This window comes from Ostrea edulis, chromosome 7, assembly GCF_947568905.1.
Source record: "Ostrea edulis chromosome 7, xbOstEdul1.1, whole genome shotgun sequence".
In the NCBI taxonomy this organism is placed as follows: domain Eukaryota; kingdom Metazoa; phylum Mollusca; class Bivalvia; order Ostreida; family Ostreidae; genus Ostrea; species Ostrea edulis.
This window is the reverse complement of record NC_079170.1, coordinates 45,238,543-45,310,631: the sequence shown is the minus strand read 5'-3', so window position 1 is coordinate 45,310,631 and position 72,089 is coordinate 45,238,543. Positions and strand designations below refer to the sequence as shown.

Below are 72,089 nucleotides of genomic sequence, written 5' to 3'. Positions count from 1 at the left end.
CGAGGGATAAGCATTCGCTGTTGATCGGTCACACGCGTCATAACCTTGATCAGTTGAATAGCATAACTTGTACACAAAATCGGCGCAAAAACGACTGAACAAATGATATGAAACACACCAGACAACATTCGACATTAGACATGTCGTATTTCCAAATTTGATCATTATAACGACCAGAGGGTTTGCAAAATGCTGGCTTTAAACGAGACTGTAACAAGAACGTATTTATCAGTAGCCTATATCGGTTTCGGAATTGTTCATATGCAGATCATGTTCATTGTCGAATCTCTTGGGAGTCATGGACACCATATGTGCTATTGAAATATTGAAATTTGCTTATAGGAGTTAGGAGACTGATCACTGTTCGTTATCTTCACCTTTCATATGGAAAGGTATCGATGTATAAACTTGTTATAACATCGAGTTGTTAGTTTGCCATTAACGCCTATGGTTAGTGAAACATCCAAATATGAATTCACTTGGATATCAAAAGTATCAAATAGAAATGAATATTTAGGATAATGCTGCTTTGATGAAAATATATGATTCAGGCTGGAATACATATCTTTTCGGCGAGTATTGTATTGTTCAATCACCCTTTTCTCCAAGTTCCGCTTATTTTCCCTAATGCAAGGTGAAGATAACGAACAGTGATCAATCTCATAACTCCTACAAGCAATACAAAATAGATAGTTGGGCAAACACGGACCCCTGGACACACCAGAGGTGGGATCAGGTGCCTAGGAGGAGTAAGCATCCCCTGTTGACCGGTCACACCCGCCGTGAGCCCCATATCCTGATCAGATAAACGTTAAGAGTTATGCGTAATACGATTTCTCACTCAGTAAAGGGTCTGTCCCTGTGGTTATGATGTCGTTCTGTAGTTTTGTCCGTACAGTGATATACATATCATCATTTGCCAGTCCATGAGAAAAAAAAGAGGCCCACAGGTCTTATCGAGTAGTTAAAAGCATCTCTAATCCCAAAGGCTAAGAATCTAGAAAAAAACCATTCCTGAATATCTAAGCTAAATTCTAATATTCAGCGACAAGATAAAACACGATGTGTTCTTAAAATTTCAATGCCTTCAAATGTGCATATACTGATGAAAGGATTTACATAATATGTATTATCATTAAATGATATCACTCTTGGACCCATCGTAAAGTCAAAACCGCTGTATCAGTAAACTTAAAGAAGTCTTTCAAATGATAAAGACCATAATCATTATCATAATTTTGGTTCTAGCCTGAAACCATACCCTTACCTCCTAGGATAATGAAATTTACAATTTTGGTAAAGAATTGCCTACTCCATCGAAATATCCATTTAGTATCAATTCAGTATCAATAGCATTAAAGCAGATATAATTGACATGCTTTGCATATATACACTATACATACCAAGTTTAGCCCCACCCTGGAATCAAACCATCTACCCCGGGGATCATGAAATTTACAATTTTGGTAGAGGTAGAGAAGACTTTTGAAAATATACAATTTTGATTGAGGTCTTTTTGCTCTATGTCATCATGATTTTAGTTTTTCTTAGAGATATGCAGTTGTAAAGAAGACTTTTAAAAATTGGTCAATTTCTGCCCCGCCCCAAAGGCTGCAAGAGTCCTGAAATTTACAAATTATGTCCTTCTTGTCCCACAAATGCTTCATACCAACAAAAAAAAACAAGAGGCCCAAGGGCCTAGAATCGCTCTTCTGATAAATTGTACAACCCCACCATTTCTATTCTTAGCCTCTTAGTATTCTAAATCTTTAGTTAAATCCTAATAATTCAAAAAAAGTAGGTCAATGTGACCTACTTTTTGGTTTACACATTTTGAGAACCCAAGAAATATCAACTGACAAAGTTTGATGATTTTCAGCCAATCAGTATCTGAATATTGAAATATAGCTGTCAAATTCCAATCGTAGGTCATGGTGACCTACTTTTTGGTCAGCGAACTCTGAACATGCAAGACCCATCAACTGACAAAGTTTGATGACTGTAGGTCAAATAGTATCTGAAATATATAAATATAGCCGTCCAATTCCAAAAGTAGGTCAAGGTGACCTACTTTTTGGTCAACACCCTTCAAACATGCAAGACGCAACAACTGACAAAGTTTGATGACTGTAGGTCAAATAGTATCTGAATTATATAAATATAGCCGTCCAATTCCAAAAGTAGGTCAAGGTGACCTACTTTTTGGTCGACACCCTTTGAACATGCAAGACGCATCAACTGACAAAGTTTGATGACTGTAGGTCAAATAGTATTTGAAATATATAAATATAGCCGTCCAATTCCAAAAGTAGGTCAAGTTGACCTACTTTTTGGTCGAAACCCTTTGAAAATGCAAGACCCATCAACTGACAAAGTTTGATGACTGTAGGTCAAATAGTATCTGAAATATATAAATATAGCCGTCAAATTCCAAAAGTAGGCCAAAGTGACCTACTTTTTGGTCGACACACTCCGTAGACTCAAGATGCATCAACTGTCAAAGTTTGATGATTGTAGGTCAATTAGTGACTGAAATATATAAATATAACTGTCAAATGCCAAAAATAAGGTCACAGTGACTTACTTTTTGGTAGATACACTCCGATGACTCAAGATGCATCAACTGACAAAGTTTGATGATTGTAGGTCAAATAGTGTCTGAAATATAGTAATTTAGCTGTCAAATACCAAAAGTAGGTCACTGTGACCTACTTTTTGGTCGACACAAACCGAAGACTGAAGACGCATCAACTGACAAAGTTTAATGATCCTAGGTTTTACAGTGCCCAAAATATGCATCTAAAATTGAAAATGTGAAATTTGAATATCTGCAAAATTCAAAAAGTAGGTCACTGTGACCTACTTTTTATAAGTATGTTTCAAGGCCTCAAGATGCATCAACTTACAAGATTTGATGATTCTAAACCTCTCGGTATTTGAAATAACAACTTAAAATATATCTATAAATGATTAGCCATAAAATTCAGAAAGTAGGTCACGGTGACCTATTTTTCGTTGACGCATTTCAAGGTCCCATGATCCACCAACTGACAAGTTTTGATGATCATAGTCTTCAAAGTGTCCAAGATATGCATTAAAATTAATTTTAAAATAAATACCTGCAAAATTCAAAAAGTAAATCACCGTGACCTACTTTTGAGACAACTTGATACAAGGTCCTAAGATGCATCAACTGTCAAAATTTGATGATCCTAGTCATTATAATGACTAAAATATCAAAGATTTAAGGAAATATAAATTTAGGTCAACTTTGAAGTGACCTTGAGACCACGCCCTTTGCCGCAGGGTAATGCCTTGAACAATTTTTAATCTACAACATATCCTCATCTTTATGTGTAAGTTTGGTGATAATCTGCCCAGTGGTTCTTGAGAAGAAGATTTTTTAGCAACCACTACTTTTGTATGTATTTTCCTGATTATCTCCCCTTGTTAAAGGGTCACATCCCTCTATTTAGTATGTATGAAAGCCATTGGGCCAATGATACCCTGTAACAAATTTGAAAAAAATTGGCCAAGGGGTTCTTGAGTTATAGCCCTTTTTCTAAAAAGTTTACGCACACCGCACACCGCACAAATGGCCATAGCATTAGCTCTTTGAGCCTTCGGCTCAGAAGAGCTAAAAAAGGAATTCCAATAGTATTGATCAAGAAATTAAGAATGTTTTATTGTTCATTTTTTTTTAATTAACTGACTATTTGGTCCCACCCTGATACTAAAAACCGCTACCCTGGGATCATTAAATTTAGAATTTTCGCAAAGGGCTATCCATTCTCTCTAATTATCGATTTAGTTTAAACACTATATACATGTACCAAGCATGACCCTGCCCGGGGGTCAGAACCTCTACCCCGGTGTTCATGAAATTTACAATTTTGGTAAAGGCCTTCTTGTTCTACATTATGATGCATTTTGTTTTTCTTACACATGTGTGGTTCTAAAGAATATTGAAAATTGGTCAATTTTTGGCAGTTTTTCCCCACCACTAAGATCCCAGGGGTGCAGGAGGCTTAAAAATTACAATTATTGTCCTAAATATGCTTCATACCACATATGAAAATAATTAGAATGGTTATCAAGAAGTTAAAAATGTTCTATTGTTAAACATTTACATGTAACAACTGACCAATTTGGCCCCACCCTGATGCCAAAAAACCGCTACCCCTAGGATCATCAATTTACAATTTTGTTAAAGGACTACCTGGTTTTTATGAATATCCATTCGGATTCAATATTGTATCAATAGCACTAAGGAAGATGATATTTAAGTATTTTACACATAAAAACTATACCAAGATTGGCCCCGCCCTGGGGTCAGGGGTGCGTTTTACAAAAGAACTTACGAATTACGACAAACTTTACATACTGGAATCTTTAACTTCATTGTAAATCATTCCCTCCGAATGCAAAATATTTTTTAAAGAAAATATTGAACATTTAACCTCAGAAAAGTTTTAATTCATTCATTTAAAGTAATAACTGTATAATACAATTTAAGACTTGCGATTTTGTCGTAAGTTGTTTGTAAAACGGGCCCCAGAACCTCTACTCCAGGGATCATGAAGAGTAGAATTTTGGTAGAGGCCTTCCTGTTTTACATCATGATGCATTTAGTTTTTCTTACACATGTGCAATTCTAGAAAAAAAAGATTTTTGAAAAATTGGTCATTTGTTGGCAGTTTTTGTCCCGCGTCTTAGGACTCAGGGGTGCAGGAAACCTCAAATTTACAATTTATGTCAGCCTTTTCCCAAAGACGCTTCATACCAAATTTGAAAAGAACTGAAATGATAGAACTTATTATGAAGAAGTTAAAATTGTTAACGCACGATGGACGCAGACCAATTGCAAAAGGTCACCCGAGTGACTAAGGTGACCTAAAATGAAAAGCACCTGTCTCGCCGTTACCTGACTATGAGCAGGATAAATATGACCTACTTTGTGGTGCTCTTGTTTCAAAGATGAATAACATATAGTATTTTCGCGGAAGGTTATAATTGCATAAGTATCAGCAATACATGTGTGTACAGTACCTTGTTTCTTTAAAATCGTTACCTTCTCATGTCTGGTTATATTAGCTCAGCTGATTATACAAGATTGTACCATTAAATAGACCACGAGTTCAGGTTACAGAGGATTGTTTTATCTCGGTAGGGAACCACATAAAGAATAGTAAGACCAAACATTAATCATATCTCAGACATTTTACCAATTATAATGTTTTAAGGCTTAGTATTCATAACGTAATTATCTCTAAATCGAACGTGCCATGTATAAAAACATGGAAAACACCTTCAATTTTACTTTGAGGATACTATTATATTAATGCATCAACACCTTTCTACAGCGGTGTTCATGACAGAACAAACACATATACTCACAAGTAAACGATTCTATTACATGATTTAATGTAGGCATTACAGTTTTCTGTTAATTATGTATCCGAACACCTAACAGATCAATTCGCACTGAAACTTAATCAGCTTGTATAAGAAACCCTGAAATATGTGTATGAATCTCTCCTTCCCCAAGCCTGTGTCCTGCAAGAACGTGCGATCCTCCAGCAACGCCCACACTTAGCCAAACCCTGTCACCTTTAGTTCCTTGTACGACTGACGACGAGGACGTGTGGATCCAATAATCGGTATTGTGATCTAAAAACAGGTAAGCTATTTTCCTTCCATTTTGGAGAATAAAGAAATGCATGTAGTGGTTGGCGTCATTGTTATTCGGGGAGGAGAGGACTACGTTAAAGTTGTAAGTACCAGTGACTGGTATTGTAAAGATCCCCGTAGTAGGGCTATAGGCGTTACCAACATTAGTGAGCACCTGGTCAAACACCACAGTCTGCCCTGTGGAAGGGTTCGTCAAGTCCTGGGACATTTCGGCAAAGAAAGCAACAGGTTGTTGTTTAGCTGGAAAAAAGAACACACACTTTTTGATATTGAGGAATGAATAATTTAGTTTTGGGTCATATTATCCAGAATATCAGGTGACCTCATTGATAAACAGTGTCTATCTAAGAAAGCTGTACAGAATAAAAGTACTCGGGATGGGTGATCGTTTTCTAGATTTCAAATGAATTGTATATATAAAATGGCGGATGGAATATGAAAAATTGATTCTAAGACTATCATCTTTCAAACATAATGCATTTTGTTTAATAAGGCAACGTTATAGCCAAATATGCCTGAAACAAGAATAATGTCGTTATTTCAACATACTTTTCACAATCGATCAAGATGATTACCATATGATAATGTGAAGAGAACAAACAGTGATCAATCTCAACTTTTATTAGAAATACAAATTACTCCTAGGCACCTGATCCCACCTCCGGAAGAGCCAGGGATACGTGTTTGTCCAACTATCTATTTTGAATTGCTTATAGGAGTTATCATATTGATCACTGTTCATTATATTTACCTTTCACCTATACCCTTTTTTAGCTCACCTGAGCCGAAGGCTCAAGTGAGCTTTTCTGATCACATTTTGTCCGGCGTCCGTCTGTCTGTAAACTTTTCACATTTTCATCTTCTTCTCATGAACCACTGGGCCAATTTCAACCAAACATGGCCAAAAGCATCCTTGGGTGAAGGGCTTTCAAGTTTGTGCAAATGAAGGGCCATGTCCCTTTCAAAGGGGGAGATAATCACAAAAATGCAAAAATAGGGTGGGGTCATTTAAAAATCTTCTTCTCAAGAACCACTGGGTCAGAAGAGCTGAAATTTACCTGAAAGCTTCCTGACATATTGCAGATTCAAGTTTGTTCAAATCATGGCTCCCGGTGGTAGGATGGGGCCACAAGGGGGGATCAAAGTTTTACATACAAATATATAGGGAAAAACTTTAAAAATCTTCTTCTCAAGAACCACTAAGCCAGAAAAGCTGAGATTTACATGAAAGCTTCCTGACATAATGCAGATTCAAGTTTGTTCAAATCATGGGCCCGGGGGGTTGGATGGGGCCACAATAGGGGATCAAAGTTTTGCATACAAATATATAGGAAAAATCTTTAAAAATCTTCTTCTCAAGAACCACTGAGCCAGAAAAGCTGATTTTTACATGAAAACTTTCTGACATAGTGCAGATTCAAGTTTGTTGAAATCATGGCCCCCGGGGATAGGATGGGGCCCCAAGGGGGGGATCAAAGTTTTACACACAAATATATAGGAAAAATCTTTAAAAATCTTCTTCTCAAGAACCACTAAGCCAGAAAAGCTGAGATTTACATGAAAGCTTCCTGACATAATGCAGATTCAAGTTTGTTCAAATCATGGGCCCCAGGGGTTGGATGGGGCCACAATAGGGGATAAAAGTTTTATATACAAATATATAGAAAAAATCTTTAAAAATCTTCCTCTCAAGAACAACTGAGTCAGAAAAGCTGATTTTTACATGAAAACTTTCTGACATAGTACAGATTCAAGTTTGTTCAAATCATGGCCCCCGGGGGGTAGGATGGGGCCACAAGTGGGGGGGGGGGGGTCAAAGTTTTACATAAAAATATAGGAAAAAGCTTTAAAAATCTTCTTCTCAAGAGCCATTGAGCCAAAGAAGTTGACATTTACATGAAAGCTTCCTGACATAATGCAGATTCAAGTTTGTTCAAATCATGGGCCCCTGGGGTTGGATGGGGCCACAATAGGGGATCAAAGTTTTACATACAAATATATAGGAAAAATCTTTAAAAATCTTCTTCTCAAGAACCACTGAGCCAGAAAAGCTGATTTTTACATGAAACCTTTCTGACATAGTGCAGATTCAAGTTTGTTCAAATCATGGGCCCCGGGGATAGGATGGGGCCACAATAGGGGATCAAAGTTTTACATACAAATATATAGGAAAAATCTTTAAAAATTTTCTCAAGAACCACTGAGCCAGAAAAGCTGATTTTTACATGAAAACTTTCTGACATAGTGCAGATTCAAGTTTGTTCAAATCATGGCCCCCGGGGATAGGATGGGGCCCCAAGGGGGGGATCAAAGTTTTACACACAAATATATAGGAAAAAAATTTAAAAATCTTCTTCTCGAGAACCACTAAGCCAGAAAAGCTGAGATTTACATGAAAGCTTCCTGACATAATGCAGATTCAAGTTTGTTCAAATCATGGGCCCCGGGGGTTGGATGGGGCCACAAGTGGGGGGGGGGGGTCAAAGTTTTACATAAAAATATAGGAAAAAGCTTTAAAAATCTTCTTCTCAAGAACCATTGGGCCAAAGAAGTTGACATTTACATGAAAGCTTTCTGACATAGTGTAGATTCAAGTTTGCAATGGGTAGTTTGGGCCATAATAGGGACTATTAGGTTTTACATGCAAATATATATGGAAAGTCTTCAGATATGGGCCAAGGTGACTCAGGTGAGCGATGTGGCCCATGGGCCTCTTGTTATAAGTTGAGCGCTTAGCCAACGTCCAATCGTTACCTATATTTACGTCTTAGGTAGACGCAGTCATGGTACGATCTGAACTCGAACCAGAATAAATTCATACCGATGTTGTAGCATAGACTTTCTCCTCGCCGACTCCCCACCCCCACCCCCCGGAAAAACGGGCCCGGGATAGATCTTCCCCCATAGGGGGCAAAAGCGACCCAGCATATAATTTCCCCCTATGTACAAAGTCAGTATATAATTTTCCCCATGGCGGAAAAACCGCCCTGGTATAGAATTTCCATCTCCTGTTTCCGGATTTCATCGACCGGAGTCTTTTTCTTCTCATGTAGAAGCTTTTGAATAAATATAGAATGAAGCAAACCCATGCAATTGAAGATAATAATCAATGAAATTTGTTATAATTGCTATAAAGAGGTACATGTTACATTGTATAAAAAAAGTTACAAAAAGAAACAAATATGTGCTGTTAAATTGTTATAGTTTAATAAAATAGATATGCGCTAATTAATATTACGATATTCATAAAATAAAGGATCTTTTTAGATGTTGAAATTGGGTTTACACGCTGAAAACTTAGAATTGCATATAGTACAACTTGCTTCCCAAAAGACTTTAATTAACGATGGTCAATACCATTAGGGGTTTTGTAAAAGGTCGACTAAAAGATATACAATTGAAATATCTAAAAAGTAAATTAGATGCACTGTATGAATAAAAGTAATTTAATTTTCCCGCTAATTTATATTCGAAATTTTAAATTTAAGAAGACATTAACTTTTCCCCAACTTCACTATTTCAGATGTTAGATACTGGGAGATAACAACAAAGACTTGAGATGTATGAATGAATTTTGATATACCATTACACGACTTGAATAATTTCCTTTTAAAAAACAACAACATAAGATGATGACTGTGATACACAATGCATGCATAGCTCTTATCCTTGGACGAATTTGGCTCCACTTGTTTGGCACGCTGTTTTTGGCTATATTTAGATCTAAAACTTCATAGTTATTTCGGATTTCAAACATTTCGGTTGAGCATCACTGAAGTGACATTATTTGTCGAAATGCGCATCTGGTGCATCAAAATTGGTACCGTATAAGTTTTACATTATGACCCCTGGGTCGAGGCCTCTGCTGGTGGACTGTTAGTCCCCGAGGGTCTCTACAGCCCAGTAGCAAAGTACTTCGTCACTAGCTTGAAAATACGGATGTATATTTAATTGCTGTTATAAAATTTAGACATTCATTTCAAAATTAAGGATTATCTCCCCCATGCATGGCTCTTATCCTTGGACGAATTTGGCTCCACTTGTTTGGCACGCTGTTTTTGGCTATATTTAGATCTAAAACTTCATAGTTATTTCGGATTTCAAACATTTCGGTTGAGCATCACTGAAGAGACATTATTTGTCGAAATGCGCATCTGGTGCATCAAAATTGGTACCGTATAAGTTTTACAAGACCCTGCTCAAAAAAAAAAAAAAAAAAGAAAAAAAAAAAGAATTCCTGGGTCTAGAAAAGCAAGATAATTCTAGTAATATAATTGGAAACGGATATATAGCTAAAATGTAACATGGGGGAAAAGGCGTACTGTCATTTAGGAGGAAATTCTATACTGGGTCGGTTTTTCTTTGGGGGGGGGGGGGGGTATGCTCGGGTTGATTCTTCCTAGGGAGAAATTCTATGCCAGGTCTATCTTTCCGGGGGGATGTCTATCCCGGGCCCGTTTTTCGGGGGGGGGGGTCTATGCGGGGGGAAATTCTATGCTACAACACCATGACGGTCACGTCATATTGATATGAATTTATTGATATTTATTGATGATTAACATAAGAATTACTCAGGATGGTGATTGTTTATATATATTAATGTTACATGTGAAAAGATATTAATTCTATATACAAATTCTGCTTTTCAGTTTGAATTCTTATAAGCCCCCGAAAAGAAAAAGCGTCATAATTAAAATTGAAAATACATTTATACAATTAAACAATTGTTTGTTTACAGTGTCCATAGACTCCGAGGCAATTAAGTCGAACTGCAGAAAAATCAGAAATAAACACACTGATCATGTTTGGTTATATTTAAGCAATGGACCAAACAACAAATTTAATTGAATAGATAGAAATATCAATAACTTCTTTGAATTCAAACACCCACAGTAATCAATCACTGCAGTGATATTTTATTGCATTATAATTGAACGTGCACATTAATAATGTACAATGGAGGATAATTGCAGCAGATGCAGAGAGAGTGGGGATAACATCTTTTAGAAACTAAGCACCAGCGCATTGATTACGTGAACAAAAGTAACCTGTCTATGCTATGTATAAAGGAAAGTTAGAAATGTGTTAATAGGAGAAAGTTCTGACGTTAGAACATAAATTGTTAAAGAGGTTCGCACCTTGGTTTTGTAGGATTGTCAATTTTTTGGGAAGTGTATTTTTGATTTTTGCATTGAAAGAGAATTGGGGAATTAAAAAGAAAACCCGGGGTCATAGTGCTTGTTATTGAGCTACAGTGTTTTGAACTTGACATTTGTGCACTTGAAATGTATCCATGATTTATTTTATTTTGTTTAAACTTGATTTCTGTGTTAGTGTCAACATAACATAAGCAACACTAACACGACATATACCGAAATGTCAATTCTAGTAAATTGGAATTAGATAAGTACCTTTTTGCACGTGAAATACGGAAAATCATGATATAGATGTTGAGAATCTAAAACAACATATTGTAAGTAATGTGAAGTTCTAAAATTGCACATTAATTACAAAGTATTCTTTTAAAATCTAAAATGGAACTTTAAAAAGTGGGGGGTAGATCATGTTTTTTTAATTATTGACAACAATACTGAATTGTTATACAAAATGCCGGATAAATCAATTTAGACATTTTAAACAATCACTGTTCTGTTTGGAAAATATATCAACCAAATTGATGAGTTACAACATATGAACTACTTCCAAGTCTCAACTACTTGTATCATGAATTATGAAACTGATATTCGGGTATCGGGGTATACGAATTGAAAATATATTAGACAAAGCAGGAACTGTAAAATTGTGCAGATTTAGAACTTTTTGATTTCAATTGGCATAAAAAATTCAACTGAATGGGGTTAAGTAATAAATATATAATATGACTAGACCAATGGCATCAGTTTTGAACCTGCACATGCAAAGTAATACCATTCTGCGCAGTTTTTGGTCAAATGCTGAGGAGGTAACTCCCTTAATATAAGAAAGTTTTGCTTTTAGAACATATTACAGTTAGAAATTGGTTAATATAAGGACGTTCTGACTTTAGAACATATCAAAGTAAGAAAGCTTGTTGTTTTCAGCTTCTCTATCGTCAACTTCCCATATTTAAGTAGCAATACTCCATTATCACCTGCATGTGGTGTTTACATTCTGTATATCTTTCAAATGATTCGAAGCGTAAGAGCTTGTTCTTTGTATGATCTGATTTTAAAACGAGGCAGGCTACTGGCAAAGAAGTTGATGTTATAAAGGTTTACACAGTTTCATTTGACGTTAGCATTTCGCAAATTCTATGGTCGTTATAGTGACCTAGTTTGCCAATACGACTTGTCTTTGGGTCAAATGCTGTCTGATGTGTTTCATACCAATTGTTAGGCCGTTCTTGGCGCAATGATTATGATTACGATCTGATCAGGCTCATGGCGGGTGTGACCGGTCGACAGGGGATGCTTACTCCTCCTAGACACCTGGTCCCACCTCTTGTATATCTAGGGGTCCGTGTTTGCCCAACTTTCTATTTTGTATTGCTTATAGGAGTTACATTAGTATGAACTTGATTACTGTTTGTTATCTTTACCTTTTCATCGGGATTTTTTTTTTTTTTTACTTTAGAACATACATGTATCAAAATTAGAAATTTGTTGATATTGGGAAAGTTCTGACTTTAGAACATAATGAATTTAGAAACTTTGTTGATATCGGGAAAGTTCTGAATTTAGAACATATCAAAGTAAATGTCTGGGTTAATTTAGGGAAATTTCGACTTTAAAATTAAAATATGGGTTAATATTGGGAAGTTACAACTTCAGAACTTATCTTGGTTTGATTGATTGAATATTGTTTAACGTCCCTCTTGAGAATATTTCACTCATGGAGACGTCACCACTGCCGGTGAAGGGATGCAAAATGTATGCCTATGCTCTGCGCTTACAGCCTCTGAACAGGTAGGGATCTTTATCGTACCACACCTGCTGTGATCCCTCCCTGCTCAAAGGCCGTAAGTGCCGAACCTAAGCCCTTTACCGGCAATGGTGACGTCTCGATATTATATGAGTGAAACAATCTTTAGAGGGACGTTAAACAGTATATAAAATCGTTTCAATCAGTTTATGGAAATTTTCAGAGAGAAGCGCCCAGAACGAGACAACCTTATAGACGCTTAGGTCTATTTCTCGGGCCTTCCCGGCAAGCCGAAAGACAGCCCGAGAAGTTGCAATTGGTTTACAAGCTCAGCTTAAAAAAAGTGTGTAGGTGTTCACTGTTCAGTATTAAATGTACTTATAATAGTTTTGACTCGGTCCATATTTATAATTTTATGAAGATTTATAATTAATTTACTCATATACATCTCATTCAACGAAGGACCCCCCCCCCCTCCTGATAATTTTTGAATAGAATATTAGAAATAATGTTTTCTAATTCCCCCCCCCCCCCCCCGTGTTTATAGAAGTCATAGTTACGACTTTTAGTAATAATTCATGAACAGTTACTGATAAGTACAAACACATGAATAAACACACAAAAAAAGGTTTTCATTTTGTCGAATATGTTTTGTGATGATACAGATCTTGAAAGTGAGTAAAAAGTCGAAAACTGTCTAGTACATGTATGTCAGATATCGAATGATCTGGGGCTGGTTTTTTTATAATAAGTCTGCGCCTCGTAACCTTAAATTTAAATCATTTTACCGAAGTTAGGTTGTAATACCTGGCAATGTCCAAGAATACAATGTAGCTGGGTTTTTTGACGAGAAGAAACGACGTGTATTCATAATTTTGCCCTTACAATTTCGCACTGGACAAAATTACTATCATAAACACACTCGCAATTTTGAAATTATGAACGATAGTTCATTTTGTCTTTGATAAACTATTTGGCATGACAAATGACGATTGTATTCGTAAACTCATATCTAATTTCAATACGCAGAGAGATAATTTATATTGTATAAGGAACACTTAATTTGGAGCTCAAACTAACTTCCTAATAATCAAGTTTTATTTACTGTATGAAAGGTGAAGATAACAAACAGTAATCTATCTCATATGATATCAATAAATAAAACATAACTAATGCATTCAATTAGTAAAAAATTAATCGAAACATGCATTAAAAAGTCCTTCCTTTACATGGATGTAATACTATTTAATTGTGAAAAACAGGTTTTCATCTTGTTTGTTTGTTTGGTTTTTTTTTGTTTGTTTTTTTTTTTTTAAATTTGGGATCTCCTGGAAGGAGGTTCATGACCACTTCCTTCTGCAGCCTGAAACTACAATTTTGAAATGCAGCGTACTGGCATTTTTCAAAGCTATACAATAAATACTTATTTATTCAAAGTCTTATTTACATCACAGTGGGTCTTTCCGACGTCATCAACAAAGGAGGATGATAATTAATATACTTGCCACTTTGTAACTCATGGAGAATAACATTTATGAAATCAACGATGACATGCTCTAGTTGCGTGAACTCTGAGGTCCACGCAAAAAAAAAACCCATATAAGCTAGGATAAACCGGATGCTATGGGTAAAAATCTGCTTGCGCATCCACAAATGTACGTTTTCACCGGAACTTGATAAAGTGACCTTCATTTATAGACTAGAACCTAACAGGGTAGCACGTGACCGTACACATGGGAGTGCCAGCTTTAGTCTGGTCTCCACCCCTTCTTGATCACTCCAAATACGATATAATCAACAGGGACCATCAGACTGTGCCAACTTGCGCATGCACAAGCACATGTCTATCTGGTGCGACAATCTCATAATTTGTAAGCAACACAAAATTGAGAGTTCGGCAAACATGGAACCCTGGATATACCAGAGATGAAATCAGGTGGGTAGAAGGAGTGAGCATCCCCTGATAATCGATCGCATCCGCTCTGGGCCTGATAGGATAAGTCGTATGTATACCATTATTAAATTTACCACTAAATCAGAATTTAATAAATCTCTCTTTAGGAATGTGTTTAAAAAGTTTCATAAAAAATTAAGGTGATGCACTGACAGAAGCTCATTATAAAGAATTTAGTATTTGTTGTGTAAACGAAGATTGGGGAATGTTATTGTTTACAAAGTTATGAAAATGTATGTTATCGATATAAGCTTATGATTAATACATGTACATGTATCACTTTTCAAGTAGTCTTCAGTTAAAATGTGTCATTGTGGCTGTTAAATGAGTATTGTCTACCTAACATAGAGTTAAGGCTGAACTATTGCCTTTGTTCTTGCATTAATAAGGTCCAAATATTGGTTGTCAACTTTAAATGAGTTATATTTATAAAGTTTAAAATCAAAAAATGAAAGAAAGAAAAAACAAACAGAAAAACAAAACAAAACGTGAAGTAGTCCCTCTATGTCCCCTGTTACATTTGTACTTTATTAAGTCCAGGTCAATTACAAGGATATGACCCTTAATTCCGAGATTAAAGATAAAATCTGCCAATATTTTATATCCATTTCACATATAATCTTCACAGCTCAACCAAAATCGAAGTGTTCGCATGTTTTAAGATTTGCAAAAAAATCTGACAGTTTCATTTAAACCTAGACTATCGTATAAAGGGTATTTTTTGCAGTTGGAAATCTTAGGAACTTTGATCCTTAAATGGTAGGGAATTATATTCTTCATTTCCAATTTCTGCGGTTACATTCTACCTATATATACTTATATGCATGCATATATATTTTGCGACTGTAATTTTCGTCGATTTTCTTATACGCAAAAAATGGACAGCCAACCGCAGAAAATACCCGTGACACGGCATTAAGTTTCTGATAGAAACACATGCTTATGGAACACGTGTCGCAGTCCTATTTAAGGGACAATATGTTCGATAGACACTGTATAATCGTTAGTTCTCTTTCACCAAGTATTCGAAAAGTGGAACGTTAAAATTTGTAATAAATGAAAAAAATTAGGTCAGAACTCACATTTTATTTCCATAAGTTCCTGTTGCATTGCTGCAAGGCCTGATGAATTTTGTCTTAGATTGGAATTCTCCGTCTTCAACGTGGTCACCGCCTTTTCCAGTGACGTCAGTCGCTGAAGGACAGTTTGTAAGTTTTCTGCAGTTTCTTCACAGCAGTCTGACGCAACATTAAAGGGTGTCTGTGAGTTCACAAGACAAAAATATGAAACGAAGACAACACCGACCAAAGTCATCGTGTCTACAGGTAAAATGAAGGATAGGGGGCCAATCTCCTTATCTGTATAGCCATAGCACGAATATGATTATAGTTGTATTACACGTGCTATATACCGGTCTAACCTTCACTGCTTTTAGTATATGTATATGTATAACCTACATTTATAATATGCTATACCTTAAAGCTTGTCTTCACGAAGGGAAGTTAAGGCATCTACCATGGGATTTACTACTTAAAGGTATCCAAGTATTTTGATATTCTAACATTTTTAAGAGAATTGCAGAAATGGTACATAGGGAGAATATGGTTTGTCCTTCTACCTTATTTCACAGTTTTAAATTATTTTTCGTAGTTCACACAGTTTTTAAATGGTAATGAAGATATGCATGTGACAGGAAATCTAATCGTCTTTACTTAACTTTTTAAAAATATTTCCTGTCCCTGGATGCTTGTAGATTGTAGCGCATCACGTGACTTGCGGTAGCTCCATGGAAGGTGAAGATAACGAACAGTGATCAATCTCCTAACTCCTATAAGCAATACAAAATTGATAGTTGGGTAAAAACGGACCCCTGTACACACCAGGGGTGGGATCAGGTGCGTAGGAGGAGTAAGCATCCCCTGTCGACCTGTCACCTCCGCCGTAAAATCCATGTAAAAGTAATCATTATTACATGTTTATCAAATACTTTAGAATATTTGATAAAATTGCTACATGAGATGTAACATGCATCTCTCATGGTGATAATTATTTACACAACGCAATGTCATAGAGGAAAAAGAAGCAGAGGACCATGGAATCACAAGTATAGATCCCGCCTCAGGAAATTCTTCTCCTCGCTCCGCCGAAGACTATACTTCTTTAATAGCAGTCTCTTTTGCGTGTGGCACCTCTTCCGTATACCAACACCACCTCTGTGCCTTCAGTCTATATGATAGTTACATGCACATATACAGGCATAACTAATCAAGTTAAACAGAATTCATGGAAAATTTGTTTAGTTGTCAACCTTAGCCCCACCAAAAGTGGGACACGAGAAAAAAAATAATTAATTATTATTCATATGGGTGAAATTATAACTAAGACTCATATACCAAAAAATCGAAACAGCAGAGTTTGGCGAAGGAGCAATTACTACTTTTGCTTACGTCTTAGGTTTGATGCGGCCATGACACGAGTGGTGCTCGAACGTGCGACCTTCCAGTTACGATGCGAACGCTCTACCACTAAGCTTTAAAACTCAACAAAGATGCAATTCAAATGTTAAAATACCAACACACAAAAAGGTACAAAATTGATTTGGCGCATACGCATACATGTATCTACAAATACTAGCAGTGTACCCCATACGAGAATTTAGTTGAGTGATCTCTTTATAACACACCCAGCAAGACTGATTGGAAACCCTAAAGTATGAAGCCTATTTGTACTAGGATAAATTGCTGTTTACAAATACGTACGTTTCTATGATGCAGAATGCAAACTAAGCCATGACCAAATTTGTTTTAAGAACAGTGCTGCATAGTTTTATAATTATCGAACAATATTGGACAGGAACAGATGAACACCAAAACTGTAAACTAGTTTCAAATCCATACTTATGTAAATAGCGCGTCTAATGCATTTGAAAATTAATGTTGACTTAATCATAAAACCTTAATGCTAATTCATTCATCATTTATCCAATATTGCATGGAAAGATAAAATACAATGTTCGATGCAAGTGCCATTTATGAATGCGAGTCGGATTTTCCAAATAGATTTACATACCACCCGTATCAATAGGTTACCTTTTTAATGAAAAGCATCACGTTTGTCTTTTTAAAAGCGAGCATCAGTTTTTTGGACTCCTATCACGATAGAAAATCTAGTGGGTGCATTAAGAGAATATTGGATTAATAAACTAATCACACATTTTATTCAGATTGTTTAAACCAGTTCCTCTCCTATTAATGGAAAGAACTAAAACTAAAGTTGTTATTTTGCGTTGGATGTTAAAAGTGTATTTTTGTATGAGACACTAAAGTTGTTTTTTTTTTTTAAAAACACCAATTTGTAGTTTGATTTTTTTTTATACTTTGGCATTATCTGTAAGTAACTGCTTGCTGTTCAATAATGATAAATATTGTGTAGGAAACATTTTTGTGTTTCCTAACGAGATGTTTTTAAAATATTTCCTGCAAGTGACAGTAAATCTTACTGATCGAAGATGAAAAATCCCAAACCTGGAAAATCAATGGACTTCATTGCAAATAGTACCATTTTATTACCTAATTTTGGTGATATGGAACACTGTTGTTAACAACGAGAGAGCAATACATTATTTTGACGTAAAAACACAGGCGGGCATGATGATAAACAATGGGAACAGAGACTCGCCTTTTTGCTAGAGTATTCTATAAAATGCATAACAATAGATTGTTACTTTTAAAATCAATGCATGACATGAAGACCAATGGTGAGTTGAAATGACCGTCATGAAACTGCTAGAACCACAAAGGTGGTTCAATTTCGACTTAAGCAGCGCCACCCAACAGCAAGGAGAGTATGCACCCGAGCAGCTATGTAGTTAAAGGGTATAACCAAACGTCACTGGTACAGTTGACAAAAATACCAGATTATGAAAGTAAAAACTACAAAAGTGCACAGGTACAACAAACACACCATTCATTAATATGCGGAGGACATGCTAGACTAGGAAACAACAGATGAGCAAACAATACTGGCCGTCATTATAATGAATGGCTGTAAACCAAGACCCCATGGTTAGTCATAGGACAGCCTTGTTTGTCTTGCCAAACTCACGGGGGAACACTTGGGAATTGTTCTGCCATGAAAGACTGTAATGCCCAATTCAACCTACAACCAATTAATATCTCAAGTCAGTGAAATGGGTCTGGTCCTTTTAGAACAGATCTAGAATAATCATTAAAGCATTTCACAAATTCCATGGTCGTTCTAACGATTTACATGTAGTTTACCAATACAACCTAGCTTTGGATCAAATGATGTCGAACGTGTTTCATACAGATTGTTAAGCCGTTTTTGGCACACTGATTTTGACTACGGAATCTTCCGTTTACATGATCAATATATAGGGATAACGGTGGGTGTGGCCAGTCTACAGGAGATGTTTACTCCCCCTGAAAGAACAAAGTTGGTCTCTTGAATGTATGGTGAATGCTGAAGCGTACATGTAAATAAGGTGATTTGTCATCGACTACCAATATCTTAGTATCTTCCCACCCGTGTACGACTAGAATGTGATGTAGTTCCTCTCTATCTTAATTTTCGGTATGTAATATTGTTATGAAACATGTGTTGGGCTGTATCTTATATCAGAGGAAATTCAGATTAAACTTAACCTATTTCCATTCTACCATGTTACCATTGAATGATCGTCACGACACGTACAACTGTCATGATATTTAATCATTTGTTATTCCATTTAGCATATTATTTACAGAAAGTTGCAATATAAGCAACTTTACCACGTGTTAAAGATGCAAGCACTGGATGTAGTTTGTTTACATTCGATCTGGTAGTCAGCTCCACCGTCTGCAACCAGCCATGTTAATAAAAACACATCACAGCATATAGATATGCTTACTATGCCTCTAATATGGATTTGCAATGTTATCTTGCCTTTATTTTGTGTAAAGAACTCTGTGTGTTTCTTCTGCCCTCATACTTCGGGTTGGGTTTGTTCCAATGTTCCCACGTCATCACTCGTCCATATGTGGAAGTCGTTTACATTAAGCTTAATAACAACCAGTGAGTAGGTCACGTGGTAATGGACAGTCATACTACCCAGAACGTCTGCTTATACTACCCAGAACGTCTGCTTGAACGTCTGCTTACACTACCCAGAACATCTGCTTATACTACCCAGAACGACTGCTTATACTAACCCAGAACTTATGCCTGTACAACCGAGTAAACTAAGTAAAACATTATGTAAATGTACTAGGTAAACTAAATAGCTTAGACACCAGGAAGATGGTCATTTCCTTGTGTATTTATGTATCGAGCTTGATCTACAATGATCAGGATGGGCAATGGCAAACTCAATAGCATCAGGACTCTCTCAGTGGCAACAGCTCCAATATAATACTTGAATGGATGCTTCTCAATCCAGTTTCCGTAGACTTAAGCCTAAAAGCTTAGATAATCCGATACATCTGGTCAATGGCTATCAATCGAATGCAAGGATTGTTCTAGGTAGAACAAAATTGTTTGCGATTGAAGTTGTTCAGAGAGTAATGAATGAATAATTGAAGCTAAACATACAGTCATGTTTTTGACATACATTAAAAGGCTCTAACCTACGATTTTATACAGGTGAGTCACGGAAAGAAAGTGCAACTCGATTCAACCGCACTTCCCTGTGAAATGAGTTGATGGTTTGGTGATGTACAACAGTTCCCTGTTAAATGAGTTGATGGTTTGGTGATGTACAACAGTTCCCTGTTAAATGAGTTGATGGTTTGGTGATGTACAACAGTTCCCTGTTAAATGAGTTGATGGTTTGGTGATGTACAACAGTTCCCTGTTAAACGCGTTGATGGTTTGGCGATGTACAACAGTTCCCTGTTAAATGACTTGATTGTTTGGCGATGTACAACAGTACCCTGTTAAATGAGTCGATGGTTTGGCGATGTACATCAGTTCTCGTAGTCTCGTGCAACCAGACGCTCTGCTTTCTCCGTACATCTCCGATGAGCAGAACGTCTGGTAAAGACACATGCTAACGTTTGTAACGTCAGAACGAGGCTTACTAAAATATCGGTATTTAATTTGATTAGTTGATTCGACACATCTCCAAAATAACGACTAACGAAGAAATTTGTAGTAGATTGAATTTGCCGTTTAAGCCTAAGGATTTAAAACTAAAGTGTTTATAAAAAAAACTGTTGTAAAAGGAAATGATTCATTTGCTGTTCTACCCACGGGAAATGGTAAGACCGTAGATCAAAATTACTTTGGGGGCAAAAATAAAGTACAATTTCCAGCTGACAAAGACCGTGATTTTTTTTTCTTGTACATGTAGTAATGATTTTCCCATTAGCATCACTAATGAAGGATCAACTAATTAGCATCAAATCTCGGAATTGATTGTTTATGTCAGAGAGATTCAAACCGACACTATATTAGCGCTCCCTAGCGGTATCAGACTCTCTGCTTGTCGGAGATTTGCGGAGACAGCCGAGCGTCTGGTTGAATAAGACTACAGTTCTCGCAGTCTGGAGCGAATCTTTGTGTATCGTAACAAAGCTTAAAACTAAATGTGAAACCAGCAGCAATTAAATTTCAGATACCCGTCTGGGTAATTAAGCACATATTTAAAGCTATCTTCGTTATCTTCACAATATTGACACATGAATGGCTGAACGAACCATGCTGCTGATAACTAGTGCCTGGGACGAGACTGTACCAGGGTATCTGGAGACGTCATACAGGTTATGTACTACCTGGCAGACATAATATCCAAAGGAAAATACACATGATATATGGGTGACTGTTTGGTCATGCGATACATCCAAGTTTAAACTGACGCGATAGTTGTTGCTGCACCCATTATGAATAAATTCGGAACATTTCAAAGTCACATTGGTAACCGGCAGAATATTCATGAGCGTTATTGAGAAGGAGGTCTCAATCTATGTACTAATGGGAAAGTGAAGAAAACAAAGTCATCATTTTGAAGTTGAATATTTTATTTATTCTACGGTTTTTCAGTGGTAGAATGTTCGTTTCGTAACCCGGAGGTCGCGTGTTCGAGCCCCGATCGTACCATGGTCGCTTCAAACCTTAGTCGTTAAATAGGTAGTGATCGCTCCTCTGTCAAACGCCCGGCATTTACATGTGGGGATCCAATGGAATCACGGATCTTTCGGATATGTCCTTAAAACGGAGGTCCCGTGTCGCGGCAGGCGTTGGCATGATAAAGAACCCGCATTGCTATGGCCCTGAGTGCTAAGCATAGGTATAAATTTGTGGTACTTCACCAGCAGCTGGTGACGTCTTAATATGAATAAAAATTCTCGAAGGGGCGTAAAACAAACCATTATTCTAAATAAGCATCACGGTACCACTGAAGCTATTTGCGGCTGGTTGCTTCAGTATCCGGCACATCAGTAATGTCCCGGTACTAAACTGTAATTATATACAAATAGTTTCAATTATCTGTCCTCGGTCCTATAGGATTTTAGCCACAAACATTATGGTTTATGCTGGGGGAGGGGGTAGATAACTTTTGTCGGAGGTTGGTTATGTAGCCATCGGAACGTATCCGCCACCCACTGGACTTTGTAGGATGATTGTTTTCCTCAGGTGTATCTCCGCACAGTCAAATAAATGACAAGTGGGACTCACGATCTCTACATATAGCAGAATGTCCACATGAAGATGATGTCGACTTGAACAAAAAAAGAAAAAGAAAACAACAACAAAAATTATAATAATAAAAAAAAAAAAAGAAAGAAAAGACAACAACACAAAAACCATACCAAAAAAAAAAAAAGCAGTAATTTTGTAATCGAACGGCAAATTGCAAATTCAAACGTATTGATTTGTCTTGAACATTACAGGGACTGGTAAGGATATCTCGACTAATTTGTGTTTAACAACCGGCATATTTCTATGGATACGTTAAGGATAAATTCCAATTATTCGCGTATTAGCGAAGTTAATTCTTTACAGTAAAAGCAATCTGTTCGTTAGAGATGTACATCAGCTTTGGGTGAAGGGGCATAGATTAAGACCTAAGTAAAGCGTTCAGAGTCAGTTAGCAGTTCCTCGTCATGCCAAGCGTGCCACAAGACCAATGCATCCGAAAGAACTCCGACTTTCGGTTTTAAAACCGAACGCCTAACGATTGATCGTACATTGTTTAACGTACCTCTCGAGAATTTTTAACTCATTTGTAACCGTCACCATTGCCGATGAAGGGCTGCAAAATTTAGGCCTACGCTCGGCGCTTAAGGCCTTTGAGCAGGGAGGGATCTTTATCGAGCTATACCTGCTGTGGCAAGGGACCTAGGTATTTGCGGTCTCATCCGAAGGACCACCCCATTTCGTTGCCTCTCACGACAAGGAAGGGGTACTGAGGACCTGTTCTACTCCGGATCCCCGCGGGATCGAACGTTTGACGAAGAAACGAGCATTACCTACTACCACTACACGGGTTTCTTGCGGCCTGCGAATAAACCTGAACCTCCCACAACCTTCCGACTTATTTATCGGAACACCTCAGTGGTTTTCACTCTTAACATACTTTAAATATTGAGCGATGATCATGTCTAGGGTCTTTGGCGCTGACATTATAATCTTCTTAAATATAGTTGAAGGACTTACTCGCATGCAGTATTTCATCAAAAGTATTTTTTGTGTGAGTGAGTGGTTTTTATTTTATGAATACACTGTCTTGTCTTGATACTGGTATATCAGTAAGCTTCTTGACTTCATCGACATTTTGTCTTACCCGCATTTTTCAATATTGGATCACGTACATAGTACAGGCATTTACATCGCTTGGGATCGAATTCACTATTAAAGAGTTTACTCTTTAATAGTAAATTCGACCTCAGGCGATGCAATTAACTGTGGTACATAGATGTCCTGTAGGGATCCGCATTTTTTTGTGCGCCGTAAATCGAATGTTTTTATAAGGGGTGGATCTGTAGCTCTCTGATTTGTCCCAATATTTTCTCAGAGAGCTACCGTGCGTCAGTACAACAGACGGCATCCATGATGATACGGTTGCCAATTTTTAAAAGGTACCATACACATATATGAATATTTTAACGCACCTTCATTTGTGATTATTCGTATCCAAAGGGAAATGGGATTATCATTACAGTTTTTAGAGTATTTTATTACGATTAATCATTGATAAAGTGACATGTAGACTTCATACGGCTTTTGATATATATATAAAGTAATCGTTAAATTTCAGTATCTGATGGCACGGTGTCTTGGCCGTAAGGTCCTCTTGAAGATCATCCTCCGTTGAAGAATTGTTACTCGCTTGTCGTACATTCCTGACTGGTTCGATATGGCTGTACCACGAAATCAGGCATTTCGTCAGAAAGCAGAGATTCGTCCACATTAAATTAATAAGAGATTTTGTTAAACGGAAAGGTGTACAGTTGCACTATTTTCATTGCGTAATTTATATCGATGGGTCTTTTAGACGTCACCAACACACACACATACACTCAAGAACGTTAAGCGAGTAACAAATTCATTCCATATACAAGTTTACAGCTTTATTTCTTCCCAATGCAAAGGCCATATTTTTATCATATGTATTTTAACTGTCGCTCATACCAATCTTTAAGTTTAAAGAGTAAATTACCACTGTTCGAAATCGTTTCATATGACCTTTAATTCTGTAGCACAGATTACTTTATTTGTTTTTAAATCAAGGACAACGATTGAGTACTAGTGTTCTAGGCAAACATGTCTAGAGACCAGGGTAGATTTTAAAATTTCTAAAGTCAATATTTCGATAATGTACTATTCTGCTGTATTCTACCTCGCGTTGAGGTAATTGATGTGCCATTTATCGATTTCATTACATCTTTAAAGCCTGGTGTATTAGCAGGGGTTTTATCATATAATGTAGACAGGTTTAAAATGAATCGACGAAATGGATCCAGTAATTTTGTTTCGTGGATTAATTCTGCGTCCATTGTCTTTGGATAAGCTCTGAAATAGATGCATTGAGCTGTCCCAACAATCCTGCCGTTCAATTTTGAAAAAAAAGACAATGTATGCAAACGGAAATAGTTAATGGGGCAACTTAATCGTATTTAAAAGAATTTTATCCTTTTTTTACCACCGTTTTTACATGTACATAGAGAATAATGTAGACGATAATGAGAGAAAGCAGTATTACGAGAGAACTTTAGCGTTTACATAATGGGGAGTCGTTATAGGTTCTGGATTGTCTTCACGATTTCCATGGTTAGATCAGTTGTCGGCCTCGTGGAAATTTTTCAACTCGGTGAGTATATTAAGATTTTTTTTATATCCACAAATTTTCTGCAATAACAGGAAAATAATTTTGGCTATTAGCAGCTTTGTTTTTGCTCAAATTTTTATATACTGCATATTTCATATAAATGAAGAAAAGGACTCAAATCATGTGATAATTTCATTTATTAAATCTAACAAATGACAAAAAAGTAACTACAATTACATGACAATTAATTGGCTGGGCTTAAAAAACAAAATATAGCAATACTACAAATTGACTAGTTAAAGTGTAAAACATACAACCAAAAACATGCTGACTAGTCACATGACACAAATATGACTAATCACATGACATGATAAGATTTTTATTGTGTTATTTCCTTTGCAGATTTATGTAAAAGTTTATGGATATTGTTGATTCTAAATTTGCAATACAACTACCCATTGTTTTCCCATTATCTTAACTAAATCAAAATTTATATGATAAGGAAATACAGAAAAGGAAATATTGATTTGTTGATTGTAGTCAAGGAAATTATTCCGTGTTTTCTATTCCTGCCCGACTCGGTTTGGTGGAATAGTTTTGAGATAAGTCGCCACCAAACTTTCTACTGTATCGCTGTGATTACACCCATAACTATTCAATTAAGATGCACCTATTTCCCCTCACAAAATCCCTAATATGTTTACGGTACTACCGTTTCAGCGATCGCAGCTACATGTACATGTATGTACATATTTTGTAACGTTCATGTTTTGATCAGGTATAAACAATATCTATTTGCCAAATACTCAGTACATGAATGGAAATTAGGCAGCAGAAACAACCCATTTTAGTTTTCTCCCAGGCTTTTATATCAAATCATTAAGAAATAAAACATATTATACATGAATGTGATTGAAATATTTTTATACTATATATATTTCATTTCTGTTGCCTTCACTGTGACTTGCTTAATCTTTGACGCGCGAAATGTTCTCAACTGCCTCTACTATCCTTGCTTCTACTCTCAATCTTTCCAAGTCACTAATTGTGTGATAAAAATGCCTAAGTCTTGTTGTAAACCTTTTAAGTTTGTAAAAATGTGTGAACAGCACTGCCTTTGAAGATTTCAAATGCATTTCAATATACAGATGATTTTAAATAAATCGATAAATTCAAAACAGTACTCCTGCACATACAGGACCGGACCCCACCCCCCATGCGCACCTATCTAATTAATTCTTAAAGATGAAATTCATATAACAATTAACTTTTTTAGCAATGGCATGCTTCAGAGGAGAAAATTAGAACGATATTTATATTATTGTACATAATCCTAGTTGTACCACAATGATGAAATATTTCAGCATTCGCATATACATGTACAACATATTTGAGTCCCTCTCCACTGTTGTTGTACGGATAAATTAAGATTTATCAAGAAAAATAAAATTAGATAATGATTTTTCAGTCGTTAATAGCAAGTGGCATGGTTGGTTATCATGGGGTGGGGGTGTCATCGTGGTTTGCATTACCGGACGTGCCAAGGAAATAAGATTTAAGCAGTTTTTATTTTTAGACGAGGAAGAAACAAGGATTTAAAAAAAAGAATGTTTTCGATCCGGCCGAATTCCATCGATATTTTGAATTTCTTATTTGAATAACATAAGTTCAGTACCTGCGCTCCCTGACATAGTTTAAAGCCCCCCCCCCCCCCCCTCTCTCTCTCTCTCTCTTCTTGATATAATAACCAATGTCTTTTGAGAGTTCAGTATTTTAATCAGATTTATGGTTTGAAATCGATCAAACACAATTTGTATTCGATGCTATATTACGTAAGCCTAATTTTTACGTATATTATCCCGGTAGCATGACATGACTTTTACAAACAAATATAACAAGTATTTAGATCCGTCACTGCCAATCTTATTATGACTAACGCCTAAACGTAAACATGACGTTACAAATAATTTTGTCCTCTCTTAGGGGCGGGGCAAAAACTGTCCAAAATTGACCAATTTTCAAAAATCTTCTCTAGAACCGCAGATGTGTAAGAAGAACCAAATGTATCATGATATAGAGCATGAAGGCCTCTACGAAAATAGTAAATTTCATGATCCCCATGGTAGGGGGTTTTGACCCCAGGGCAGGGCCAAACCTGTTGTATAGTGTTTATGTGTAAAACACTTAATGAATAATATCTTCTTTAGTGCTATTGATACTAAATTGATATTTAGAAAGAGCGGGTAGTACTTTACCAAAATTGTAAATTTGATGATCCCATGGGTAGAGGTTTTGGTATAAGGGTGGGGCTAAAATGATCAGTTATTAAATGTGTGAACAATAGAAATTTTGAACTTCTCGATAACTACTATTCCAATTAATTTCAAATGGTATAAAGCATCTTTGGAACAAGGGGAACATAAACTGTCAATTTCTGGATTCCTACACCCCTGGGGCCTTAGGGGCGGGGCAAAACTGTCCAAAATAGAACAATTTAAAAAAATCTTCTACTCTACACCAACAGATGTGTAAAAAGAACTAAATGCATAGTGATGTAGAGTAGGAGGGCCTCTACCAAAATTGTAAATTTTATGATCCCCGGGGTAGGAGTTCTGACCCAAGGGTTAGGCTAAACTTATCAAATAGTGTTTATGTGTAAAACACTTAAATTACATCTTCTTTAGTGCTATTAATACTAAATTGTAACTAAATGGATATTTAGAAAGAGCAGGTAGTCTTTTACAAAATAATGTAAATTTAATGATCCCTGGAATAGGGGTTCTGACCCTAGATTGGGGCAAAACGTAGTACATAGTATTTATGTATAAGTTTGCTGATACTGTATAAACTCTAAATGCATACTTAGGAATAGCATAAACGGGCGTATAAAGATGGTGATTTTCACAACCCAGGGTTTCGACTCTAGGATGGGTCCAAATTAATCATATCTTTTAATGTTTTAACTTTAATACACCTATTATATTATGTAAAGCCTTTCATCAGTGTCTGGACGTTTGATTGATTGATTTGCTGTTTTCCGCCACACTCAACAATTTTTCAGTTATCTGGTGGCTCAGTGTTATCTGGTGGCGCCCAGTTTTTTTAATTGGTGGAAGAGAGAACCCAGATACAATGTACCTGGGAAGAGACCACCGACCTTCCGAAAGTAAACTGGAGAACTTTCTCACTTACCGGAGCGAGCGGGATTCGAACCCGCGCCGACCAGAGGTGAGAGGCTGTGTGATTTTGAGCGCAATGCTCTAACCACTCAGTCACGTTTGAGGACAGTGAAGTTTTAAGAACACATCTTGATTCACACTGTTGCTGAACATTATAATTTAGCTTAGATATTCAGGACAGGGAATTTTTTCCCTAGATTTCATAGCCCTTGGGAGTAGTGATATTTTTTTCACTAGTATTCAGGTGAACGATAAGGTCTGTGGGAGTAGTGATACTTTTTCACTAGAACTCAGGTAAACGATAAGGCCTGTGGCAGTACTTAGTGATATTTTTTCACTAGTACTCAGGTGAACGAAAAGGCCTGTGGGAGTAGTGCTATTTTTTCACTAGTACTCAGGTGAACGATAAGGCCTGTGGGAGTAGTGATATTTTTTCACTAGTACTCAGGTGAACGGTAAGGCCTGTGGGCATAATCATGTTATTTGATTCGCGGACTTTACGATAGCATTTATTCCGTAAATTATGTTACTTTAAAAAACGGAATAAATAACATGATTAGTTAACATATGTAAAAATATAAAAGTATTAGCAACTAGTTAGTCCGTGTGCCGACTATCTATAATTATATATCTTTATACATATAACCATGATAACGATATTGTTAAGTACGCGGATCGAATAACATGATTATGCCGGCCTGTGAGGCTCTTCTTTCTTTGTTGTGCGCTTTATTCATTTTTTTTCTATTTTCATTCGTTACCTTTTTATTAAAAAAATATTCATTAAAAAACTGAAATAATCTTCTTTTGAATTACTATTCCACATAATATTATGAGTATCTTTTTATCTAATGTAATTATCTAAATTCCGAACATTATCCTTGATTGATTGAATATTGTTTAACGACCCGCTCGAGAATATTTCACCCATCTGGAAACGTCACCGCTGCAAATTTAGGTCTATGTTCGGCGCTTATGGAGCAGGGATATATCTTTATCGTGCCACACGAAGCCTCGGGTTTTACTGTCTCTTCCGAAAGACTGCCCCATTTAGTCGCCTCTCATGACAAGCAAGGGGGTACTGATGACCTATGCTAACCCGGATCCCCGCGGTATAGAAACATAAAGGTTTGTTTTACATAGTTTTGATAGTTAACAAGGGATGCTTACTCCTCCTAGGCACCGAAATCCACATCTGATATTTCCAGGGGTCCATGTTTTTTCTACTTTTGATTTCATATTCTTTTTGATTACTATTCGTTATCTTCAATTTTTCACTTTACATAGTTTTGATCGTTACTATGTAGTTGCGGACGAAGTTTGCGCTAACCGCCGCGGTGGTCTGGAGGTAGAGCGTTTGCCCCGCAAACGGAATGTCGGGGTTCGAATTCCAACCGCTACTGACCTAAGTCGTTAAAACAGGTACTGGCAGTTTCATCGCCAAACACTAGGCATCAGGTGTGAATGTCACGGGTCACGGGTCCTCGGAGATGACCTTAAAAACATGTCCTGTGTCACAGCAGGTGTGACACGGTAAAGAACCCTCGTTGCTCAATGGCCGTAAGCGCCGAGCATAGATATGAATTTAAAACCCTTCACCGGTCTTGGTAATGTCTTCATATGAATGAAACATTCTCGAGAGGGACATTAAACAAGATACAATCATTCAATTTGTCGCTTGCGTCCCTCTGATTTCTTGGATGTGTTTGTGGTGCTGAGGTTTGGTTTCGCTGACGGTATTGGGGCTGTGAGCCGTGCATCCCCAGCCACATGTTACTAGAGTATTTGAGTCTGGTTACTAAATCATGTTGATAATTTGAATAAAACTTCTCGTCAGATTAAGTTTACATCCTTCAGGACACGTGATTGGTTGGTTGTCTATTGCTTAACGTCCCACTCGTGAAGTTTTCATTCATGTGCAGATGACACTATTGCAGGTGAAGGGCTGCAAAATTTAGGCCTATGCCTTGCGCTTATGGCCTTTGAGCAGGGAGGGATCTTTATCGTTCTACACTTGCTGTGACACGGGGCCTATGTTTTTGCGGTCTCATCCGAAGGACAGTCCCATTAAGTCGCCTCTTACGACAAGCAAGGGGTAGTGAGGACCTCTTTTATAACAGATCCCCAGGGAACGTGGTCTTGTAATTAAATTGAATAAAGATGTGGAAAACAATCTTCGTAAAATTTCTTACAAGGAGGTATCGTGTGATGATTTTATGACATTTCCTGATTTCACGCAGGTCGCTCATTTACACTATCTGCACTCTGTACACACTGACTGTAATTTTCAGCAATGAAACACGTGAGTGTGGAAAAGTTTCACTACAGAAGAATATTTCTAACAGTCAGGTACAGTGTGCACTGCAATGGAGTATTGCACAATAGGGAATTGATTTTCAACAAAAAGGTTTAAAACTAATGGCTGTTTTCGTGGCATTGTATAGTTTTGTTCTTGACATTTAATTGAAATCCACTCATTTTACATTCGATTTGTTTAAACTTGCACATATAATACCATACCCAGCCATTGAAAATAGTTGAAAAGATAACATTAAATTTTTATATTTGATTTTCAAAAGAAGAGGCACTTTCAATTGAAAAAGAAGGAAATGTTCCAGTCATTGCAAATAAATGTAGTTGAAAGGAAAACATTAAATTTTTATATTTGATTTTGCAAACGAAGAGACACATTATATTGAAATAAGGAGGAAGTGTTGCACGTGGAAGCATAACAGTGAAGAAGTATTCAAATATTGCGTACATGAATCTAGACAATGATGTACCTTTGTAGCAAAATTCGGCTGACAATTGGAAAGATATCAATAATTCAGTTTGAATTAAGCCATTCATTCATTGAATAGTGGTTGCCATTCGAAATACTTTCAGAACAATAAGTAAGACCATCTAATTAATAGAGTATTAATGAATCAGTGACCACTGTCTTTGTCTCTAGCACGTTTTCAGTCGGATATATATTACCATTAAAATAATTAATTGCCTTTGGGGTATAACGATCATTTGTTATTGGTGGCTTTTAGAACTGACATGATTTTTAAATACGCACACATTTCTCAGTTTTTCCACCATATTTCTATTTTAAATGGTATATACATGTACCCCAACTGTGATTGCTGTACGTGAACTATTTTCTAGCTAGACTCAACCGCTGCAAATTCTCGATAGTATTAACTATAGGGAAAGAAGATTAAATCACGTTTCAAAATATTGATAATAATTACACCACCCCCCAAAAAAAAACCGTTTCTGACACCACTACCGTTCTGAAAGTTTGAGATAATTTAGACGAAAATGCGGCGAAAAGCTTTCCTTGCATACTTGCATGTGCCTTTAAGTATTTGAAGTAATCATGTTAATAACATGCACTTAACACGGAGAAATCATTTATTATTTATCTAATGACGAACAAGTGTAGATAACAAACAGTGATCAATGTCATAAAGCCCCCTCCCCCCCTCCCAAAAAAAAAATTCAAATGAAGAGTTGGGCAAACACGTACCCCTGGGCACACCAGAGATGGGACCAGGTACTTAACGGGAATAACCATCCACACCCGCCGTGTGCCCTATATCTTGATCGGGTAAGCGGGGTAATTTGTAGTAAAAAAATAGAAAAAATAAAGAGCATACAATCTATATTATTGTCTTCTTTAAAAATATGTAGATGTATTCATGTAGGCATGCTCGCCAAGAAAAGATTGTAGTTATTTACCTGGGGTTTCTGTATTAGATCGAAAATGCGCTCTTACTAAATATCTTATTCTCTTATTTCCGATAAATCTACAAAGAAACTAAGAAACTTCATTTGCATTTCTACAATGAATATGTCGTAGTTCCATTATGCTCATATTTCCAATATTGTTTTTTTTTCCTTCTTTGATTTCGTACAAATTATAGTTATAGCCATATCATCATGAACGCGCGGTCTTTCTAAACAACGAACGTACGAATACAGAACTGCGGGATAAATGCATGTATACATGTAGTACGTCTACCGAACAAGCAGAATTCTTAGCGAGAAAGACGAGGTTGCATAAATTGAATATCGCCAACAATATATTCTATAGCGGAGGTAATTATCTAATAGTAATCTTTCTTGGAATTATCAAGTCGCTAAAATGAGCTCTCGCTAAATATATATACCGATTTTTATGGACAAAGAACAAAATTTGTGTCTCGCAAAAATACCGGGGTATATTTTACCAGTTATACCGTATTTTAACGACTGATAATTCAAACAATAACGAAAACATAGTGTAAATACTCGCTTTGTGAAGCGTGCAGGTGTGGAGCGTGCAGGTGTGGGACGTGCAGGTGTGGAGCGTACAGGTGTGGAGCGTGCAGGTGTGGAGCGTGCAGGTGTGGAGCGTACAGGTGTGAAGCGTGCAGGTGTGGAGCGTGTAGGTGTGGAGCGTGCAGGTGTGAAGTATCGCAGTTCATGCCCTCGTGTATTTTCAAAAAAATGAAATTTATTCCTTAGATATACAATGCGCTTTGCTCGTGCCAGTCAGACTGTCCTCAATCAAAGGAGATGTCCGATTAGAATGTTTTCACTATTGAATGCTGATGCTGCAAGATTTACTGGTCAGGATTCATGCAGTTTATATTCTAGACATAAATAAAGAAAAAAATACATAGAAATGAATTTGTCTGATCGAAACTAAAATTCATATTTTGTTCACTATAAAATTTCTAATGTAATACATATACCAAATTCTAATTGATGAAATGAACGCAAGCGTTAACATTCTTCACATGGGTCAAATTGACGTTTTCCCGAATTTGGGTTCAAAGCAAAATATTAGTGTTTTTAATTCAACTTTGGACTTTGCCCTGTTTACATGTAAGGCAAAGATAAAGAACAGTGATCAATCTCATAACTCCTATAATCAATACAAAATAGAGTGTTGGGAAACATGGACCCCTGCACATACTAGGAGTGGGATTACGTGACTGTCGACCGGTCACACGCCTCGTGAACATTATATCCTAACCAGGTAAACGGAGTTACCCGTAGTCAAAGCCACTGTGCCAGGAACGGCCTAACAATCGGTTTGAATTTGCATTATGCATTTAAATTTCAGCTTTTCTGGCCCAGTGATTCTTGAACAGATTTTTGAATGACCCCACTCTATTGTTGCATTTTTGTAATCATGTCCCCTTTGAAGGGGGCGTGACCCTTGATTTGAACAAACTTCAATCCCTTTCATCAAAGGATGCTTTGTGCCAAGTTTGGTTAAAGTTGGCCCAGTGGTTCTGGCGAAGAGTTTTAAAAGTTGATAATGTATTTTTATTATTTGGCAATTATCTCCCCTTGGAAAAGGACGCGGTCCTTAATTTGAACAAATTTGAATTTTCCTCACTGAAGGATGCTTTGTACCAAGTTTGGTTGAAATTGGTCCTGTGGGTCTGGAGAAGATTTTAAAAATTTGCCAATGTATTTTCACAATTTCTCTATTATCTCCCCCTGGAAAGGAGCGTGACCCTGCATTTGAAACAAAAATTTAAACCCCTTGCACCAAGGATGCTTTGTTGCATGTTTGGTTGAAATTGTCCCAGTGGTTCTGGAGAAGTCGAAAATGTGAACGTTTACAGACAGACGGACAACGGGTGATCAGAAAAGCTCACTTGAGCTTTCAGCTCAGGTTAGCTAAAAACCAAAGAAAAGAAATGACTTCAAAATTTTGCCTCTAGGCTCTAATTATACTACTACGAATCTCTCTAAGTTTGTATTGAAATCTTCTGATGGGGATAATCCCTCAGTTGTAGAACAAGGAGCTTTTTCTAGGGCTTTTGTATTATCGTGTTTACATTGATAAAGAATGTATTCTATAATCTATATGTATGTACTTTATTTGTAAATGTCAAAAACAAGATCAAAGATCTGTGTTTCTTTTATGCTTTCTTTTTTTTCCTCTCCTTCGAATATGAAAAATTATATTACTCTCTATACAAACAGAATATTCTTCCAGTTGGATACACATGTGTGTTCGACTGTTTTGTATGCCTAATGTTCTTTAATAATTTATGTAGCATTACATACACTATAAAATGTTTTACATATTTGTTGAATAATACATACCGGGTATGCCCCTGGTACCCGTGGAAAGGACTATGAAAGGGGGTCTCTGAGGAGACTTTACTCCTGATTATTGTTTGGTACATGCAATTTGAAAAAAAGAAAACTTCAAATGTACTCTTATTCGCAAATTATATATACATGTACCTAATGTTTTTTTCTTCAAAACCATCAAAACCTCAGACCGATAAATTTTACAGTGTTCACACACGGTGAAAGGTAAATATTCTACTAGTTAACTCCTCCTGATCACCAAGGGTTAAGTGTGTCGTAGTTTGTATAATGAAGTGTAAAATTATTTACTTTAGGAACACAATTGCAGTTTATTTCATGGATTATAGTAATATAAATTCCATACCCTACCGGGTATTCTTATTCCATTCTATAAATAACTGGTAAACGATTTTTCTGCGTTGTTTAAATAATTCTGACAAGTGTACTGTAATTTCTTGCATAACTTTTCTTCTAAATTACCCCCAAAAATTTAAATGATTTATTAATTTACAATGTTATCATTGAAATTGTTAGCACTGCATGGTGATCTAAAACGTGATTTCATTAAATTCGTTTATCCTATAACTTACTATAAAAGGTCTACAAGTACCTGTTGAGTCTGTCTCTACAGGTAAATCGGGAACACTAAATTAAGTGAAGCAAACCGCCCTCACCACTCTATATACATATACCAAGCAAACTCCGATCCACATAACAATGGAATATTTTATTTATTTATATAAGATGTGACAGAAAAAAAAATGAATATAGCGAACATGAAGAATTCTAGTATACTTATGTATTCATGTCAGCTTTAATGTTGATTTAACTCACAATTACCAAGGCACTATCGAAGCCAGGAAAACGAATGCTTGAAACTGTTCAATGATTATTGACCGCAAATAACAAATTCCCATTCTCGTCTTGTTTCGCATGTTGCTTGGTTTTTTCTTAAATGATTACATTTGACGTTGATGTTCTAGTATGACGTCTCGTTAATTGCATGAAGTATATTAGCCAATCAGATCACAATACAGCTGTATTGGAACTGTGTAGTTGATCTTTTCATGTGCATTATACTGAACATGGGAAATAAAATTTCAATGTCACACGTCTTGATATCTATCACACTGACATCATCGGATTGAAAATCGTAGCCAAAGTGTCATCTAAAAAACACTCGGTCTTTGTGTGCAGTGGAAGCAGTGGTGCACCAAGGCTTGCTGCAAGAAGCACAGCACAAGTGGATTAAAACATGCATTACGTTATTCCACATTCCATTATGTGCCGTGTTCGTTTTCTAGTACTTCCATAACCAGTCATTATTTCTCCAAATTTACATCAACATCAAGGAATATCGGCAAGCAGGACTTTAACATTATGATATCTAATTGAGTGATACTTAGGGAAAATCGAGTTTCAACATTCTCTTTTGTTGATCACCTTTACAATTAGATTGACTAATACCGTGAAGTCTTACACTTTAGCTATCATTTAATCATTAAACCGTGTTTATCGTTTGTTTAAGCTTTCAATATTGATAATGGGTTTCCTGCAATGCACTTTTCTAAAAGTACAAATCTGAGGTGTGAATTCTATAAACTCTGTATAATTTGGAGCAGTTGATTATTGGGGTAAATATGACATGGAAGTAGTCCACGTCATACCTCCACTTACGACGCGTCAGAAAACTGCTTAATGTACTTACTTTCATGCAGTGTCAATTGTTAGGCTGTTCTTCACAATCTGATTTTGACTATGGGTTACTCCATTTGCCTAATCAAGATATAGGAATTACGGCGGGTGGGGCTGGTCGACAGGAGATGCTTATTATCTTAAGTACCTGATCCCACCTCTGGTATATCCAGAGTTCCTTGTTTGCCCAACTCTCAATTTTGTATTCCTTATAGGAGTTATGAAATTGATCACCGTGTGTTATCTCAGACTTTTCATCTGTCGTCTTTGATGCTATAGGTTCATTATTCGTTTTATGGATTTTCTGGCAGGGTATATGGACTCACATTCTCTGTCCTAACGGTTCAGGAGAATATAAACTTTAACGGAATTTGAGACCATATACCCTGCCAAGAATCCATATAACAAATATATCCTACTTCAGAGCGATCAAATAATGTTTATTTTACAAAACGGTTAAATATGAAGATCTACCGGTGCCATTTCCCATCTATATTTGGCAGGGTACGTTAACTCATATTCCCGGCTTCTCGTCCAATCAAATGCCTAGTTTTTTTCTCTGCAGTAAGACATGTTATTATGTAACACTGAGAATCGAACTGCACTTTTATGGACACATGTTATACATAGATTATAACGTTTTCTATTTTAGTTAATCACCCCACAAACGCAACAAGATAGATCGTGATTAGGCCGGTGTTTACATACTGATTTTGACAACGGATTACTCCGTTTACCTGGTGAAGATAGAAGGCCCACGGCGGGTGCGACCAGCCAATATTGGATGCCTACCCTTCGTAGGAACATGATCCCAACTCGGTGTGTCCAGGGGTCCGCGTTTGATCTACTCTCAGTTTTGTATCCTTAATGGGATGTTTGAGTTTGAGATTAAGATATAGAACCAACATAAAAAAATATTACCTACATGTCACAACACGGCATTCTACAAATTGAATGCATGTTAATTTCTATGCCGTTAATTTCCGCTCACTGATGTCATGACAAGTTGCAAATGAAAAAAATGACATGTGAGGAATCAATGCATTGGAGCTTCAAACGATTATTACAAAGAAAACAACTGGAATCAAGGAAACGTACTGACGCAAGCCTCAAAGTCGGTTGCAACTACTTGGTAACTATCATTACTATGTAAAGTGAAAATCTTGAAATAACGAACAGTGATTAATTTCAAAAATACCACGAGGTATAGAAAACGGAAAGTAAGGGACGGACCACTTGAAGTATCAAAGGTGGGACCAGGTGCTTGGGAGTAAGCATGGCCTGTTAATTATCAAAACTATGTGAAGCAAACCATTTATAAACCTTCATGTTTTTATATCAAAGCTTATTTTCCATGCATTAGTCCTACAATATATTCATATAATTCATTCTGGCAGGCTAAGGGTATTGTTCACATTTCAGATAACATCCCACTGCATTGGATAAAATCCCATTGAATTCATTTTCATCTGTAAAGAAATGAAAACAAATAGTCATGCATGTATGTAAAAGGCGATGATAACGAACAATGATCAATCTCATAATTCCTGTAAGCAATACAAAATACAGTTGCACAAATACGGACCTCTGGACATACCAGAGTTGGGATCAGGTGCCTAGGAGGAGTAAAGTTCCCCTGTTGACCGGTCACACCCGCCGTGATCCCAATGTCTTGATCAGGTGAACAGAGTTATCCGTAGCCAAAATCAGTGTACCAAGGACAGCCTAACAATCGATCTGAAACACGCCACACAGTATTTAACCCAATGATATACTATATCGGCAATCTATATCATCATAACGATCTTAACACTTTCGAAAATCTGACTTAAAACAAGACTTTTGAGATCCCTGTAATCTCAACTTTTTGTCCGTAGCCTGTTTGATTTAAAAACTGCTCATACACAGAACAAGCTCTTGCGTTTCGAAGCAGTTGCGAGATTTGAATAGCATGCTGGTGATAATGGAATGCATTTAACTATAAAAGTAGTAATTTCAATTTTTGATGAGTATTATTTTTTACTCGTCCGTCATTAGACGGGACGTACTATGTTATGGCGCTGTCCGTGTGTCTGTCCGGCTGGCTGGTCGTCCGTCCCGAGTCATGTTTTCCGGACTTTTTCCGTAACAGATGCATGTACAACTTTGAAATTTGGTCACAATATTTCCCTCAAGAATTGTAAGAGTGAGTTTGCATTTTAGCTGGATTGATACATCCTTGACTTACTTTAGGGCTATAAGTTGGTCAAACAGTTTTCTGCACTTTTTTCGTTACAGATACAGATTTTGCCCTGACATTTACACACAAGCTTCCTCTCAAAGGAATACAAGTTCAGTTTGCATTTCAGTTGCATTGGTCTACCCTTGACCTACTTTTGAGCTAAAAATAGGTCAAACTGTTTCCCGGGCTTTTTTTCAGTACGGATACAGATATTGTCCTGATAGTTAGTCACAGGCGTCCTCTTGGAGGAATACAAGTTCAGTTTACATTTCAGCTGGATTGGTCCATCCTTGACCTACTTTTTGGAGAAAAAATAGGTCAAACAGTTTTCCGGGCTTTTTTTCATTACGGATACAGATATTGCCCTTATATTTTGTCAAAGGCTTCCTCGCAGACGAATACAAGTTCAGTTTGCATTTCAGCTGCATTGGTCCATCCTTGCCGTACTTTTTGGAAAAAATAGGTGAAACAGTTTTCCGGGCTTTTTTTCCATTACAGATACAAATATTGCCCTGATATTTAATCAAAAGCTTCCTCGCATATGAAGACAAGTTCAGTTTGCATTTCAGCTGGATTGGTCTATCCTTGACCTACTTTTTGAAAAAAAATAGGTCAAACGGTTTTCCGGGCTTTTTTCATTACGGATACTGATATTGCCCTAATATTTAATCAAAGGCTTCCTCTCGGAGGAACACAAGTTCAGTTTGCATTTCAGCAGGATTGGTCCATCCTTTACCTGCTCTTGGACTAAAAATATGTCAGACAGTTTTCTGACCGTTTTTTTTTTTCATTACGGATACAGATATTGCCCTGATATTTAGCCAAAAACGTCCTCTCGGAGGAAGACAAGTGCAGTTAACATTTCAGCTGGATTGGCGCACTACGACCTACAGTACTTTAGGGGGTAGAAGTAGGTCAAACCGTTTTCCAGATTTATTTTGGTATGGTCACAGGTATTGCTCTGTAATTTAGTCACAACCTCCCTTTCACAGAAATAAATAATCAGTTCACATTTCAAACATTTCAACTTAATTTGTGCACCATGGCCGACTTTGGGGCTAAAAGTAGATCAAATGATTCCTGGACTGTTTATCATCATAAATATAAATTGCACCAACATTTTGTCACAACCTCAATCTCGGTGAAAATATAATACATAATCAGTTCACATGTCAGATGGATTGGTGCACCATGACCCACTTTAAGGCATTTCTATTCAGAATGTATGTTGTATCAATTCAGAGTGCACACTATGTTTCCAGGTTGAATATCACTGTCGGACGGGCATATATTGTACTGTTTGCGGTACTCTTGTTTTTAAATAACTTATAAACATAAAAAAAAAAAAATGAAAAAAAAAAAAATACAGCACACAACAACGCGAAACTAAATAATACAAACTCCCAATATTTGATATAAAAACCATAACGTTGCATACTCTTGCAGTACGAAAATACATAGTACGAGTTAACGGATTCCGTATTCCGAACATTAGTATTGTTATTGAAGGAAATTGTGATGAGATATATGTAGCTTCTGTAATTTGATTTAAGACAATAATCAGATAACAGTATGGGCTTTGGGTATACAGTCCGTATATAGATATATAGATAAGTTTATATTTTAGGCCCACAGTAAATCACGGAAATCAGTAAAACAATTACATATAAACGCACGCCTCCTGGCGGCCGATAATGAAAATATGCAGTTAAACCCACAAACGTGTTCATTGAATGATATCAGACAGCGGCGTGCGATACAAGCTTGAATGAATTCTACCACATGGATCCGGCCATATGTAACTGGCAGTACAAATTGGTTTACTTTGCACTCTTACACTTCATCTTTAACATGCCGCTGTAAAATGGCGTTAAACCTCAAACAATCAATCGATCATCTTAACATGTAATTTTGCTAATTAATACAGATAACCTCACACTCACTGTAAGCTGGGAAGATCTAGTTACATACGGGGATTCGACGACGTTTGTCTGTGAAACAGCATCTTCCGCGCCAGTGAACGTGTCCCTTTACTGGCTTCTACCCAATGGAACTACTTTATCACACGTCAACAGCCGGAATGATACACCCCCGTGTACTGTTAACAGCTGTATTACAACAATAGACATTCCGCGGGTAGATTTCAACGACGAAGGACAATATTCCTGCCTTATAAATGATACAAACATACCTGTTCATATGGAAGTACAAAGCTGTAAGTGAATTCATGTTTACAGATTTATACACATAATCTACATCGCAAACTTCACATTTCAATTACCGTCCGGAAGTACCTACCTGAGAATAGGCGTGGTTTGCGACGATGCACCTACAGCTGGTGCCGTCTCTACATGCATGAGTGGGACGTAAAACAGTATACAAACACATTTCTAGATAATTTTCAAAATGATGTTACGTAAACTAAATTGATAGTTAAAATATATATCTTACAATTGTTGACATTCATTTAAATAGTATGCCCTCATCGAAGATATGGCAGAGCAAGCGGTCCATCATTTGGTATGAAAACAGTAAATGTGAGTACACAGTTGGACTGCATCAGGCGTTGTGAAAACGACTCCGCCTGCGTCAGCGTAACGTATATAGATATGACAACAGAGTGTCGAATTCATAACTGGACTGATGTACAATACGGCGCATGCACAGGAGATTTATACGGTTATTTCTACGAAAAATCCTGCCTCGGTAAGTGTTACATGTAACAATCATTTTGTACTTCATATTTATTATTTTTGTAATATGTACATAGGTAATATCTGGATTGCAAGTAGTTTTCAACTGATGAAATATCCAACCGAAGAATTCACAATAAATGATTTTGTATGAGTTTAGTTGATTTAATCTAAGATATGCTATATAGGTATATGTTTGGCATCGAACGTGAATTAAACACATTTACAGGACACAGCTACGCATGCAAGTTGAAACTTTAGTGCCCAAATATTGAAGCTGATTATACCGACTTACTTTGCGTTTTCTGATTTGTTGCAATCTGATTAAAATCAGATCTTTGATCCGCTCCAGTAATATCATGTCGCTACACAACAAAGATATGATTTTAATGAGACTTGATTCGTTGAATCGGTGAATTTGCAATTTGCCTTGCATTCACCAGTGAAGAAGTTGTTGCAGATATGGTGTTAGAATTTATTGTTTAATTGGATAATCCCGAGTTGTTTGATTTGCCAGCATTCAACGAACCAGAATAAAATCGCCTGGTCGTGCTTTCCAAATATATATATATATATATATATTAAAAGAAATAGAATAAACAGTACACAAAGTTAAAAATTTAACGCAAGCGCTTTCATTTTATAATCCTCAGGCGTTACATTTTAAAATAGTTTTGAAATGGTTTGACGTCATAAAGGCGTCCTAACATTTCACGTACATAACGACGTCATAAACGAATGAAGGGAAAAGGATTTTACGTTAAGCATATTATGACGTCATAGATAATAAGAGTAAACATATTTTACAGTAAGCTATTGAGAGCCGGTTTTAAAGTCTTAATAAAGTGTCTTTCTTTCTTTCTTTTTCTCGTCGGACAATTCAGTGTATTTCCGTTTTATAAATTAATCGTTTTATAAACTGTATACAGAAAATACTATTTCCCTTCATTCGTTTATGACGTCGTTATGTACGTGAAATGTTAGGACGCTTTTATGACGTCAAACCATTTCAAAACTATTTTAAAATGTAACGCCTGAGGATTATAAAATGAAAGCGCTTGCGTTAAATTTTTAACTTTGTGTACTGTTTATTCTATTTCTTTTAATATTTTATACCGGACACTGTGATTTTTTAAAAAAACACAATTTGGATATATATATACAGTCAAAACTGCCATAGCGACCCACTGTATTAAGCGACTCACTGTCGTATGTGACCATAAAAAGTTTCCCCCAAGACGTTACTCTATATATTGTACCTGTATTAAACGACCACCTGTCTGACGCGACCAACGACCATGATTTTTACAACCTTTTCGTGTATTTTCACGAAATATTACCTCTATTTAACGACTGTAAATTTTTCGATTACAACGTGATTACTACTTTCGATTTCAGTTGAGCCGACTATTCTGGGAATTATCGCCCCTAACACTTTCGTTTTCAAACGCACGACTATTCTGGGAATTATCGCCCCTAACACTTTCGTTTTCATACGCACAGTTTGGCGATGATCTTGTATAGTCGGCCCTCTGAATAAATTATTATACCTAAGCTGTCAACATGCAGTGTCGTGTGTGGTTAATTAATGAAACCCGAGTTGATGTTTATTTAACAAAATCAAGGATCATGGAATCAAGGCCGGTGTATTTGAAGGTGTGAATTTCGACAAACTTTAAGAAGTGCCGGATAGGCTAGATCGGAAATGAAAATCTACCACTTGTTATACCATTATGTTCAACAGAGTAAACATTTGCCCCATTGTGATATAAATAAGGTAAATAGTGTGCTTAGGACTGAAATTTTAAACGGAGTATTCGCAGTTTTTCCTGCATGAGATACTAGAGGTTTCCAGAATAATGACCGGAACTAGCGGCTCACTTCGACATGTCCCGAGTATTTGACACGTCCGAGTTCAAGAAAATTACCTGCATTAGTTCTAAGCTTAAAAGATTTCCTGTGCATGTGCAATGGATATTGTGATTTATTTAATGTTTCTCAAATTGAATAACATTTTTCCAGCATGTATTGTACAAAAGGAGACGCAACACTTCACCATTTGCTTTCTTACCACAAGCATTGCATTTTTAGTTACACTGTACAAGTAGGCTATACATAAATACCCTTTACAACAAAGTGTTTATAAGTTTTAGAAAATTTACATGCAGTTCATAAATAATTTTTAAATCTCATGTAAATGTGTAATATGAAATACATGCAAAGTTTATCATTCTTAAATAGATTAAATGTAATTTTTAATGAATAAAAAATTATGATACAACACATCATATTCTAGATTTTTAACTACAGTGTATTATTAATTTTATTTTACAACTATTAAAACCATACTTGATATTCTTAATGATAAATTCCAAATACATGTAGTCATTTTCTCCATTGTACAAATTATTTACGATATCTTATCCATTAACTGCGGAAAATAGGTAACCTGTATTAAGAGACCACCTGTCATATGTGACCTTTTTTCCATTCTCCGTTGGACGGTCTCTTAATACAGGTTTGACTGTATATATATATATATATATATATATATATATATATATATATATATATATATATATATACTGGTGTTATCTAATTTTAAAATATGGAACAAAAATTTAATAGGGACTTCCCAAACTGATACCATTGCTTATAAGTTTTCTATCGTGAAGAAAAAATTAGTGTCTTTAATAACCTATTGGGTCTTGTATTCCAGCAACATTTAGTAAGCTTCAGTAGCCGGATTCTTATGTTTTATTCAATCATGTTCTATCCTATCACTTACTAAGTAGTGACAATTTCGCGATCAATAGATGTACGATGATTTATGTACCCTGAAATACAATATTGACCTCACCCTCAGGCCTGCTGTTATAAAACTTTTACCCTACTCATACTTAAACTCAGCTATGTTTGTTTTGTGTACAACTCTGAGCAAGCTCCGAAGCATACTCGAAAAATCTTGAGCATGTACTCCATTTTAGAATGGGAATGAATCTATAAAAGTTTATAACCTTCACCTTTAAGTATGAGTACGATATAGAGCAAGGAATTTGAGTTTGAGTATGAAAACATACTTAAAAAATTTTGAAACCTTCAGGCCAGACCCGATCTCAGTGAGTACGATTATATTAATTGTCAGATACATGTAGCTAAGCACTGTATTGATTGCAAAAATATCAATAATTATATTATATTTTTAGACATGCTTACTAATACTAACTGTTCCATGGAAAAGCAGTTGGCAGAAACTATGGGAACGGGGAATGTAATTCAAGTAAGTTGAATTTATGGTATTGATTTCTTACAAATTTTGGAGTTACTTAGAAAGAATACCAATGTTATTTTCTAAATTGAGTAGTTGTGGGTTTAGAGTGTACAATCATCCAAGTAGATATACCTCTTGTAAATGTTGTAACATCTTCAAATGAAAAATGCGTAAGAATGGATTTAATATAAACAGTTTCACGATAATATGGTTAATTACACCTTATATGTCCCGTAAAACTACGAGCAATGCTTTCCATGCTTCATGTATTATCTCAAAGCATCACTCGAAACAAATGTGAACACAGTCAACGATATGTATGTTTGTATACAGATTTGACAATCGCTGCGAGTTTGCAATTTGTGACATAGATACCACTTTTTAATGCAATATTAAAAGACAGTGGAGTAGTAAATATTTGGACAGAATTCCCCCCTCCCCCGGCCTACTCCCACTTTCAAAAGCGATGAAACATTGCTAGCATATGTTTTGTTTATATTGAATATATTCGGAAATGTAGGAAACGCAGTTTCCAGATTCCAGTTTATTGCATTTATTCGTCTACAACCGATGCATTTTTCAAAAGCTTGCACTCAAATTCAATGGATATATTCTTGAGCAAGTCCTTCTAAAAACAATTATGATTTTCATAATTAATCCGCGTTCCTGATTGAAAACAGTTTAATACGACGTTACTTTTTTCTCAACTTTACTGCCCAATTACCCACGTGGATCATATGCAAGCCTACAAATGATTAATGCATACGTATTGTAAGCCAACCGTTTTCTGACTGGACTAGATTACATTAAATGATATGAATATTGATTGTCAACATTATTAACGTAGTATAAGATCCATATTGTATCTGTACATAAAATGCTTAATGTCATTATTTATTTTTACACTAACGATGGCGTGTTAATGTGAATTCAACATCAATATTTATCTTAATTTACACGAGAATTATTCCTCGAAGGAACTTTGTGTGAATCATCCAATGTGAATAGTTTTTCATATAACATCTATAAAAGGTGACAATAACGAACAATGATCATTCTCACAACGTCTATAAGCAATACAAAATAGAAAGTTGGAGAAAATGGACCCCTGGATATGCCAGAGGTGGTATCAGGTGCCTAGGAGGAGTAAGCATCACCTGTTGACTTGTCACATGCGCCGTGAACCCTATGTCTTGATCAGGTAAACGGGTTTACCCGGAGTCAAAATCAGTGTGCCAAGAACGGACTAACATTCGGTATGAAACACGTCAGACAGCACTTCACCCAATGACCGGTTGGAGTGGCAAATTAGATCGTTATAACGACCATAAAATTTTCGAAATGCCGACTTTAAACGAGACAGCTGAAACCCCAACACCATCAACTTAGTTGTCAGTAGCCTGCTTCGAATTAAAAACTGACCATACGCATAACAACCTCTTGCGTATGGAATCAGTTTAGAGATATAAACACCATAAGCAGGGGATAATGGAAGCTGAAATCCTCCATTTTGTCATAAAGCTGAGATGTTAGTTTGCCGTTATTGTATACCTTTAATGAAATGTCTAAGTATGAAGCAGAAGTGGACAATTCTTTGGTGTCTTTTATTTGGATTTTACAGGGATATATTTATATTACAAATCGCATTTTCCTCTATGAACCAACCAATTTCAGCGCGCGACACAATACGTTCACATGGACTATGAACGAATTATGAACTATCTTAAAGCACGCGACTGAAAAATACAACATGTGTTACAAAGATCTCGCAAGTAACACCTTTGGATTAACATTGTAAACTTACGTGGATTATCATCCCAATCTTGCGGTATCCTACCTCCAAAATACAGTGTTGATAAAAGGCAGGGTGAGACGAAATGTGACGACATGTCTATGTGTTGACGTACGTCACAATAACTACTGTGACAGAGTCTAGGAGTTCGTTTTATGCAACAAAATAGAAGCAATGTAAACAAACGGTGTTTTAGTAAATGAATATAAATATAAGAAATGAACATCACTTTTGAGCTGTTCATGGTCAATTTGAACGGATTTGGATTTGAGGCAAATTCTCTGTGAATCGCTAACGCGATTCACAGAATTTGCCGCAAATCCAAATCCATTCATACTGACCATGAACAGCTCAAAAGTGACGTTCATTTCCTAAATATCGAAACGACAAATGAATGAAAATTATAATTGTTAATAGACAAAACGTCGATAGATTTATATGTCGAACTGAAGGCCACAACAAACTATTTCGTATTCTCACGTAGACGATATTTTAAATAATCTGCTTCAAAATTAAAACAGGTCAGCTAACAAAGGAGCACAACTCGTGTCCATGGGAATTCCAACATATTGTTGAAAGACCCGATCACCAAAGACTTCGAAGATATATGTGATAATATTTGCATAAATACTTGATCACTGTTCATGATCTTCGTCTTTGGTTCATGTAAAATGTTCATGTGATATTCACACGAGGCTTCATGTGATTTTTGTACGTAACTTTGAGCAAATATGTTCACGTGAAATTCATACATTGCTGGATCTTTGTTCGTCACGAAAATATTAACAGTTTTGAAGTTGAAACTTCAACGGTACTGTGCCACAACATTTGCCAGAAGTGGTGTAAATCAAATATAGAATCTAAAAACTTCTGAAGAAGTTTTTGTAAATTTGAAATTGCAAAACCTTTCTCAAATTCACAACATAAAAACGTACGCCTGTTCAACATCTTACACGACCATTGCTCAAGATAAATTAAAGACTAAACTTTTTGACATCATATAAAGTTGCTTCTTCAACAAAAATGGAAAAGGCAAATATTCATATCTATTGATCTGTCATCCAAAATATTACTTTCTCAAACACCACTCTGATTCTACGCACAAGTATTCTGAAGTGAAAAAAAGATATGCTAGAGTTCCTAATTGACAATATCTTCGTGGTCTTTAGTTATCAGGTTTTCTAACAGTCTGTTGGAATTCCCATGGACACTAATTGTGTTTGTTTGTTTGTTAGCTGACCTGTTTTTATATTTTTATGAAGCAGAGTTTATTCAAAAACGTCTACGTGAGTAGAAAAAATCTCTTGGTGTGGCCTTCAATTCGACATTTAGATATATCGACGACGTTTTGTCTATTAACAATCATAACGTTCATTCATATGTCGATTCAATATATCCCGGTGAGCTCAAAATCAAAGACACTCCAGAGTCGTCAACTTCTGCTTCATACTTAGATATTTCATTGAAAGAAGACATTAACGGCAAACTGACAACTCAGCTGTATGCCAAACGAGATTATTTTAGCTTCTCTATCGTCAACTTCCCATATATCTGTAACAATATTCCATTATCACCTACATGTGGTGTTTATATCTCTCAACTGATTCGATACATAAGAGCTTGTTCTGCGTATGATCAGTTTTTAAATGGAGGCAGGCTACTGACAAACTACTTGATATTACAGAGATCTTAACAGTGTTGTTTCAAATAAGAATTTCGTAAATTCTATAGTCGTAATGATGATTTAGTTTGCCCATATAACCCATCATTACGTCGAATGCTGTTTGACATGTTTCATACCGATTGTTAGGCCGGTTTTTCGCACACTGATTTTGAATACGGACTACTCTGTTTACCTGGTCAAGACATAGTACTCACGGCGGATTTGTCCGGTCGACAAGGGATGTTTATTCCTCCTTAGGGACTTGATCTCACCTCTGTGTTGTCCAGGGGTCTGTGTTTGCCCAACTCTTTATATTGTATTCCTTATTGGATTTATGAAATTGCTCACTTTTCGTTATTTTTGCCTTTTATTCATGTAAAATTTCAATATGGAACTAACGTGAGGCACATCTCTGTCTGAAATCTAAAACCTTGTCCAAAAGTAAGGTGAAGATAACGAACAGTGATTAATCTCATAACTCCTAAAATCAATTCAAAATAGATAGTTGAGCAAACACGGACCCCTGGAAGCACCAGAGGTGGGATCAGGTGCCTAGGAGGAGTAAGCATCCCCTGTCGACCGGTCCCACCCGCCGTGAGCCCTATATCCTGATCAGGTAAACGGAGTTATCCTTAGTCAAAATCAGTGTGCCAAGAAAGGCCTAACAATCGGTATGAAACACGTCACACAGCATTTGACCCAATGATAGGTTGCATTGACGAACTAGATTGTTAAAACGAGGGGAAATGCATTGACTTTATAACGTCATAATTAGAAAACAACGATATACTATTAATATTGATCTTTTTCTATGTATTCGGAAGGAAACAAACATGTCAAAATTTAAAAAAAAAAAAATCTGTGTATAAATTATCTCCAATGCCATATTGTCGATGGATGAGAGATTTTTAAGCGAAGAGGCTACTGACGAATACATTGTTGTTACAGGAGTTTAAATTGTCCCATCCAAAGTCAGCATTTAGCAAATTCTGTCGTTATAACGATCTAGTTTTCAAATGAAACCTGTCTGACATGCTTCAAACCAGTTGTTAAGTCGTTGTTTCTATGCTTTTGACTATCAATATTGATCTTTTCCTATGTATTCGGAAGGAAACAAAGCATGTCAAAATTAAAAAAAAAAAAATACATCTGTGTAGAAATTATCTCCATTGCCATATTGTCAATGGATGATAGGTTTTTTAAGCGAAGAGGCTGGTAACTCAGTTACATGTTCGAGATATATGACACATTGCGAATGTGACCGGTCAACAGGAGATCCGCACATGAACTCATCTTTGGTACATCAGGGTCTGTGTTTGCCCTTCTCTTAATTTTGTATTCTTTATATTGTTCTCTATCTTCACTTTTTCCATGGGCATCATCGCATGGCGAGATAAAATGATTTTCAATATAGTATAAAAGGTGAAGATAACGAACATTGATCAATCTCGTAACTCCCACAAGGAATACAAAATAAAGATTTTGGCAATCACGGCCCCTGCACAAACCAGAGGTGAGATCAGGTGACTACGAAGAGTAAGCATCCCTTGTAGACCGGTCACACCAACTGTGAGCCCTATGTCTTGATCAGGTAAACGGAGAATCTTTTGTCAAAAGCAGTGTCAAGAATGGCCTAACAATTGATATGAAACATGACAGCATTTGACCCAATGATAGGTTGCAATGGCAAACCAGATCATCATGACGACAATATTATTTACAAAAATACGTTACGAAGGTTGAGCAACAGGTTCTGTCCATTCATCCTCTCCCACTTTGTTTCCATGTAAATATAACAAACGGTGATCATCTTTGTTTTGAATTATGCTGTGAGATAATTACATGAAGCTTGCTGTCTATTCTTTGATGATATAGATGATTCCTGTCACACCCCTGAGGCCTTTTAGCAGGTGTTTTGATCTTTTGCATGCATGTCGATATCCATCTACCTGCTGTGTATTTTTCGCAACAGCAAACCGATTCTTGATAACTTTAATATGCATATTACATTATTATTATTATCAGTACCTGTATCATCATTACATTATCATCATCATTATCACATCATCATATTACATGGTTATAATAACCATCATCATCATCATTATTATCATAATCATCATCAATTATGTTATCGTTTCCATGTGCTGACACAGATATGTGTTTGTAAAATTAATGACATAGTCTGAATCTACGGTTTCAAAACTCCAACGATAAACGTTCACCATAGGTCAAGAGCTTAAACCAACAGATGCTAATTTCAAAATATATGTACAGTACTGCATGGGGAAACCTTGTGATGTTTCTATAAATTACAGGTTATAAGTAACTATATCCTGTCAGATTGTATCCAATCCTGTATCAACGAGGCTGCTTGTTTGGGAATGGACTACAACCAAAATAACTATACGTGCAGGCTTTATGACAGCGACAGATGGACGAACAACATGTATTGGTCAAGACAAAATGGCATCCAGTGTGATTATTTTGAAAAGACTGAGGACTGTTACAATGGTAAATTTTCCCTATTTCCTATAAACAATGTATAAGTTTTCCTTAATTGATCAAAGGCAATTATATTGATTGGGTTCGAATTTACTATTAAAGAACAAATACCTAGGCGCCTGGGTCAAGGATATTGAACTATAATCTACATGTAAACAATTGAGGATTTTCAAACCACGAATAAATATTTCTCTCCGATCTATGATTTCTCTTTATACATTTTTTCATGTTTCAGGACGCTTAAATACACGTGTCATTATCACAGAACACTAATTTATCCACGTTTTTAAAATTGGTCTACTCCTTCCCTTATTCTCAGGTTATTCTTCGTTATTCCCACTTGTTAAGTTTTTCTAAGTTCACAGTTGTTATTCCTATATTACACATAACTTTTGATCTGTTAATGAATTGTAAATTAACTCTTACACTGGTGTTTTAATTCAAGAATTCTGGTCTCATAAGGGATATAGTTCAAGAATACACGAACATGGGTTGACAAATATCTTGAACCATTCATAGTATTTATAATATTTTGTATATGCAATGTGCTCTGCTTGTATTAAATCCATAGACCTATGAAGATATGTGGAATTGAATTTAATTTAGTGACATTCTAAAACAAATGATTATAAGTTTGTGATGGCCCTGCAGAGTTCGATATAGGTAGGGAGCAATGTGTGTATACAAACAGACTGGTTCCGGTTACACTACTATGTACGGAAGCCCATTAGTGCAAACCAAAACTAAATTTAAAAAAAAACGATTTTTTAAAATAAATAACGATATTAATAAATAGAAATAGAAAGGAAATGATTTTCAAAAAAAAAAAAAAGGAAAACTAAGTTAAAACGAAATAATTAAATAAAAAACGAAATTAAGAACAGTTTTGAAAAAAAAATGTGCATGTTAGTAGATCTTAACAAGGAAGGAAACATGGCTCCTAATTTTTTGATTTACCGCGATTTCATAATCGCCAATGGAGTTTTACAGCAATCTAATGACATTACAAAATAGCCAATTTATCCATTCACTACACGTTTATCTACTATGTTCGCTGAAAGGTCCCAGATCTCGTGTATCGGATTACAGGATTTCCCAAAATTACTTTAACACTACCCCCCATAAATCTAGTAAGAAAATATATGGCTCCCATCAGCCACGTACCTCAACAATCACTTGACTCTACACTAATTACATGTAAGTGTTTCGGCAATGTGATACGAGGTTATAATATTGAACTAATTGATTTCATTGAAAGATAGATTGAATTTTCGCTGCATTTAAATCTGTCTCATCGGAAATCTATTTGCACTTCACAATTATCATGCAGTTTGATTATTATGAGCATATCCCCTAATTTTTTATTGCGTTGGTATGAACCACACTATAGGTACAATGTAAAACAGAGAAAACTTCTTTGTCTCTCTGGAGGATGTGTCAGTAATTTAAAAGCCTTTGCTTTATGGGTTGTATTTGGTGATAAAAACAAGGGATATACCCCGTGTTTTGCTTTAATTTACACCTGATAACAGAGGTGGCTCGATCGTAGTTATCAAATACCACTAGTGCTGATTTCATTATCACTATAGCCCCCTTTTAGAGGGTTTGTTTTGAATTGTTTAAGAACTTCTTCAATTCAATTAATTTATTCACTTAAACCATTCATACAATGGTACACGAGGTACATAAATATATAAGTTAGTATTTAAACAACATTGCCAAAGATACAAGTAATACATACACATGTATATGCATTAACACAAAATAAAGGTGGAGGGCATAATGCATATATTTTAATATATAAACATGATAGGAAGGACGTCAGACTAACTTATGGATATACATAGTTTTTTAAAAGGTTTTAAAATTTCATTTGTCATTAACTCTCTACATTTCAGTGTATTTGGTACATGACGATATCTAGGAGCCCAAACATCTTTCCGTAGAGCGGATAGTAATTTACATTCTAAGATAATTTACCAGTAATTTCTAGCAATTGCTATCTTGAAGTTCATCTTCATCACTTGTGTTTCTCATATGGCAAATAGTTTCACCTTTTATAAATCCCTTATAAACTGAAGGATTATGTGCATGTTTTCGTTCCAATTTGTAGGTTTGATGTACATTTTCAAATCTAGAATGTGTTGTCTCTTACTTTCCTTTATACACCGTACTGCCCAAGAAATGCATTTTATTCACAGATATTTTACATGTGAATTTAAGCAGTTGGTGAGCAAAATTTGCTATAGTGAATGAATCATAGTTCTGGTAGATTGAGTATGTATGAATGAATTGGAATACAAAGTAAAATTGTGCTTACACCGTCTAATTTAGGTATCCTATCTAATCTTCGACCAGATACATTTATATCTGATTTACAATGGTGCTTTGAAAAAGAATTTTTTGAAAAATCCAAAATTACTTCCATTTGCAAAAATAAAAAAATTAAAAAAAAACCTGACAATAATTCCATACATCAACTGATCTAAGAAATATAGTATTTATACCGCTCATCCATTATCCATTGGAGAAACACTTACCCTGATCATGTTTAGTTATAGAATGTCGTCCTCCTAAGGATTGGAAAGGTTCGTACTACCGAGGGAAGCTGAACGTAAGTTTTGGTGGCGGTTGTAAAAACTGGAAGGATACACGGTTCACGTATCTCACGGATCATCATAATTTCTGCCGGAATTTAAATTCTAATGCGCCACAAATATCCTGCGTTACTTTTAGTGGTGACGTCAGGGATTGTGATGTACCGGATTGTGGTAAGACGTGTGAATATTTAATGTAAAATAATCAAACTTTAATGAATAAAAAAGAGTAAATTTATTACTGTAAACCAACTTTAATTCGCGTACTTGAAAATTTCGCGAGATTCGCTAGAAGCTCATCGTTGCAAATATTTCTCGTCCCAAACCAGTCCTTGAATGTCTGCCTTAGGCTCCAAAAAGGCTCGATCATTAGAATTACTCGTGGCAAACCGGTTTACCACATGTGAATCGCGAAATAAAGTAACCGTGAATAAAAGTTGGTTGACAGTATGTTACGAAATTTAAAGGTACAATATTATCTCTGCATTTGCATTTGTTTTACAATTAAAATAGTGTCGTATCAACTCCAATAAATTAACGGAACCATATAAATCGCTCACGACACAATTATCTGTCATTCACAGTTAACATCCAAGGAGAGGATACACAAGTGATATTTGGAGAAACGGGGACATTTTTTGTAAATGTCACGTGGCACCCCTTAATAAATGTGACGTACTTCGAGTGGAAGAAGGACGGTGCTATTCTAAACGATCCCCGATATACGGTGGGATCACTGCCTCTCCCAACACTCACTATTCCGAATTCAACTTTTAGTGATAGAGGAAACTACAAGATTCGTGTTCGCACTCACGGCTACGGCACAGCTAATGACGATTTCTATTTGGATGTTTCAGGAAGTATGTCTTGCGTGTTTATGTTTTATTTTCCGATTAAATTTGGTGTTTTGAATATAGTGACATTAACAATACAAGTATGCAGTGCACATTTACATCCATTTACATGAATTTGATTTATTCATATATTTGATTTATTCATATATTTGATTTATTCATATTTGAGTTATTCATACATTTGATTTATGGAATTTCGATGAGATACGGTTGTATCTCTGAATGGTATATATATAATGCATGGTAGGGAGGAGATAATAAAGATCGATTCACCCATAAAAAATATATTTCCTTGATGTGTTTGAAATCTGTTAAAATTTTAGTTGATGATGAATTCATAATAGCTATGCAAGTAAATCTTTGATTTTGAGATTAAAATTTTGTTTTTTATTCTTTCCTATGCAAATGATATTAAACACTCTTACAGGCGATCCAATAACTACGTTGAAGATAAATTCCTCGGCGGTCACTCTTGGGATATCCATGGGAATCGTGTGTGAATTATTTGATCCACCCTTGCCAAACATAATCTATTACAGACTAGAAAGAAAACGTGAAAGTGACCCAACTCCCGAGATACTTGTGGAAATGGGAACAAACGAAACGTTCAGCAACGTCACTGTGTTCATTGCACGGTTTTCTACATCCACAGTCACTATTTTGGACTACTCGGAGTATAATTGTGTAACAACCAACTTGATATCGACCCAAGAATACAAACATTATCTCAACATAGATGCAGGTAACGGAAGTATCTCATTTGTAATATTCTTTTGAAGATATTTTAAACTGTAATCTCCGTAATCCTTAAAAGAACATCGCTGGTCGGGGATGCGCAATCATCGGCTTTTGCTGTTATTATTGTAAATTCATATAGCGCTTTATCTAATGCACACAATTACCCTAAATCGCTTTACATGTAAAACAAACTAAAAGCAAAAAATCAGTAAATGCATAAAAAAAACCCAGAAAATAATGTTAAATTGAAGTAGCTAAAAATAAGGAAAACTATATAATGGATTTAATGATAGTACATCAATCTTGATATGAAATGAAAGGAAATGATGAAAATAATTGGCATGAGAAAAGTCATGTGATTTTCTTCATTTTCGGTATATGTACAGTTTACTTAAACTCATATTATATGTATCTGAGGTGAACTTTATTCATTTGGAATGGACTATCATTATAATATACATATTGTATGTATACAGTAAAAATCAATGTAGAGATCAGGAAGCAAGCTTTAAAAACGTCTTCTTGTGATACAAGTAGAATACTATGAAATACTGTTTTCCCAAAAAAGGATGGCTAATTAATTCGTACTGCATTTACACAATGACATGCTGAAATGATAGTGGGGGGATTACAGTAATGATTTTAATTATTTAACACTGCATTTACCCTGTAACATGATGAAATGATACTATGCGAGAAAATTAGAGGATTCTGACATAATATGTACATACATAAGATAACTACCCATGAAATGTTTAAAATCGATGCATATTGATGATAGCGGGTCTGAACAGAAGTCAGTAAAGAATGGATGCTTGGGGTAATATTATGAGTAGATCGACATGTACTGAGTGAAACATTGCATTGTGTATTAAAAACCAATCACCATTCACACGTTCGAACTGAGCGTTTGTATAGTCAACATCAAAGAAGATTGTCGTTGTTCATACATAATGCAGTTACATGTAACACCTTGGAACAATAGTAGATGAATCCAGTTTGAGCTCAGGGGTGATAAAGGCTGGTCAGATACCTTGTATACAAATGTGTGGGGACAAGGAACCTAAGCATAAATATTGTTGGGAGAACGTTTGGGCATTTCTTTTGTCATTATCGTTTTATAGTCGTAGAAACGCCCTTAGAACTTCCCCGTTTGAGTTTGGGGTGTGCCCTACTGTTCCTTTTAGCTGAGACCTATTCACATATTCATCTACTGTGTTATCAAATATCGGTATAAGCGCGGGTTATTAGCTAGTAATTAAGTAAAAATAAATCCCCAAATGGGCGCGGTGAGATCTTAAAAGATTTAATTCAATCTTTGATTCTTTTCTTTACATGTTACAAATAATTTTACATGTAATGCTTCAAGAAAAACCCAGAAATTTTAATATCATTATAATTGAGGGAGGGATTATTTATATAATATTGCACGCATCTGTATACTTGTTCTACTATGTATTTACATTTTTGTATGACGCATGTGGGGAATAATACCTTGCAAGTGTAAGGTACTCACCGTTAGTATTAGATATCACAACAAAGACATGCATTTAGTTAAAAATAAACGGTCACATATCGGGTTTTGAAAAACAACATTTGTTTCAGTGTAAAACACAACATTCCAAATCTTTTCGAAAGATGAAATTTTTCAAAACATGCCTCAATTGTAGATGAAAGGTGAATATAACGAGCAGTAATCAAACTCATAAATCCCATAAGCAATGCAAAATAGGTAGTTGGACAAACACGGAACCATAGACACAAAGAAAAGTAGGATCAGGTGCCTAGATACATTTAATATCCCAGTCAATGGTTCGGATGAATATGAGTTACCGTACCGATACCAGATTCCCAAACTTCATAAAATCCCTCACAAACAAAAATACATTGCTGGAAGATCCGGTAAGTCTTCTACCAAGACCCTATCTTTGCTCCTCACAAAAATATTAACAGCTGTGAAGGAGAAACTTCAAACGTGTTGTGCGACTACATATGCCAGAAGTGGTGTAAATCAAATACGGATTCTAAAAAATTCTAAAGAACTTATAGTAAATTTGAAATCGGAACACTTTTCTCAAATCAACAACGTCTACACGCATTACTTTTCAACACTTTACATGAGCATTTCTCGCGATAAAATAAAGACTAGACTTTTTGACATCATAGACAGTTGCTTTTTCAACAAAAATGGACAAAGGAACTATTCGTATTTATTGATTAGTCATCCAAAAACATTACTTTGTTACACACCACTCTGATTCCATACAGAAGTATTCTGAATTTGAAATGATACATATGCTGGAGTTTCTCGTTGACAATATGTTCGCAGTCTTTGGTGAACATATCTTTCAACTGTCTGTTGGACTTTTTATGGGCACGAATTGTGCTCCTTTGTTTGCTGATCTCATTTTTATATACTTATTAAGCGGAATTTATTCAAAAACGTCTACCTGAGAAGAAAAATTATCTTGTTGTGGCTTTTAATTCGACAGTAAGATATATCGATGATGTTTTTTATCTATCAACATTGATAATTTTCATTCATATGCCGATTCGATATATCCATGTGAACTTGAAATAAAAGACACCACGGAGTTATGCACTTCTGATTCATACATAGATATTTTAATGAAAGTTATAAAAGTATATATATTAATGACAAACTGACAACTCAACTTGATGACAAACGGGGTGATTTCAGCTTCTCCATCGGTAACTTCCCATATATATGTAGCAATATTCCATTATTACCTGCATATGGTGTTTATACCCCTCAACCGGTTTGATACGCAAGAGCTTGTTCTGTGTATGTTCAGTATTTTTAATCGAGGCAGTCTACTGGTAGACAAGTTGATGGTGCAAGGGATTCACCAGTCTGGTTTAAAGTCAGCATTTTGAAATTCTGTGGTTGTTATAACGATCTAGTTTGTCAATACAAGCTTTCATCGTCTCAAATGCTGTCTGACGTGTTTCATACCGATTGTTAGGCCGTTCTTGGCACTCTAATTTTGACTTTGGATAACTCCGTTAATCTGATCAAGATATAGGGCTCACGGAGTGTGTGACCGGTCGACAGGTGATATTTACTCCTCCAAGACACCTGATCCCACCTCTGGTGTATTTAGGGATGCGCGTTTGCCCAACTCCCTACTTTGTATTGCTTATAGAAGTTATGAGATTGATTACTGTTCGTTGTCGTCTCATTTCATAAAGGAGTCAAACTTCTCTTCGGTTGCTGTAATAGTTGAACCAATATATGATATAGCGTAGCGCTGATCCTTGGACCAATTTGGCTCCAGTTTTTGACACTCTGGTTTTTCTTTTAGCATAGCTCTGATCCTTGGACGAATACGACTCCAGTGTTTGGCACTTTGGTTTTCCTTTTATCTCTTACAAGTTTATTGTAATTTCGAATTTTCAAAATTTTGGCTTGAGCATCGCTGAAGAGACCTTTGTCGAAATGCGCATCTGGTGCATCAAAATTGGTACCGTATACGTTTTACATAATTGTATAACCGATTTCATGAGTTTTGTCATCGCTTTGGATTTCAAAGATAATCCAAGAAACATTTAAGATTAGTTAAGGTCAATTCAAAATATTAGATATATATTCTGCTTATAGTAAGTTTTTAAATCGAGGTAAGCTACTGACAAACAAGTTGATGGTACAGGGCTTTCAACAGTCTCGATTGAAGTCAGCATTTCACAAATTCTATGGTCCCTATTACGATCTAATTCGTCAATACAACCTATCATTGGGTCAAATGGTATCTGACGTGATTCATACCGATTGTTAAGACGTTCTTGGCACACTGATTTTGACTGCGGGTAACTCCGTTTACCTGATCAGGATATAGGGCTCAGGCGGGTGTGACCGGTCAACAGGGGATGTTTACTCCTCCTAGGCACCTGATCCCACCTCTGGTGTGTCCAGGGGTCCGTGTTTGTCCAACCATCTATTTTGTATTGCTTATAGGAGTTATGGGATTGATCACTGTTCGTTATCTTCACCTTGCATATATCCTGTTTGCCCAACTCTCCATTTTGTATTGCTTATAGGAGTAATGAGATTGATCACTGTTTGCTATCTTCACCTTTAATTTGTTTGAATATGCAGTATATTATTGTCTAAAATCATTAAAACTTCAAATTTCAGAATGGTATTTTGTTCTTTCCATTTGCAGGAGAGTCCAATTTACGAGGTTATGTTTACATACCTACGCTACACAAAGTTCTGAAGCTTATGAACTCATATCTGAGAACGTATGAGAACGCGGAATTAGACTGTCAAAGACTAAATGGTACTCTGTTTCCAATTACGTCACTAGAGCGTCAGATCTTTGCAGAGAAGATGTTTCGTGGTCAGTCTTACATTATCTGTAATTCATAAGCATTGTAGATGTTTTTTAAAATATATTTTTCAGTTCATAGAGACATGAAGGCGTATACATGTACGCATGCGTACTTTCATGCACATATTTGACGTAGGGATCATGCAGTTTGTTATGTGAAATAGTTTTGTGCATACATGTATGTTTTGTATATTGATGACAAAATTCTGCATTTTGAAATATATAAAAAAAAAATCCAGATTTAGATCAACCCCATACCAGCCACTCCAGCCCACACACAATCACGTGGAATTGTCATCTTATAAATGTAGCATTGTGCATTATTTCTTTCTTGTTGAGTTCTGTAATGTATTCATGAACGTCTTTTCAGAAAAATGGATAAACGCTGTCGGATTTGTCTTCATCTCTGGACAAAAGTTTAACAACGAATGGAAAATCAACAATTCTATCGCAATTTTTACATACTGGGATGTTTCATATCCAAGCAATATTGCCAGCAACAGGTGTATAGCACAGAATTTAGATCCTAACTACAGGTGGAGAGATGTGTCATGTGACCAGAAGTCACATTACCTTTGTGAGGTAATTTCAAGAGTGTGTACAGTAATAACGGTTTGTATGGGAAAAAAAACATCCTCTTATGTATATTTAGTTATAAAAAGATTGAAATTCTAATATTGTAATTTAATCGCATTGAATGACGTAGAATCATTCGGTAGCTTTGTGAACTCTTATTATAGCTAGAACCTTACTGTGGGGAACCCAATATAACCTTCGGCACTGTGGAGCCTGGATCCACCAATTTATTTTCGCTGCGAAATTACACCTGCATTGGAAACAAAAAGACATCCACCTATCTTGAATGCCTGGAAGATCTTCAGTGGCATGGCAACTGTGAACGTAAGATGTTGCTGCAAAACATATTCTTATAGTAAACAGAAATACAAATAATGTGCCAAATGAGATTTGCATATGTCACAAAAAGAGATAAAATTACACCTTGCATCCATCTTACACATATTTTTATACAGATGGTATTCTACCATATTTTGTCCTCTTGTTTGGAAAAAGTACGATTATTTGATCTACATTGTAAAACTATGTACATGTATGTGTCAATATGCAATGCTAGAAATATTCAAATGATTCTGATTAATAGCCTTTGTAATTGACTAGGCAATAGTTTACAGATTCCTGTATGAACATTTTAATTTGCAATTTTTGATTGCTTTGGGAAATGCAGTATGTAATGATCTTTTATTAATCCGTGGTCCATGTAGTATGAACCATCCTAACGCTTGTGCATAATACTCCCACAAACGTCTGAACGCTTTTGTTGAACATTTTTGTTTAGAGGCCTCGAAACATATTTATAAAAAAAAGTAGGTCACAGTGACCTATGTTTTGAATTTTGCAGACATTCAAATTTCACATTTTCAATTTTAGATGCATATTTTGGACACTATGAAAGCTAGGATCATCAAACTTTGTCAATGGATGCATCTTGAGTCTTCATAGTTTGTTGAATAAAAAGTAAGTCACCGTGACCTACTTTTGGAATTTTACGGCTATATTTTCATATTTCAGATACTATTTGACTTACAATTATCAAACTTTGTCAGTTGATGCATGTTGAGTCTTAAGAGTGTGTTGACTAAAAGTAGGTCACCGTGACCAATTTTGGATTTTGACGTCTATATTTGAATATTTCAGATACTAGTTGACTTACAATCATCAAACTTTGTCAGTTCATGGTTCTTTAGTCTTCAGAGTGTGTCGACGAAAAAGTAGGTCACTGTGACCTACTTTTGAAATTTGACGTTTATATCTGAATATTTCAGATACTATTTGACTTCAATTATCAAACTTTGTCAGTTGATGCATCTTGAGTCTTTGGAGTGTGTCGACCAAAAAGTAGGTCACTGTGGCCTTTTTTTTTTGGAATTGGACGGCTATATTTGAATACAATTTGACTTGTCAGTTGATGCATCTTGTGTCTTCAGTGTGTCGACCAAAAGTAGGTCACCGTGACATACTTTTATACAGTTACATTTAAATTTTCAGGTACTATTTGACTTACATCATCAAACTTGGTCAGTTGAAGGACCTTGAGTCCCCGGAGTGTGCAGACTATAAATTAGGTCACCTTGATCTAATTTTTTAACTTCAAAGCTATATCTAAATCAAATGCTAAGAGGCCTAGAATCTTGAACCTGTTTCAGTTGATGTATCTTGAGTCCTCCGAGTGTGTCAATTAAGAAGTAGGTCACTGTGATATACTTTTTGAATTTAATGGCTATATTTAGATATTTCAGATACTATATTATGTAAGTGGCGTAGATCCATCAAACTTATTAAGTTGATGCATCTTGGCTTCTCAGAGTGTGTCAGCTAAAAGGTCGGTCATTGTGACCTACTTTTGCTGTTGTTGTTTTTTTTTGTGCAAATCTATACATCTTTCAAACTAAAAACCCAAGGATCATCAAACCTTCACTTAACTCACTATTTGTTTTTTTTATTTCAACAGAGCTGAAAAATGAAAAAGTCAAAAAGCAATTTTGTTGATATTGGTTTTAAGAACCATCTCCAACAATGGCATAAAATGTAATTGCATTAAAAATCGGACAAAATACAATGCGATCCCCTTGTTCTAATTGTATGGATAGTAAATTTGGTATTTAGCTCCCCAACCGTCTCTATTTCCCTTGAAAAAAAGCATGTAATATGGAGAAATATATACTACATAGATATGCACGTAGGTTAAGTAACTTCATTTTGTAATTATTTTGATTGCCTAATCTAATAGTGTACTGTATGATATCCCCTTCATACACTATCATGTGATAGGTCTTTGAAACCTTGTTAATTGATGAATCTTGGTTAGTGAGAATTTTTGCCTGTTCTACAATGTATCAGAAGAACGATTCTAGGCCCAGGGGCCTCTTGTTTGAATTAAAGTCTAGCCCTATCGCATTTCCGATAAAGACAATGATTGGCTAGGTTAATTGAATACTGGATGTTGCCATAGAAGCCACATTGAACCGAACTCTTACAATATAAAACATACATTATGCAATGAAAGAAAACCCTTATTAGTGAACAACATTGCGGAAACAGAAATTTGCTTTTGAACTTTTCCGAGTTTACTGTTCAACCAACAAGTCTGGATCACCCAGACGTTTTCGTATACTAGCTGTTGTTTTCGTTGTTGGTAAAGACCATTAAATCAAACAAAATGAGGCTTCAACGGCGATATTGAATAGAGGCTGTAAAGGTATAGAAACTCCGAAATTTTTATCAAATTTGATACCCGGAAAGTCAATACATGTGAGCAATATAACAGTCTTGATTAACTAATTCGATGTCTTCAAATCAACAGCATCTAAACGTATAACTTTTTCAATGCTTTACATGACCATTCCTCACGATGAATGAAAGACTAGACATTTTGACATCATAGACAGTTGCTTCGTCAACAAAAATTGAAAACACAAAGATTGATATCTAGTGATCAGTCATCAAAAAATGTCTTTGTTAAACACCACTTTGATTCGACGCACAAGTACTCTGAAGTTGAAATATAGAATATGCTTGAGTTCCTTATTGACAATATCTTCGTAGTCTTTGGTGATCAGATCTTCCAATAGTCTGTTGGAATTCCCATGGGCATAAATTGTACTCCTTTGTTAGCTTACCCCTTTTGTTTGACATTCTTATGAAGCAGAATTAATTTAAAAAAAACTTCTGAGTGAGAAGAGAAATCTCTTGCTGTGGCTTTCAATTCGACATTTAGATATATCATACATGTATGGCGATTAAATATATCCCTTAGAACTCAAAAGTAAAGAACATAAAAAAATAATAAAAACCAGAATCGTCCACTTCTGCTTCATACTTAGATATGTTATTGAAAATAAATATTAAAGGCAAACTAGGAACTCGACTTCATGACATACGGGATCATTTCATCTTCTCTATCGTCAACTTCCCATATCTATGTAGCATATTCCTTTATCATATGGTGTGTGTATATATTTCAACTAATTCAATACACAAGAGCTTTTTCTGCGTTATGGTCAGTTTTTAAATCGAGTTGATGGTGTAGGAGTTCCAACAGTCTCGCTTAAAGTCAGCATTTCGCAAAACCTGTGGTCGTTATATTGATCTAGTTTGCCAAAACAACCTATCATTGGGTCAAATGCTATCTAACATATATTTGCACACTGACTTTGATTCCGGATAACTCCGTTTACCTTATCAAGATACAGGACTCACGGCAAATGCCCGGTCGACAGAGGATGCTTACTCCATCTAGGCACCTGATCCCACCTTTGGTATAACCAGGGCTCTGTGTTTGCCCAACGGATTTTTGTATTGCTTATAGGAATTATGAGATTGTTTGCTGTTTGTTATCTTCACCTTTCATTCTTGATTGTGATTTATCCCTTACAGCCGTCATATGCACCGTACCAACCGGACTGAATTCCAACCCTGTGACTAACAAGACTTATTACTTCAACGACACTGTATACTTTGTGTGTAACGAAGGTTTCACCAAGGAATCTGGGATGTCGTCACTTGTCTGTGGTGAAGATGAGACGTGGAATGGGACACCACTCAACTGTAAAGGTACATACGCATAATGGGATAATGTTTTTCACAATAGAGCTCAAGTTATTTCCCCTTAAATACAGAAGCGCACAATGCATTGGGGTCCAACGATATAAGGAGGAATAAGAAAATTTACTATTTCTGATTTTGATTGAGTAGTCTTGTTTTATACTGTTTAACGTCCCTCTGGATAATGTTTCACTCCCGTGGAGACGTTACCATAGCCGGTGAAGGTCTGCAAAATTGTGACACTTTAAAGATCCCTCCCTGCTCAAAGGATGCAAGCGCAGAGCATAGGCCTAAATTTCGAAGCCCTTCGCTGGAAAAGGTGACGTCTTTATATGAATGAAAAATACTTGAAAGGGACGATAACCATATACAATCAATCAATTAAAACAAAACCAAAGTGGTCAACTTCTACAAACTTTATATTATTAAAGTCTGAATCTCTGTACTACTAAAAAGTTCTATAATTGAGGGTTTTAAAAATCCAGGTGTACATAATGTAACAGAATTTTTCGTATCATTTCAGAGATACTATGTGAGGTGGTAAATGTAACTAACGCACAGATTGTCACCATGGTGACATCAACATATCTACCGATGAGCTCAACGATAGAATACACGTGTATGCCCGGTTTTATCAAATCAGCAGGAATTGCCATAAGCACCTGCATGTCTGACGGGAATTGGTCAACTTTTCTCACTTGTGAAGGCAAGTCTACTTTATGATTTAAAAGTCTAGATATGATGAATATTCAGTCTTCAAATGTATTCTATGATTACTGAAAATATTTCGTTCAGATTTGTTTCCCATATAAACAATAAAATGTCTTTCGTTGTTCTTGCTAACGTGGGTTATGAATATTTCAGCAATGCTTGCTCCAGTTGATCTTTCATCACATCACCCGGGGAAACAACAAAGAAAGCATTTCATTGTTTAGATATTAGACATGTTTCGTGGTGTGAACTTTCGTCTTAAAACACACTACAGCTCGCACATACTAGCTGGTATCCTGATCCCACGTCTTCCTGTATCCAATGGTCCTTGTTTTTCCTACTCTAAATTTTACATTCATTATAGCATTTATGAGATTGAAGAGACATTATTTGTCGAAATGCGCATATGGTGCATCAAAATTGGTACCGTATAAGTTTTACATTATGACCCCTGGGTCGAGGCCTCTGCTGGTGGACTGTTAGTCCCCGAGGGTCTTTACAGCCCAGTAGCTAAGTACTTCGTTACTAGCTTGAAAATACGGATGTATATTTAATTGGTTACAAAATTTAGGAATTCATTTCAAAATTAAGGATTATCTCCCTCATGCATAGCTCTTATCCTTAGACGAATTTGACTCCACTTTTTGGTACTCTGTTTTTCCCTAAAATACCTCTAAAACTTCATTGTTATATCGGATTTCAAACATTTCGGTTGAGCATCACTGAAGAGACATTATTTGTCGAAATGCGCATCTGGTGCATTAAAATTGGTACCGTATAAGTTTTACATTGAGCACTGGTTGTTGAAAAGGATCTTTACTTTTTCATTAATCACTGTTCATAGTCTTCATCCTTTTCTCTGATAATAATGTCAAGCAATTTACTCGTTGGAATTTGAAGTGGAACTCACGTAAATCATGAAATAGGTGAAGATAATGAACAGTAATCAATCTCTTAAATTCGAAAAATAATGCTTAATTAAAGAAGTAGCCACATATGAACAATGAATTCATCAGGAGTGAGATCCGGTGCTTAAGAGAAGTAAACACCCATTGTTGATCAATCACATAAGTCATCTATCTTTATCAGGTAAAGGGAATGATAATTTGTAACCAAACTGTAACGAACGGACGGGCGATTAAACATGAAATACGCCCGACAGCATTAAACCTAATAACAGGTTGTATTTACAAATAAAATCATTATAGCGAACAGAAAATTTTCGTAATGCTAATTTGATATATTCCGCGATCGTTAATCGTTATTGTCCACAGATGTTACAATCGTAAAGAGCATATACTGTCCAGATTCATTTTATATTCTTTATATTACTTCATATTGTCTTCTGTCGATATTTTCATCATCAAACATACGTTATATTGCACACCATCTGATATTTAGTAACAATTCAACTTTCATTCATGGATATTTTAATGACCATGCAGTGAAATGTTGATGTTCATTAAGTGATCCATAAGTGGTCTTTCAGGGAAATCTTGGTACATTAAGTGACGCCAGTGGTCTTTCAGTGAAATGCTGGTGTCCATTAAGTGATCCGTTAGTGGACATTCAGCGAAATGTTGGTGTCCATTAAGTGATCCGTCATTGGTCATTCAGTGAAATGTTGGTGTCCATTAAGTAACGTCAGTGGATATTCAGAGAAATGCTGGTGCCCATTTAGTAACGTCAGTGGACATTCAGTGAAATGTTAGCGTCCATTAAGTGATCCATTAGTGGACATTCAGCGAAATGTTGGTGTCCATTAAGTGATCCGTCATTGGTCATTCAATGAAATGTTGGTGTCCATTAAGTAACGTCAGTGGATATTCAGAGAAATGCTGGTGCCCATTTAGTAACGTCAGTGGACATTCAGTGAAATGTTGGCGTCCATTAAGTGATCCGTCATTGGTCATTCAGTGAAATATTGGCGCCCATTAAGTGATCCGTAAGTGGTCATTCAGGGAAATGTTGGTGTCCTTAAGTGATCCGTCAGTGGTCATTTAGTGAAATGTTAGCGTCCAGTAATTGATCGGTCATTGGTAATTCAGTGAAATATTGGTGTGCATTAAGTGATTCGTCAGTACTCATGCATTAAGTGATTCGTCAGTGCTCATGCATTAAGTGATTCGTCAGTACTCATGCATTAAGTGATTCGTCAGTACTCATGCATTAAGTGATTCGTCAGTACTCATGCATTAAGTGATTTGTCAGTACTCATGCATTAAGTGATTTGTCAGTACTCATGCATTAAGTGATTTGTCAGTACTCATGCATTAAGTGATTTGTCAGTACTCATGCATTAAGTGATTCGTAAGTAGTCATGCATTAAGTGATTCGTCAGTGCTCATGCATTAAGTGATTCGTCAGTACTCATGCATTAAGTGATTTGTCAGTACTCATGCATTAAGTGATTTGTCAGTACTCATGCATTAAGTGATTCGTCAGTACTCATGCATTAAGTGATTCGTCAGTACTCATGCATTAAGTGATTCGTCAGTACTCATGCATTAAGTGATTTGTCAGTACTCATGCATTAAGTGATTTGTCAGTACTCATGCATTAAGTGATTCGTCAGTACTCATGCATTAAGTGATTCGTCAGTACTCATGCATTAAGTGATTCGTCAGTACTCATGCATTAAGTGATTCGTCAGTACTCATGCATTAAGTGATTCGTCAGTACTCATGCATTAAGTGATTCGTCAGTACTCATGCATTAAGTGATTCGTCAGTACTCATGCATTAAGTGATTCGTCAGTACTCATGCATTAAGTGATCCGTCAGTAGGCCTACTCATTCAGAGATCATTCACTCCCCTATCTGTGTCCATACTACATGTACTACATGAAACATCTATCGTCATTTTAGTAGTCGCTTGGTGACCAGTTTGTGACCATTCATTCGTCATTTATTTAGGGACCATTGTAATAGATGTCCATTCAGTGACCATTCAGTAACAAATGCAAGCAACGACATTGAACTGAAAGGTGCGACCTTACCCTGTGTGAAACCAAGTGTGCGAGTCTTATAATGGATCGTTAACAGGGGATGATAATTTTTGCTAAAACAAGCTATTACAATTCCTATCATGTATCGTTAACAGATTAAACAGCGGATGTCATATATGTTATAACACGCTATTACAATTCCTATCGTGTATCGTTAACAGATTTAACAGCGGATGTCATATATGTTATAACACGCTATTACAATTCATATCGTGTATCGTTAACAGATTTAACAGCGGATGATATAAATGCTAAAACAAGTTTTCCCATGGTTTTACTCAGGACCCTTTTACAAACGACCCGCGATTCTCACTTCTAAATGTTGAGTGTTTGGTGAAGAAACAATCACTATCTACTTTAACGTCTTAGATTTACACGGTCCGAGCAGGGCTCGAATTCACGAGATCTTGTTATGAAGCATATGCTCTACCACTGAGTAACCGCGACCGCTAACATAATGTATGCATCGTGAGTTTGATTTGATTGGTATGTGTGAAATTGAATTTATGTCATTTATATTTTTCAGCACCAGTTTGTCCGAAAGAACCTATTAACACGACAGTTTATTTTGTTCATCACATAGACGGCTTTAACACATCGGACAATATGTCACTGTCCTGTAACAAAGGTTATCGTTACGGAAGCGGGAAACTCAACAGAACCTGTCATTCGGACGGAAAATGGAGTGCACCTCTACCACAGTGCAACCGTAAGTCTTCATCCTTAACATGACACGATTGGGAATACGCACTCCATTCTCACATGAATATCGCTTTATATATTTGCAAATTTAATGCATTAATTAACTCAATGTTGAATGTCACGTTCTACAAAATATAAAATGTAATGATCTTTACAATGATACAATGATAATATCGCTGAATAACGCATGTGCAATCTTGATGCATTGATTAATTCATTGTTGACTGTCACGTGCTGCAATATCAGAATTAATCCTTTGATAATTTTGACAATGATAATGGTTGGTGTGTATGCAGAATGAGAATCATCAATTCCATTGAAAATAATGAGATCGTTTGATCTTGTAGGATGCACATGTCCCTGTGACAGAGTCCACCCGGTCCAAAATCTGACGACAGCAGAACTTAACAAGAAGATTGAGGAGCTCAAACAAGAACTCGTCGTCAACAAACGGAGTTTGTCGAGTTCTGTACGGAAACGTACGAGTGCCAAAGATGAACGTCCGTCGGCAACTGGAGTTGGTATCATTTTAGGAGTTGGGATTTTGATATTTGTCTCCGCCTTGGTCATTATTCCGGACATTCCTAAACTCACTCTTGATCTCAGAAAAAATAGTTTGGTAGAAAAAGTGTTCAAAAAGTATCGAGAACGCTGAAGTGGTTCGTTTTGGAAAGGCACAGGCTGTGATATCCTTTTAACATAATTTTACAGAGAGTGTATTCATCTTTGAAACATTGATTTGTTTTCATCATCAATAAAGGATGCTGTATTTTGCCTAAATTGTTGTACCAGTTATTTCACTTTTACCATTTGAATTATAATTTGTATTTATGTCGGTGTGCAAAATCAATGAGTCCGCAACATATTTGCATGTACTTCTCAGATGTTTCACAATAGCCCAAATACCAATCTTTTTCTCTTACCAGAAATCGAATTATATTTTTTCTTACAACAAATATAAGCAATCCTCATTGATATGCACTTCATTGACACTTTAGTAAGGGTGTGTACACTTCTGTGAGTTTGCAGCCATTCACTGACAATAGTGGCGTACGTTTAATATGCGTGAAAGTTCTCGAGAGGTACGTTAAACAATATACAATCAACCTATGTATTGTGTTACTATTGAAAACGTCTACTTACAGCAGGTAGTTTGCTGGAGTAGTATTTCCTTGGATCAAATGGTGTACCTTTCTGAGAGAATAGCTCGAATGTTCAAAACTTAAAACATTTTGAATTGACATGCATTGTTTGTTTTAATTCGAATTATATCTCCTGCAATCAAAATTTAGATTGAAATTATAACAGTGCAAACATTAATAAAGCATCGTGTTTATTTTGTAAATCGGGTGATCAAGTCAAATGTTAAGTTTTGCAAGATTTTTCTATATAATGGTTGATCCTTCTTCCAACGCCCATTATAACATTACACGTGAAATAAACGAGTATTTCAAATATATTTGATCTTGAAAACGAAGGTCCTGTGTCGCGGTAGGTTTTGGCACAGTGAGAATCTGACATGGCTACGATCTAGAGCACAATGCATGACTAAATATGTGATACTTTACTAACACCTGGTGACGTCTCAATATGAATGAAAAAAATTTCAAACAAACAATCCTTTGAACACTTGATTTTTCTTTGTGTACTCATTCTTAGTGTTTCACTGAGACATCTAACTATGGGGGTCTTTTTGATGAAAGGAAGTCGTATGATGTATCCAAGCCGGCTTGCTAGACTCGAAGGTTTATGAAGAAAAAGCGGTCGCCTTTGATTGTTGGATATCAAATATTCTTCGACATTCTCACTGCAATAGCTTCAAAAGATATAGTTTTGTGATCGTCCATTGTCAAAAGTGAACGTTCTCCTGTTGTTTTTGTTCCCCACCTTATATGCATTGAGGTTGGAAGTATATCTTAATGTACCTTTCCATTCCTAAAAAGTAATGGAGCCGAGGTCCCGAAGAAACCGAGGTTATTGCTTTTAAGAAATGGAGAGGAACGAGGGCGTTGACCGACTTAACATAGTTCCACCCCTTGTGACGTCATGAGATTTCTCAAAGTCAATTATTTGATAAGATTTATACATGACAGGAACATAAATTTTGTCGGGGTCTTTTTCAATAGTCATTATAAAAAATCTTGTTCACCTTAAAATAAGGTTTAAGTTATAAATGAATACTCAGTTATTGAACCCAAGGACAATGACTCTGTTTTCATTGAATTATCTATAAAGTCCATTATGCGATAAATTTTCTTTACTTTTTACAAACTTGTTGCATATGTTTTAAAGAAACGGTTTCATGAAATTGCTATAAATACTATCATATCGTTTTCACCAGTTTCTTGTGAAATTTTGATAATGCTGTTAAAGGAAAATTGTAATTTTCTGACGTTGACACGGGTATATAAAAAAATTCTCAATACCGCGACATACTTATTTTATCATCTTTATTTGTTACTAAGAGATATTATTTGAAGAATCAACAATCAAGTATAACATTGAACCTATAATTCTAGAGGGGCATCCATCCTCAGTTGACATCTAACTATAATGGTGAATCATACTAGGTGCTGTAATTCTTTCAATAAAGTATATAAATACTATTAAATAATGCTAGAATAGAGTTTTGTCATATAAAACATCTATTATTTAATTTTTCCAAGGTTTGCATCGTTCTCAGTGGCTAAGTGGATAAAGTTTCTGTCTTTCATGTAAAAGGTCTTTGGTTCAACCCTAATCTGTGTCTTCAGGTTTTAATATGAAAATTATTCTTTACATTTTGTGACAGGGAGATTAGGGAGGGGGTGTGTTCATTACAAAAAAATCATATTTAACTCAACAGAACAGTACTAAGTACTTGTCTGAAATTCTCCATTCCTAAAAAATAATGGAGTGCTATCACAATAGAATGACATCACAGCTGGGTTTAATTACGTGAAAATATCCCCTTGTCAGATTTCCCATATCTTGCTTTACCCTGTCTGTACTCTGCCACAGGTTTCCAATCCGAGATTTGCAACCCTTTGTATTGAATAAGATGGATTGCTTTCTCATTTAAAGAGTTGGTTGCCATGCAACAGTGACAGTTGGACTCCAAAGTATGTTGCTGGTTGAATCGTTGACATCTGGGAGTCTTTCGATTGTGTCGGAAGCTTGTCTTGTTGTTGTTTTCTCCTCTGACAGACTGTCGGCTTTGTTTGCCTATTGCTCATTGCTACAAGGAATAGAGTCACTTTGTTGGACGGCTAGATTATCCCCGAGAGCAACTGATGCAAGGTGAAGACAACGAACAGTGATCAATCTCATAACTCCTACAAGCAATACAAAATAGATAGTTGGGCAAACACGGACCCTTGGACACACCAGAGGTGGGATCAGGTGCCTAGGAGGAGTAAGAATCCCCTGTCGACAGGTCACACCCGCCAGATCTGATTTTTGTTCGTCCTCCCATGTTCGTTCCATAAGAATTATTGAGTTTACGAATCTCTGGTGCTTCGTTCACTTCCGTAACTAGGAGAGAATTACAGTACCTTAAACTACATTATTGGAAACTGCATTGATTTAGTATGTTGTATCTTTTTCTAACTACTACAGTAGAATCTAGATGTTTCGGATACAGTCGCTCTCCCGTCTTCTGATTGACAACCGTGTGATATTTATTCCTGTGCGTTTGCAAAATGCACAAAATTTATGTGGGACAGAATACACAATTAGATTCCAAAGCGAGGTGTATCGTATACTTTTCGAGTGAAATTACTCCTCATATTCACAAGAATAATTATATCCTTATAGTTATATTGGCTTCCATCGAGCTACCATACATTTATCATATCCTAACTTCCAGTAACTTCATCTTATGATCACGTAGGTTTTACATGTATTGATAACTTTCAAAGGTCCTACTTATCAGCAAAAGTTCGGATGTATGCAAGTTACCAGCTGAACGTTTAATGATATACTGAAAAAGATATAAACATCATTTGACTGAGAAGTGGTCCCAAGCAAGTTCATACGCAATATTCAAAGTAAACATGCTAGAATTAATTTTAATATACAAACACAAATATGTATTGCAACAAACATAACTACAGTAATTGGCAAAAGAACAACATATCGAGAGTGTAACAGTTTACTTGGAGGCGGATAGCTAACCATGAAACGATAACACGGGTCACACAATAAAGTTCAAAGGTGTTTTAGTCCTTAAGTTAACAAGTGCAGCAATCGTTTGTAACAGGTAATGTGTGTTGTGGTAAATTGCTGCAATAAAACAAGACAGGTACAACAACCAACAATCAAACGTTAAAAATGTAGAAAAGATTACAAAAGGTATCCAAAACAGATATGAAACACAATGTCTAATTATGACAGAAACGGTTTTCCATAGTTTTTAAAGTCAAGTATTCACCTAGTATATGAATGTAACACAAATGGGTTTCCGTACATTTTCGGTAAAACGCAAAGGAATTAGGTTTCCCAAAAATCAACAATTATCATGAACCATTACATATGCAAGTTCAAAATATAAACACCAAATAAGGGTTATCAACTTGCATTGTGACCAGGCATTTAAAAAAATCCAGA

The 72,089-nt window shown here is 36.0% G+C and overlaps 2 protein-coding genes across 3 annotated transcripts; one reads left to right on the top strand and one right to left on the bottom strand.

Moving 5' to 3' along the window:
* Positions 1-5,400: 5,400 nt before the first annotated feature.
* LOC125657177 (complement C1q tumor necrosis factor-related protein 3-like) lies at positions 5,401-15,892 on the bottom strand. Its single transcript, XM_048887831.2, has 2 exons — positions 15,628-15,892; positions 5,401-5,931 (listed from the first exon to the last, which is right to left on the bottom strand). The coding sequence occupies exons 1-2, from the start codon at positions 15,857-15,859 to the stop codon at positions 5,492-5,494; spliced, it is 672 nt and encodes a 223-aa protein (XP_048743788.1). The 5' UTR covers positions 15,860-15,892; the 3' UTR covers positions 5,401-5,491.
* Positions 15,893-24,447: 8,555 nt separating this feature from the next.
* On the top strand, positions 24,448-68,276 carry LOC125655972 (uncharacterized). 2 transcript variants are annotated; one of them, XM_048886517.2, is made up of 15 exons: positions 24,448-24,854; positions 39,925-40,212; positions 40,473-40,703; positions 43,897-43,970; positions 49,735-49,930; positions 52,477-52,692; positions 53,103-53,378; positions 53,800-54,114; positions 58,295-58,471; positions 58,833-59,044; positions 59,203-59,362; positions 62,915-63,091; positions 63,606-63,788; positions 67,327-67,509; positions 67,850-68,276. In XM_048886517.2, the coding sequence occupies exons 1-15, from the start codon at positions 24,770-24,772 to the stop codon at positions 68,155-68,157; spliced, it is 3,081 nt and encodes a 1,026-aa protein (XP_048742474.1). In that variant the 5' UTR covers positions 24,448-24,769; the 3' UTR covers positions 68,158-68,276. The 2 variants fall into 2 exon arrangements, with proteins under 2 accessions (XP_048742474.1, XP_048742476.1); XM_048886519.2 differs by lacking the exons at positions 24,448-24,854; positions 39,925-40,212; positions 40,473-40,703 and adding an exon at positions 41,861-42,467.
* The last annotated feature ends 3,813 nt before the right edge of the window (positions 68,277-72,089 follow it).

What these genes read in the sequence shown, in the direction of transcription:
- LOC125657177 (XM_048887831.2), bottom strand. Translation starts at nt 15,859, where the DNA reads ATGACTTTGGTCGGTGTTGTCTTCGTTTCATATTTTTGTCTTGTGAAC. An exon ending in GGAACTTATGGAAATAAAAT is followed by an intron (nt 5,932 to 15,627) that starts GTGAGTTCTGAC and finishes TCTTTTTTCCAG; the next exon opens with CTAAACAACAACCTGTTGCT.
- LOC125655972 (XM_048886517.2), top strand. Translation starts at nt 24,770, where the DNA reads ATGGGGAGTCGTTATAGGTTCTGGATTGTCTTCACGATTTCCATGGTT. An exon ending in CTACGAAAAATCCTGCCTCG is followed by an intron (nt 40,704 to 43,896) that starts GTAAGTGTTACA and finishes TTATATTTTTAG; the next exon opens with ACATGCTTACTAATACTAAC. An exon ending in TGCAGAGAAGATGTTTCGTG is followed by an intron (nt 58,472 to 58,832) that starts GTCAGTCTTACA and finishes ACGTCTTTTCAG; the next exon opens with AAAAATGGATAAACGCTGTC.